Consider the following 71,890-nt stretch of genomic DNA (forward strand, 5'->3'; position numbering starts at 1 on the left):
AGTCCCTTAATTTCATATAATGTTAGAACATCTGTCTTCAGCCTTCTGGCCCAGAACCATCTGACAGATATTAAGTGAAGCAGGAACTATGAAGGACTAGCTTATCCTGTCTTTGCAGAGCTTAGCAATCGACTATCCCACCTCTGTTTGTTCTTTTTTGGGCAGTATTTTTTGTCTGTAGAGGAGTTAGGGCAATTCTTGCTGAGTGGCTACCTTGCCCCAATTGAAGCAACTCCACATGGAGGTAATGATGTTCAAAATCTTCCTTGAAGTGGAATGAGGATAGTGTCAGGAGCACACACGTCTAGTCAAATGATCTTTAATAATGAAATGATATTAAATGCCAAATTCTGTGGAACTCTGACACTTTTGAAGAATATATATTTCATAGCTGAATTGTCTAACATTGATTATTCTTAGCTACTCACTATTTAAATAATCTTGAAACTACTTGTTGCGATTAAACTAGAATCTAATATGACAGTACATTTCACTATCTTGAACTTGCATTACTAAATGATTCTAAATAGTTTGTAATAGCGGTTATTGAAAGGACTGGGTATAAGTCTTGTAATCTTAAATAAGTTGCATAGACACAATGACTATCTAAAACAAATAATTTTAAATTTTGTATCAATATACGAAGATTTATACCAATGAAAAACTTTGAATATGTATCAATATATAAATTCTGTACCAATGTAAAAAAAATAACTTCAATTTTGCATCAAATATAAAGATTTCTACCAGTCCAGTGTAAAATTATGGTTATACAATTCTTTGTTTAAGAATAAATTTAGTAATTCATTCCCATATTTCTTAATCTCTTATAATATTACTGTTAGTTGAAAAGCAGCATGCTCTTGGACAGATTACGCAGAGTCAGTGAGAAAGGTCCTTTATTGAAAGTGGAGAAGAAGTGATGAAGAAGAAAAAGAGAAAGAGATGGGCCAGGGTCTCTGTCTTTTATCCGGGCCATGATGTAGGTAACACAGGTGATGCGGGTGAGACATGTGCAAGAAATGTGCAGGAGTTGCCATGGCAACAGATACAAGAGAGTCCTTGTTGCCTAGGGATGACATCATCGCTGAATTCAGAGGCTAGCTGTAAATGGCTTCTGATGCTAACAATTACTCTATCCCCGCCCCCTTTTTTCTTTCAACCTCCTTCCCTTCATTACCTAAGAAAGAAAGAATAGAGAAGAGGAAAGGAAAGACAGAAATCCCCACATCTAAGCTCTCTAGTTTCCTTCCTGTCTAAAATTATGACCATTTCCAAATTATTTCTTAAAATGACAACCTATCTATAATTATAAAATAACCATAACCAGACACTCAAACCCAAGGAATAGAGATGATAGCTTCTTCCTGCTGAGTGGGGATAATGAATAAATACACAATACACATACACATTTATATACACACATGTGTATGTATGTACGTATTATGTATGTATATGTAATTTTTAAGGGGTGGAGAGGGGTAGGAAAATTGGAAAAATCGGTTAGACTTAAGACAGCTAGTTTTAGTATCAGTTATCCAGTCTCTGTATGCTTAGAAGGTTCAGGGCTTGACTGAAGTTCTGACTGGATCCGTCTGAAAGGCTGAATAAACCAAGGTCATCAGGAATCAACAGCTGTTCCTGAAGCTGTTCTGGAAGCAAGTCTCTGGAAACAGCATCAGGAGGCAGTGAGCTTGAACAGCAGGTCATTTCAGCGTCCCCAAGCATGAATCTTGTCAGAGATGTATCTTGGTGTTTCATTCTGCAATATAAATCTTACAACCAAAGTTTAGGGCTATTATTTGTGGATTGTGCAAGGTGCACAGGTCAGTTAAGGATGAATCTTTGCTCCTTATCTGAGCAGGTGAGAGACAACTATCTTTTTTATGAGCTAATTTGATCAACAACCAGTTGTAATAAATCTTCATTCATGCCATGTGAAGGATGGCATGTTGGATCTTAAGGCTTCTGTAACCAAGATCTATTGTTTAATTTTAGCTGAAGTTTTGGCTAGAGACATTTTTATATCTAAACCAGTTACAGGGCTGTTCCCATGTGGAGGAATCAGCAAATCATGTTACCTGTCCTGTTTGATATTCTTGAAGTTTTCTTTTCAGTCTGTAGCCAAGATCTTTAGGGGGTCTTTCCCTATCATATCTGATCCATTTGACATCAGAAGGGGTCCTAACAAAGCCTCTTCTTCTTTCCTGTTAACACAAATATAAAACCTTTCTTCCAAAACAGCATGCCCTTGGTCCAACAACTCCAAATCATGAAAAGTATAAATTGATTTAATTTAGCAGCTTCCTTTTTCTTTAGGCCTGCTCTACTTTGACCTCTCTCATAGGGGATTTGTAATACTATAACCACCAAACTTATAGCCATCTGCATTTGGTGATTAAGACAATTTAAAGACATTACAATGTCATATGCCAGGCTAAGCAATCTCAGAATTCCTGTGGAGACCACGTTCAAAGAACCCAGTTGCTTACAAAGCATTGATGTCCTAAAATCCCATCAATTCCTCCATTTCTACATTTTATTTAGTCTTGTTCTCAGTGGCCTGCCTTCTCCTATTAAGGTTGCATCAGAGGAACGAGGTCTAACATCAGTTGTATATCTAATCCATTCATCTATTGGTGCTGACCTTGCCTTCAATGCTCTGGTTACTTCTTTGCATTCAGCATTCACATTTTCACAAGGTAAAGACTCAATTAGTGCCTTCCTCCCTCCCCCCCCCCACCCCCATGGATCTGATCCTTTCTACAGTGGAAGTCAACCTTTTTGAAAAGTCAGGGAATGTTTCTTTTGGACCTTGCATGACTTGAGAAAACGGTTCAAGTCCTTTCCCTGTTTCTGTGACTTTGTCCTCAGCATTTAAGGCTGCCAAGAGACATAATGTCAAGGTTTCCTCATCATATTCAGTCTGAACCTCTACCTCAGCCAAACGACATTCACCAAGCAGCTGATCTTTAGAAATATTGATACCTCTGACTTTATTTTACTTTTGTTATCTCCTTTGCCTCATCTTTTCACCCTGAGAACCATTGTAAAGGTGACCCAGGCTCTAATATTGCTTTTGCCATATTCTTCCAGTCTTGAGGAGTTTCTATTTTAATAGCTTAAAAAGTCAGGATTTGTTTTTAAAAATGATGAATGCATTCCAAAATTAGTGACATTTTCCTTAAATTTTCTGTTCTAACACATCCATGGGTTGCCATTCGAATTCCTCATAATCTTGTGGCTGATCATCATCTACTTAAGGTGATTCTCCTACTCAGATGCTCGCACACCCCAGGGTGAATCATTAGGACTATGAAATTGCTGGATTATAAGTGAACAATAAATAATAAATGATTAGCCAGCTAGGATGCATATTTTCAGGAGCTGGGGCTTCTCTATCAGATGAATCTGGCTTTCTTTTTGCCTAGTGTCTGAAGGTAGGGACTATCCTTCTAGGATGCTGCTGTGATCACTGTTTGTTTCTGAGTGCAGACACACACTTGCCATTTCATGGCGTCTCAGTATCTACTGCAAAGCTCTCTAACAGGTCCGTTCCATTCCATGTACAGCCCAGCTGCAAGCCTACCAAGGTCTGGCAAGGCTCCTGATTGCAGGATGGGCACTCCCCATGTGGACAAATTCTGTCACATTGTGTGATGCCTGGGGTGGAGGAGTGGGGAATCTCAAGCTATAGCAAGTGGTTGTACAGCAAACCCTCTGTCCCTTCCATCCAAACCTTGTAACTTTTTCAAGAAGGAGCTCACTACGTAAGCAGTTCTCTGATCCCCTGTTTACACGTTCCATTTAGAGGAATGTTCTTAGAACATTTGCTCAGTCAAATGTTAAAGGTGAAATTTTAGCTTGGGAAAATACAGCTAGTGCAGAGGAGAAAGGTTTGGCTGTAATCTCTCACATCTGAGCTCACTGTGGGTGAAGTTCATCTCTGATACTCTGTGCTCTGTGGGCAGCGGAGTGTTTGCTATGAAAACCAGTTCTGCATGCTCAACCTGGAAAGCACACTGCCAGATGGAATCTTCCAGAGAGGGAGAGGAAACCAGGCATTTCCTTCTTGGTTTCTTTGAGCCAAACCCCCTTCTATGTTTCTAAATATTTGTTTAACCCTGCCTGAGTTTATTCATCCCTTTATAAATACATTGAATATATACAACTGTTTTACTTGTTAGCTGAGAAAGTACTGACATGGGAGCTCATTTCTACAGAGTAGTTTATAGAAAAAAAGGCACATTATAATTGTATAGGCACAACTGCTCATGTAGGAATGGTCTTGCTCTATTGGATATGACAGAGACATTAAATACCATCTTTACTAGGCTTCTGGTTAGTGACGGGTGTTATGCAGTCAGTGTTTGAGAAGAAAAGATGGCAAAAGGACAGGACTAGTCCTGTTGCCATTTTTCTTTTAATTTTTAAAATTAATTTTTGATTATGTATATGTGCTTGTATGTGGATTATGTGTATGTATGTACAGAGTCCATGGAGGCCAGAAACGGGTCATAGATTCTCTAGAGCAGGATTACAGACAGGTCTAAGCTGCTTAATGTGGGTACTGGAAACTGAAATTGGATCTTTTTCCAGAGCAGCAAGTTTCCAGGCTCGAATACAAGTTTTTCTTGAATGTCCTGTCATACCTGGGCCCAGCAGTCTTTGACCGATTTCTTTGAGACAGTTGAAGAGGGTTAAGTACGATTCTTTTACTGTGTATCCAGCCACTTCTCACTACTCTCCTTAGGAAAACTAACATGGAACTTCGTTCTCAAATGAGTCCTGAGGGAGTTGCCGGAGTAAAAAATATGTGTCACAGAATGGACTTTGCTATCCATCTGTGGCAGATGAAATTGCTTTTGCTTACATTCTGTGTCTCATTCTTTTCAAAGAGGTGAGGTCATGACTTGGCAAGGGGCTTCCCATAAGCTCACATGGTCACAGCTTCTTAAACTGAACAGAGAGAGTTCTAGTCTTGCTTAGAACTTTTCCGTCCTTCTTGTCTGCCATTCTCAGCAGAGATAATGGAAAGAGCTCAGTGGCTACATAAGATTACTGAATGCAAGGGGAAAACAAAATAAACAGACACAAATCAAAAGTGTCTTAGATGATCATTTGAGCAAGATCAGTTCCAAAGTATATTGATTTACGGCTGCTCTATCTTATCAGCATTTTTTTCCCCTTTGGAAACCAATTTTTTCTATGTATCTCTTGCTTCACCAGAACTCACTGAATAGACCAGACTGGCCTCCTACTCACAAAGATCTGCTTACTTTTTCCCATGGGCTGGAACTAAAACCAGTTTTCTTTTTGTTCCTCTCAGCTATGGGGTCTATAATAAAACTGGAAAACATTTTTGTGGCAGCCAGGCGTGATAGTACATGCCTTTCATCCCAGCACTTGGGAGGCAGAAACAGGTGAATCTCTGAGTTTGAGGCCAGCCTGGTCTACAAAGTGAGTTTCCAGACAGCCAGGACTACACAGAGAAATACTTTCTCGAAAACCAAACCAAACCAAACCAAACCAAACCAAATTCTCTCTCTCTCTCTCTCTCTCTCTCTCTCTCTCTCTCTCTCTCTCTCTCTACCAAACCAAACCAAACTAAATTCTCTCTCTCTCTCTCTCTCTCAATATATATATATATATATATATATATATATATATATATATATATAGACTATTTATCTATTTATCTAGTGGCAAATATATAGTATAATTTTTAATGACTATAAACATACAGTTCATGACATTAAGTACATTTATGTTTCATAAATATCAACATCTGTCTTAGTTACTTTCTTAGTGATGAGAAGACACCAGGACCAAGGTAATATAACAGAAACCATTTAATTGGGACTTGCTCACAGTTTCAGAGGGTGAGTCCCAAGCATCATAGTGGAGAGCAAGGTACCAAGCAGGCAGGCATAAAGCAGTAGGTGAGAGTTCACATCTTATCCAAGAGCTGGAGACCGAGAGAGAGTCTTGGCCTGGCATGGGATTCAGAAACCTTGAAGCACACTCCAGTGATACATCTCTTCCAACAAGGCCACACCTCTTAACCCTAGACAGGTTCTTCAGGGAGAGATGAAACATTCCAACATACTAGGCTCTGGGGCCACTGTTGTTCAAGTCACCACACTGTCAGTTCATTTCCACAACATTTTATCAAACTTGAGATGCCACATCCACTGAACAGTAAGATCTCCCCATTTCTAGAATCATTTCCCAGGCCCTAATGACCAGATTTGCTGTCTCCATGAGCAGGCTCTAGGCACCTAGGTGGAATTTTGGGATATTTGTCTTTTGTATGACTATCCTGCTTCCATTAGCTTACATGGCATCTTCATGCTTCGGTCACATGGTAACACAGGGGAGGGTTTCTTTCCTCCTGATCATTGAACAGTGCCCCATTGTATGTATGAGCTGTGCTTTGTTTATCCCTTTGTCCACTGATGGACACCTGGGTTGCTTTCATCTTTACCCGTTGTGAATACTGCCGTGAGCATGGACATATCTGTGCCCTGTTTCAGTTCTTTTGAGTACATACAGATGTTGATTGATAGGTTGGCTTATTATTGTTCTTAGTATTTTGAGGCCCATTGTCCTGGTTTTTTTTTTTTTTTTTTTTTTTTTTTTTTTTTTTTTTTTTTTTTTTTTGGTAGTTGCCTGCAACTATGGTTACCGGGCTCTCCTGAGACGAATCCTGGGAATTAACGGGAAGGAGGGCTGGAGAAATGTGGGGCCAAGACAAAGTATTCTGATTGTTGGTATCAGCCTCCGAACCCAGTGATGTCACTTCTAGGCGACTCCCACATCGTTGCCGAGGGAACAGCCCCACGCTCCCAGAATCCACCTGGCTCCCTCACCTGTACCTGGGAGATACACTGCCCATATAAAACAGGCAGAACCCTCGACTCGCGCCCTCTTTAACCTCTTATCTCTCCCACCTATCTCTCCCCACCTTTGCCCTTTCCCTGAATAAACCTACCCCCCCCCAACCACGTGGTCTGGAGTAGTCTATTCTGCACGGCGGCCGGGTTCTCTTTCATCTTTCTTTCACTGATCAAGGCCTGAAGTTTAATAATTTGCTTTCACATATAAAAGGGAAGCCCCACCCCCCAGAGTCTCTTCTCAGGGTTCAGCTCAGGGGCTGGGTAAGGAGATAGCAGTCCGGAAGGTGTCAAGGCTAGCTCAGCAGGCAGTCCATTCTTCTTAGCTCAGGTAGCAGGCTCCAAGGTGCCAAGGCTGGTAATGCAATGCATCTCCTAGGTCCTACTGTTGCTTGGTCTATTATGGTGAAAAGACTTGCAGGCCTGCTCAGGCCTGGGGGAAGGGCACATTTTTCATATCATTTTGCATTCCCATGGCTATGGACATTTTCTTCAGCTTTTAGACATAATATTCTTCACACTTGGCTCCAATGATCCGAACTGTTCTGCCAAGGAACTTATCTAGGTACATTTATAATCGAAATTTGAGTACAAATGGGAGATTATGAACATCAGCAGTTGAATTTGGCAGAAAGAGAAGACGTTGCTACTAATGTTTCCATGAGTGTGAAACAAGTGTTTTCAGAGTGGAATCTCCAGCTCCTTTAGGTATTGTGTGCACACATGTCCTGTAGCTATAAATATAAGATAAAAAAGTCTTCTCCTTTTTTTTTTTTTTTTATGTGATCTCTTCTGGTTTTCCATACTCATTACTTTTAAAAGCATTTCAAAGATTTATTGATTTTTACTTATCTGTATGAATGTTTTGCCTGAATGTATAGAGTAATACGTGCACATGGTGTACCCTGTATGTAAGTATGCTGTGTGCATGCTCAGTGCCCATGGAGACCAAAAGAATGTGAGATCCCTTGGAACAGGAGTTAGAGACTCTTGGGAGCCACCTTGTGGGTACTGGGAACTGAACCTGGGTCATCTTCAAGAACAGCAAGTGCTTTTAACCTCTGAGCCATCTCTTCAGTCCCAAACATTTATTTTAGTGTGTTGTGTATGTATCTATGTCTATGTTTATGTCTATGTCTATGCCTATGTCTGTCTGTCTGTTTATCTATCATCCATCTATCTATCTATCTATCTATCTATCATCTATCTATCTATCTATCTATCTGTCTCTCTATCTATGTATATGCACATGTGGTAGTCAGGGGACAACTTGTAGAAGTTTATTTTCTCCTTCCACCATGTGGATCGTAGAGATTGAATAGACACTTAGACATTGCAGCAGGTGCTCTTACCTACTGAGCCATCTTGTCTGCCTGTCGGAAGCTTCCTATAGGAAATCCTTTCTCTTTTTCAGCACATGTAATTTTTCTGTTTGTGAGAGGTGAACTGATACCCTTGTGATACTTTAGCTTAGGCTTTGTGTCACCAGGTCACCCACATGTGCTTGTCTTACTTGTCAGAGTCATCCCTGTGAGAGGTAGAAAAGCATCCTGGGGAAAAAAATCTTCGGTGTCAGAGTATCTGTTCAGAAAAGGATCTATCTAGTGAGGGTACCCATCCAAGACCATCAGGGGCCAGTGGAGGTGGGTGGTAAAAAGTCCACCTGGTGATTAAGTGGGATTTAATGTGGATAGGCAAAATAAAGTTAAAGCAGGCAAAGCTACCTCACTGCCAGATGCTGTGCCTCGTAGTCATGTCTCCAAACAGCAATGACCTCTGACCTTTACCTCACCAACAGGCTCTTGTTGCCCTTTGCTTTCCTCTTAGTCACATGTAGATAAAGCAATCTGTCTGAGCCCACTCTAAGTGGTTTGTGGCTTCTGAGATTTGTATCTGGACAAGGGCACTTCCTGGTTTCTCTAAGATGCCTTGAGAGGTGCAGGTGATCTTTACATGACTGTTCTAAATGATCTTATCTGTTTCAGATGAGTCTTCTGGAGACAGCCACCTGATAGGTTTCCTTCTGAGGTCACTAAATCAGGCAAAATCTGCATACAATGGAATTACTAATTATGTACCTAGGAGTTTCCAGCTAGTATGGCAATGGCTGTTAACCACATGAGATCCTATTTTGTGTGTGTGTGTAGGGGGAGGGCACTTCCTGTACAATCTTTTACACCAATGTTTCTACAGGGTAAGCTCATGCCTGTGTCAGGAAGATCCTATAGTATGTCAGGATGACAGCAACAACGTCGACAGCTTCTGGCTCCGTAGTTTGGATTAGCTTCGTCTTGTTCCTCTGTGAGCATTTTGTGTGTGTCCGGTGTTGCTGTTTAGTGAATAAACCAGAACCAAAAAACCTTTTTCTTCCCCCTTTCCTTCTTTTTTAATGAAAAAAAAATGTTTTTTTTCCTTCATTTTTGAGCAGTATCTCACTCTGTAGCTCAAGCTTGCCTCTAACCCAGGGCAGTGGTCCTGCCTCTGCTAGGCTGGTTTAAAGAGCTTTTCTATGAAAAACCAATAGAAACAACACACTTCAACTGGAGTTCTCACAAGACTTTATTTTCTAGAAAATCATGCTTCACTGTAGTAGATAATAATATTGTTTCCCCACATGTGGGTGTTTATAAAATACTTCTGTTGTAACATTAAACTGTAGCGTAATCTGTAAGTCCACAGTGCTTCTGCCTTCCCATCTCCTGATGTGGTGCGAAGTTGGCTCTACAATTCTGTCTTTAGCAGCTTGAGAGCTTTCTTCATGTTGTCGTGCACTGATGGGTGAAAAGTTAGGACAGTCATGTTATCCTCAGAAATGACATTGTGGTTTGGATGAGAATGTCCCCAGTACACTCAGATATTTGCATGTTTGGTCCCCTGTTTAGTAGAACTAACGTTTAGAGAAGGAATAGGAGGTGTGGCCTTGCTGGACATAGGCAGGGGGCTTTGAGGTTTCCAAAGGCCAGCCAAGCCCAGTCTCTCTCCTGCCTCCTGCTTATATATCAGTGTAGCTCTCAGCAATTGCTCCAGCACCATGCCTGCCTGCCTGCCTGCTGCCATGCTCCCACTATGATGTTCAGGAACTCATCCTCTGATTCTCTGGCACCCCCTGGGCAGAGATCTTGCCCAACCTCAGTCAGGGCCTCTTCCACATCATTATAGTAACAGGTATCTCAGATATCTAAGCTGGAGGCAACACTTACACAGAGCTGTGTCAGAAGGTTCATAAGCGTAGAGACGGTTTGAGTATCTTCCAGTGATGTCTGCCCTCACCGTCAGGGATGGGTCTGCAAAGATAAAGTACCAGGATAGAACACTTTTGGGTCCAGGGAGCCTATATAGTGTGTGTTGAAGCCACTGTCTCCATGCCCTGTTTCTTTCCACTCAACAAACACTAGTTGAGAACCTAGTGCAGGCTCACCCTGGGCCTCTTATGGTGGGCAGAAATACATGTAACTTTATCATGTTAATATGTTATCCCCCAATAAGGGCAGAGTAAAAGCTGAGTAACTGATTGACAGGCAAGGAAGAGAACATGGCACTCCCTCTGCAGATGTCCTTGGAGCAGAAGATGGGAGTTAAAGTGACCAGAGGAGGAAAAAAGTCATTTGAGGAGATAGTAGTTGACACTTTCTGGTGAAAGTATATTGAGAGAATTAGGTAACAATAAGTCCCACCCAGGAAGTCTTGCCCTTTGCCAGAGGTGTGTGACCTTGTTCATTGTGAAGTGGCTGGTGAGGCTGGGGAGATGTATGGGGAGTGTGATGTTGTGGGGAGACAGGGTGTGGCTTCAGTTGCATCATCTTCCGTATGTCTTACGTCACTGGGACCTCCACTTACCCACAAACACAATTCTGGGGACGTACTGGCCATCAGGAGAAAGATGCTTGTCAGTTGTTTCATACTGAGATTAAAAACAAAACAAAACAAAAAACAAAAACAGCTGTTAGTTTAGTTTTTTAGGTATTTTAGACCTTGCCAACTCAAAAATGTGTCCATTAAATCTTCCTGGAATTAGAAAAGGCACCACAAGAAAGAAACACAGTTATTAGGAGAGGTTTGGGAGGGGTGGATGTTAAAATGGGGCTATAGAATATATAAACAGAAGGAGGCCTTTAGGGGTAAGCAAAGAGACTGGTGGGGTTGGAGGCAGCAAAAACAAAATGCATGTGAAAATGCCACAGTGGAATCCATTACTTGGCATGCTAAAAAAAAACTAATCAGAAAAGAGGATGTGTCTAGGACTGTACCATGGGCCTCGAGTACTGCCAGGGAATCTCTTCTGCAGAGAGTTCACAACACAGATGAGAAGAGAAGTGTCATGGAGGAGAAAGAGCAGTGTGTGAAGTGCGCCACGAGGCAAACAGCTGATGGATGTGGTATCTGAAGAACAGCACCACTCAAGGAGGACAGATTTGGGAAGCTGTGATTGGATAAGGTAGGAGACTGTTACAGATCACGCACTAAAGCAGGAGAGTTGGTGATGAGGAAGTGAGTCAGCAGGTAGGAAGGAAGCTAAAGTACAAGACACAGGGACAGCCAGAGCTCTCTCTAGTGAGCCAGGATGGTAGGGAGATGGACAAAGACAGATATTTGCAAAACACAGAAACCAGTTGCTATAGCAGCGCCGAGATCTTGACCACCGAGGTGTATTTTTCACATAAGATGATTAATTACCACATTAAAACTCTAGTGTGCCACATAAATTACTTACAAAGGGCTGAGGACGTGGCTCAGTGGTAGACGAGTCCCTGGCATGTGCCAGGTCCTGGGCCCGATACCAGCAATGCAAACTTTCCAGAAAAGATTATTAATAAACTAAAATATTTTTTGTTTCTTGTCAATATGATAAGGCTCTAGTTAACGCAGCATGACGTAGACACAGAGAAGTGAATGAGACATTGAACCAAGAGGAGACGTGAGCAATGACGAGGGGGACTTACCACCAGGTTGAGAAGAACAAACTGCTCTGCCAGTTTCTGGATTTCTTTATTTTCTGCAAACACTTTCTTTAAAGCTGTAATACAAGAAAAGAAGTAACTGGACATTTATCTCAGCTTTGATTAGTACCCTTATTTTCTGTTGTCTTTTCAGTTGAATGGTGTTTTAAATACGAGATCTACTTTTTCCCTCCAGCGAGTTTATCTGTGATGTTTTCTCTGTACGGTTCCTTCCATTCACTCCCTAATTTATTTGCTCATTCACCCCTTTGTTATGTTTAAACCATATTTACTGAATGGCTACTTTGTGGCAGACATGATTTGATACACGAGGGAAAATACCAGGGATAGAAACGCACATGCAGCCTCGAAAATTCAGCTGCTTACGTGGGAATCTCAACATAAACTGCACATGTAATAATTTCATGTGTAGATACAGATGTAGCAGGAAAATAAAGTGAAGCAAAATCTTAAAGAACTATTAGTTTTCCTTGGCAGATCTTTTTTAAAGAGGTGATACTGAGGTCACAGAATGGTTCATTTGGGGGGCAGATTGCCAAGACTATTGGTCACTGCAGGGAGAGGGGTAAGAGTAAGCATAATAGCCTTGGTTAAAAAGGATGAGAAGCTTGAAGGCAGGCTGAATAGAAGGAGAATACGTGATCTTGACAGGGAAGAAAGTCTCATACTGGCCAGTTCAGGTCCAGCCTTGAAGGCCATGGCTAGGAATTGGGATTTAATTTTACTTGCGATGAGAAGCCACTGAGGTGCATGCATGACTGGATCTAGTTTGTGCCGAACAGCATCAGTCTGGTTTCCACGTAGAGCATTGACTTGTGTGATCATAGGTGACTATTTTGGTATTGTAGACAAGGCATGACATTGGCTTGGACTAAGGTGGTAGCCCTGAGGCAATGAGAGGCTGGATTTGGGCAAGATGGGCTACCTAATACATAGAGACCATTGGAAAATGAAAATGCAGAGGTCCTTGTGTTAGGATTATTAAGTGAAGACAGTGATAGGTTCATTACATCAAATGTGGGGAGCCTGTACAACCATGCAGGTGGCGTGTTTGTGAAACCAGAGCTGGCCTGAAGCTATACATTAATGGTAAATCCGATGGTATTTGATGATGCAGTAGATGGAAAAAGACGAAGGAAGTTGAATATGAACCCCAGAATTTCTTATTCAAAATATGTTGATTTATTCAAAATATGTTGGAAATATTCAAATTTCTTTTTTAAAAAATGTTTTAAAATATTCTTTCTTGTTCAACAGTGCTAAGTTCTTGGAATGTAAAAATGAGTGAACCAAACCATGACCTGACATAAAAGCCTATAGAAGAAACGTAGAAGGACAATTACCTTGACTGTGTGGGCATTCGTCCAAATGATGAATGACCATCAAGGGTCTGTTACTGTGAGAGAGACAAGGACGTTGGACTTTTAATAGGATGCCATGAACATCTGATAGTCACCACTAGGTGGCGCACATGAAAGACCCGAGGGAGCTCCACGTAATCGTTGGCCTTACCTTGTCTTGGATTTGTATAAGGCTTCTTCGTATGTCTGAGTCCAGATGAGCTGATCACCCCAACCTAGAACAAGAGGAGTTGGTGTATTTAAATTCATCACAGTTTCAGGCTCAAACCTGCTGAACAGTAATGGTAAAGACTTGGATAACAGGTACTCATTACCAAAGAACAAAAGCCCCCAGAGAGAAACTGATTATAAACTGCTAAATCTAGGGGGGAGGGAATCACCAAATATCTTCGTCATTTACAGTTGACACCAAGAGTCAGAGAGTCTTTATGAATTAAGCTACAGTGGGGAGCCAACAAGAGATCGACTTCTACCTCTGGACAGGGTCTGGGGTAGTTTCGGCCGAGAGTCCTTTGGGTCCTTTTTAGCTCCAGGTTTGACTGTGGTTTCTTTGCCCAGAGTACCAGAGATGGCCACAAGAAGCAGGATCGCGGACACTGAAAATTTCTCCATGGCAAGTCTACACAGGGAAATAAAAGGAAGAAAGGAATGAGAATTACAGAGTCTATTCCATTATTGCAAAGCAGGTGGCATTGAGATCAGACATCAGGCAGGAGTAGAAACTCACCTTCTCCAGGATGCAGGAGTTTCCTGGGGATATTTATTGTGGGTACCTATCCATCCATGGTTTATGCCATCATTTATCTATTGCTTTATCTATCACTGGATATATAATATTTGTTGTATCTTGCAATAGAATAGATAAGTGTATTTTAAGAAAATATGTAACTAGTTAAATGTATATATGTTCTGTTAAGGAAATGTACATTTTAAAGTTATACTAAAAAACCATAGTACTGGAAGGTAATTTGGGGGTACCTCTTATTTCCCCCCTAAGAGATAAAAAGATTTGGGAATAGGCTCAGAGCTAAGTCTTGTAAATCATGGCATTTTACAGTGCTGACTCCCACCTACCCTTCCAGAAACAGTTACCCTAAACATACATATCTTTACCCTTCCACTGAAATGGGAACATTGCCATTGGAGAATGAATATGAATAACACGGCCACATTCTTCTGTCATTTAGAGTACACTAGCTTTCCCACTTCATTGGAGACTCATTCCCTCTCCCTAGTGGAGCATCTTTTCAAATGGCATCAGCTCTGAGCTAACAGATATCAAATGAACCCTTTTTGATCTTTGTTTGGGCCTGTATAGGCAGGGGAGGGCATCTATTCCAGTGCAGAGATGTATTCTGTGATGTACATGACCCAGAGAATAAGAATAAAACAGGGTGTTTCTTTGTTAAATTCCCCTTCTCTTCTGTTATTTGAAAGTTAATTACTAAGAAGAATTGCAGCGGATGATTATGAATAGGGTTATAAAATGACAAGGTACATGTCGAGGGTGGAGAAAGGAAGGCTACCCATTGGCCACACCTCAGGCTGCTGCAGACTTAGAATCTGGTAAAGCTAAATGCTACAGTTGCCCAGAAAGCAACGTAGAATCACAGTGTCCATCTCTGGTTTTGGTATAGGTCTTGAATGAAGTCACATGGACCCTAAAAGGAAGCAGGGTAGATTGCCTTGGCTTAGGGCTTGGAAGAGGAAAGACCCTCATAAAATGTGTGCTTGAGTGAGAACCTTTGCTAGACTAGATGATTAAAAGGGTCTTGCTTAGTTACCAGTCCCAAGGGATGCCTTCAATTAAACTGGCCAGTTGTTAAACTGGCCAAGTCTTAGAATATAAATACACAGTGGCTCAGAAAAGACATAAGGCAGAGCAGTGATATAATGTCATACTTTTCTACATTCATAAGGATGCAGGAATGATAATAATGATTTTTGTCATCTAAAATTTTATAAGAACAACTCAAGTATATTATAATCTAGCATACCCAGCAGCCTTCTTAGTGCTAAATATTTAAAGCTGGATGAAGTATTTCATGTGAGAATTATAATATTTCTGGACTACAAGCTGGTTCAGAAGTGCAGATTAACTTCATTGGCTTTATTAACAAATATTTGACTATTGTTTATAGCAGCGCTTATGTATGTTGAAAATATAAAAGTAAGTTGGTGGCGAAGTCCATTTAATGGCATTTAGTCCATTGTCAATTGCTGCTGTATAAACTGCTCTTAGGACTCCTTGCTACAGCTCAACAGCTTTCAGGCTGGAACTATTGATGTGTCCCATGCATTTTATGACAGGATGCATCAAGGAAGGTTAATACAACACTGTTGTACAAACATCCTGCTCTGAGATTATGACTTTCTGAAATTCCCTCTACTGCATTTTCATGATGAAAGCATTCTATTCTGCACACAGTCTGCTCTACAAACATCCTTCCCAAATCCCTCAATACACAAAACCACAGTGTCTGACAACATCATGAGGGGTGTTGATAATTTGCAGACCCGCCCCACCCCTGGGCCACTGACCCCCTGAAACTGGTGTATTTTCGTGCTGCTCTGCCCCCCCCCCCCCCCGTCTTGAACAATGAATGTCCACGCTGGCAGTGTCTATGACTCTGCTGTTGCTTCAGAAAGTGCCCCAGCTCTCCCTTCTGACAATCTTAAAAACTGCAGAAGCCTCAAGAACACTGTTTCCTGATTTGCAAAAATATATTCCCAGGGCCCGTCTGAGCTGAATTTTTACAGTGGAGGAGCCTGTGTGCCTTTGCACACTCTCCCAGTGGGAGAGGAGCAACGGCTGGTACAGGATTCTCCGAACCCTAACACAGGTTTGAAAACTCTGATTTCACCCTCCCACTCACAAACCTCCAGTTTCCCGAGGGAGCAAGTGTCACACTGAACCTAGGCAGGAATGTGATCCTCCACTACTTTTAACTAAAGAAAGGCCCCTGCAAGCTGCCACTAGATTCCTGCTTTCTTGCACTGGGAATCCTGCTTTTATCTTGTTGGTTGACAATCTGTTAACTGTGCACAGCAATCAAAGCTTACTCTAGGAAGCACAATGCTTGTCAATTGCCTTACCTGGGCTCCCCACCCTCCTGCTTTGTGTGAGCCGCAAGGGTTGCCTTCCAAGCTTCTGAGTGTGCCAGCACAGCTCTGAGCCTGTATTTATGGGCAGAGCACACCCCAATCCCACCCACTAATCCTGTTTCCACAGGTTGCTAACTCAGAAGCAAACTTTCCTTCTCCCAAGCAATTGTCTTCTCTGGGTTAAAAAGTTCCTTGTTTTTTAAATTTTTTTTTTAAAAAAGAAGTCATTGAAAAGGCCGTTGATTTTGTTTGAGTACCAGCATTTTTAACTATTGTTGAAGGTATTATTGTGACTAGTTTTGGAAAAGCTGGGCAGTGTGCCAAATCCAGGTAAGCTTTAAAAGAAGACATTTCATTGGTCTGAAGACTGATTTGTCTGTATGTGATTGGATGGAAGTTGTGGTTTATAGATATTAATTTCCTCCTTCTTGGGTAGATTGCATTTATTTAACTTAAAAAAAAAGATGATTCACAGTTCTAACCCTTCTTACAGTAATACAGCTGGCCATGCTTGATACACATTATTTTCCACAGAAACCTCCTCCTTCTTCTCTCCCTCCTCTTCCTCCTCCTCTTTCTTCTTCTCTCTTTTTTTCAAAATGTGCTTTAATTACAAGTATAAAGCCCACAAATAATAACCTATGGACTCTTCAAACTTGTCGAGGCTTTTGAAGAAAGGAAGGATAAGGACAAGCTAATGTTGTGAGTGAATAATTGCCCTGATGATTAATATATGTGTACAAATGTGTGTGTGTGTGCGCGCGCGCGTGCATCACAACATCAGGTGATCATAAAGAATGATCACACAGTACCACCTTATCAGCATAAAAGAACTATCCTCACCCACCCATCTCAGAGCTACTGTAGACATGTGCTTTACTTCAGGACTGATGCACCAAGGATGCCACAGACATTCCCATGTGTGCAGGATGTTGTAATAATTTCTTCCTCCTTGTTGTACCATAACCAGATTTTTACCAGCATGAGATTAGACACAGGAATACTCCAAGTTAGCTGTTATATCATTATAATGAATTATAGCAAATCAGAGATTTTTTTAATTATCAAGAGATATGGTTGAGATGTGTCTCAAAAGAATCCATGTGTTGCAGTTTCCAGGACAACAGAAGATGACCATACAGACAGAGAGAGGGTCTTAAAGAGAGATTAGGCATTCACAAAGTATGTGCAAGGCTCGGAATTTGATCCCAAGCATCACAGCAAGTAAATAAAGTGAAGGTAATTGAAATAAATGAATAAGTAATTGAAAGTAAGTGAAATAGGTCATTAGACTGGGCCCTAATCTAATATGACTGTTACTCTTAGGAAAGAATTAGGTCAGAGATAGGTACAGAAGGGAGATCAGGTACAGGGACATTGATGACTTCATCTACAGGCCAAGGGCAGAAGAGCCTAACTCTGTTGACACATTGATGGTCTGTATGGAGCCTCTAGAATTGGGAGAAGGTAAATCTTTAATGCTTCAGCTTCCTGGGCTGTGTTGGTTCTGTTGAAGCAGGAATCCTATGTTCACACCAAGTCTCTTCCCCTTCCTTAGTTCACTCTACGCTCATGAGTGTGTTGCTCAGAACTGTTGTGTATAACCCCAGACAGTCATGGAAACTAAAGTTTCAGGGTGTTCAGTGGCACTTCTGATATCATCATCCAGTGAGTGGAGGCAGGATGCTGACTGAAATTCTAACCTTCCACCCCACCCATTTTCCAGTTTCCAAGATAATGGAGTACAAGAGCCCTGGCTTTGCTTCCAGCTCTGCCCTCAACTAACTGTAAGGCCTTTAGAAAGCTATTGACTGTTCTATTTTTGTTTGTTTATTTGCTTGGTGTCTTCAACCTGTAAAATACTGGTTTGAATAGAACTAAGGGCTAAATAGTTAGCCTGTGTGAGAGCAATTCTAGTTAAGGCATTGCTTTTGATCAAATGTTTTTTCAAAAAATGGTCTCCATATACCTTTTAGAAGCATAAGCAAATGGAATCATTTCAAGAGTCACTAGCCCACAGAACCCAAGCCTCTGCTGAAAGAAATATATACACTTAAAAATATTTTTAGGTATGGTAAAGTTAACTCATTTAGAAAGTTCTTTCTAGACCTTTCATGCCACTGGCTCTTTCCTGTTGAAGATTCCTCTGTCCAGACTTCTTGCGTATGGCTTTGTGAGCAAACCACAGAGCTAATTTTTTTCGAAGAGAAAACTTGAGTTTCAATTTTAAATTTATCAGTAATTAGACAATTGATTGTGTGTGGGGATTGTAGAATTTGTATGAAAAACAAGGTAAGTGGCTTTCTGTTTGTCTACCTAAAAAGGAAAATTTACATGAAATAAAATATCTCTGGTGTATTTTTAAACTCTTTGGAGGAAAGTTACTCTGCCCCATAGGTAAAGGTATGCTATTTCTAGGTACATAGTTTTGATAATGTCTGAATGAGGGTTTCTATGGGTAGGACTTGATAATTCCAAAGAACCATTGGATCAGCAGAACGGAGTGTGGTACCAGTGATCCTTAGAGTTGTCATAATGAAGATGTTTATGTTTGAATGTCTGTGCTGACAGTTTAAAGATTATTAGACAACCACATTTCTAAGGAGTTTATTTCATATTTTGGATACATTCTAAAGAAAAATAATAACTAGCTATCACTGAACATCTAGGATATTTTTCATTTAGTATTTATTTACAATTTATTATATATATATATATATATATATATATATATATATATATATATATATGTGTGTGTGTGTGTGTGTGTGTGTGTGTGTGTGTGTGTGTGTGTCACGGTCTGTGGAGAGATCATAGGATAACCACAGCTGCTAGTCCTAGGCTTCTACTTTGAAGTAGTCTGCCTTCTTCACTGATGAGTAAGACAAGCCTGTGAGTTTACTTAGATTCTCTTGTCTCTGCCTCCCTTCTAGGATTATAAACACCCATGGAACAACGTCCAGCTTTTGCAGAGGTTCTACAGATCAAGACTCAGGTTGCTGGGTTTGTGTGACAAGTGCTTGATCCACAGACCCATAACCTCAGCCCCTCTTCCCTCTTCATCAAACAGTTAACAATGCTAGGCAGCAAATACTATTCCAGGCATTAAAATACAAAGGTGGGGAAGTTATGGTACATTATTGAGTTAGACAGAAACAGACACAGATAATTGAAATTTAGGATGATATTACCTCTGCTTTAAGTTTCTAATAACCGGACTGGAGAAATAAGATATTAACACTAAAAATTAACCATCCACATAAAACTAGCATGCAAGGAAAGACAAGAAGGTGGTACAGATTTCAGAAATTATTTCTCAGAGGAGCTAAAGCTGTCTACTAGCTCACATTAGTGCTCAAATTAATGTTAAAAATCAAGATGCTTTTGAAAAAGCGATGAAGAATTTGTATAATGCATTCATGGGATACTTATTGGCTGAGTCTAGCTGGAGAAAGTCTGAGTAGTTCAGATATAATAAATTGAAAAGATGTCTCACTGTTTGTCCGAGTGAGACATTTTACTATATTATTAACATAAAATAATATTAACATCTGTTTGTATTGGCATATTATTTAGACTTTCCCTTCAATAGGAAGTATGTGGTGGTTAAAAGGAAAGCTACGGTTCAGATTGATTTGAGTTCAAACCTAGCTGTATGGCATTGCACACCTTATTAACCTCAGATCATTACTGAATCTCTGTGCCTTGTCCATACAGCTTGTGAAGTGGGCTAGCAATACATACTTTACAGCATATATAAAAGGTTGTAAAGAAATAAAGCCAGGCTCAGACATTAGCAGCATTTGCTGCACATGCTGGCTCAAAACCATCTATAATTCCAGTTCCAAGTGATTCAATGTACTCTTTTAACCTCCATGGATAACAGGTACACATGTGGGGAACAGGAACACACACAAGAAAAACATTTATACACATATGATAAAATAAAGACTTTGTTATAAAAAACAAAGTCTCTGGCCCATAGAAAATAATCAATATATTAATTATTAATAAATAATGTATAACTTGCTTGCATATGTTATGGTCTCAGACAATCAGCTCTAGGACATTAGGGTCTGATTTTTTAGATGATGACAATGATGATGATGACTGTGTGGGTTGTTTGTGTATGTATGTGTGGGTGCCCACAGAGACCAGGGTACTGAATCCCCTGGAGCTAGATATGAGGTGCCTGAAATGATGCTAGGAACTGAACTCAGTCCTCTGGAAGAGGAAGGCCTTTTAATCCAAGAGCCATCTTTCCAAATCCTTAATTACTTTTTGATTAAGGCCTCTCTCAGCTCTGAAATGTTCAACCCGTAATCAATTTTTCCACAGTAACAACCTTACTAGAATTTATAATTTTCTTTTAAGAAAAGTTGATCAGATAGCTAGTCACAAGTAGAGACACCGAGTTAGTGAGTAGAGAAAGGATCCACAATTGCCTGAAATTGCTGATGAGAAATTAGATATTTCTTTCAGACCATCAAGCCTTTTTTTTTTTTTTAATGTCAAGATTATGGACACAAAGTTATTGCAGTGTTTTCAAAGCTTGATAGGACATCCTCATTTATTGATGTGATTGTCACCTGTGGCAATCGAGAGAGGAACAGGTTTACTCCTGTGGTGAATGAAGGTTCCTTGATTTGGAGACTGCATTCTTCTTGACTCCAGCAATATACTGCTACTTATCCAGTAGCATAATGACAGTCAGTGGCTACCAGCTAGTCATTGACGAGTAATAGTAAAAGTTACACCACTAGATGTATTTCTTATGGCAGAATTTGGAACAAAAGGCCCAGCATCAGACTGTGGCGATAACCATTCATATGAGAGGGAGAGAAGGAGAGGTATTTGCACAGCACAGATGTAGATGAAATAGGAAGACCACAGAATGTGTTATGGCTGCAAGTCCAAGCTTCAGTGGACCTGAGAATCACAAAGCAGTAACCAGTGAGATGCAGGGGTTAGAGCCAGACACTTGAGAATGTACTCGGCTGGGTAAAAATCAGTTACCTTAAGTCCAAAACTATTCATGCAACGTGGGTGGAAGTAATGAAAGACCAAATCATATGTAGTAGTGTATTATGGGGGCGGGGAGGGTCAAGAAGAAGGTAATATGCTCCCCAGACTACTGAGAATGGCCTGAGGTTAAGCCTGCTGTTGGCTATAATCACTAAGAATAGTTCCTTACATACTAAAAGATACTGTGACTTCAACAATAAATAATAGTCTTTGGTAAAATATATAAACTAAAACTCTTTTTACATTGTGTAATTGTGTGTGTGTGTGTGTGTGTGTGTATAGAAGCATGTACCATGGCAGGGATGTGGATGCCAGAAGATAGCTTCCAGGAGTCAGTTTTCTTTTCACTGTGTGGGTTCCAGGGATCAAACTCAGGTTTTTAGACTTGGAGGCAAGCACGTTTACCCACCTCACTGGCTTCGATTCTGTACTAAATCAAGTCCAGGATCTCTGCTGAATCCTGGTTTCTTGGTTAGCAATTCTTGTTCTCATGTTAGAATTCTCAAGGGTACTACAACTGCTGAGTTTGGCATTCAGCTCTCTCTCTCTTGCTTTGTAGCCTGACCTAATATTTTTTTTTCTTAGCTTTTCAGAACCCCTATACCTTGTCCCAAGTTGGAAGGAAGCCTATTCTCATGGTTTTTCAAGTCTCTGTTTTCCCTGAACATAGATGACTGCCTTGAATCCTTTTAATCACGATGGAGACTCCCTTTGAAAGGAAGAAGGAATTAAAAGTAATTTAAAATGTGTGAGTTCCTGGGGCTATTGCATAATTTTCTTATAAACTTGAATCTTTTGAAGCTGAGTGTTTACAAAAGAGGCAAGTAGCATCTTTTAGAATTTGGAACCATCTCAGCAAATGCTTAAAATTCCCATCAGAGTGTTGTGCTGCTTGTCTGTTTTAAATCTGGGTTTATTAATGACCTTGGCTGTATGTGAAAGGCATCGTCATACAAATTAAGGAAACGTGTCCTTAGCAGTTGGAGTCTGACCCTGGAGTTAACATTGTTAGTGGACAAATACACTCCTTAGGGTGGGGCACTGAACAAGCAGAGTCGCTGCAGTAGCTGTGACTCCTTCTTTATGCCTGGCAGTGACTTTGAAAAGGCCAGTACTAACTGTGATGTAGCTTTGCTTTGACTTTAGTTTTATGAGGCATCTATCTATCTATCTATCTATCTATCTATCTATCATCTATCTATCTATCTATCTATCTATCATCTGTATATCTATTCACCTTGTTCCATTAAAAGATGTCATATTTTCTATCCAGTGTCATGACTGAAATTTTCTATATTATTTAGCTCCTATATAGTAAAATGCCCAGTTCTATCAGATAGTAGTAAATAAATTCCAACATAGTATAGAAATAACAGGTATATCATACATCAATGCCACCTGGGTAACTATAACATGATATGACATGCAGTATATTCGCAGCTTGAAGATTTTTTTCTTCTTTTTGGCACAGGGTCTTATGTAGCCCATGATGGTTTCAAACTTACAATGCAGCACAGTATAACCTTGAATTACTTAACCTCCTGTTTTTTTCTTCCCAAGTTGTAACAGGTGTGTGTCACCATGCCATGCATGAAGGTATTTGTGTTGTCTATCAGTTGAACGTAATTTTTTAAGAGATCATTTTGTGTATGTGAATAACATTCCTAGGAAGATCAAACTAACTTTTTAGCAAGCCATGATTCTAAATTTGCTTCCATACAGTGTTTTCATGTTTCTCTTTTAACCTAACTGACTGTGCAAGTGTCAGCTTTGAAAAACTGAGTGGGGATGACTTTCAGATTAAATTGATAACAATAACAATAAACAAATTTCAAGAGTGACCAATGAGTTGTAGGTATTGGTTGCATTTTAGAAAACTATTGTTTTACACACACTCTCTCTCTCTTCCTTTCTCTCTCTCTCTCTCTCTCTCTCTCTCTCTCTCTCTCTGTCTGTGTACATGCTCATGCTTTTATGCTTGTAAAGGTAAGAGGACAACTTATAAGAGGCTATTCTTTCCTTCCGTTATGTGGGTCCCAGGGATTGAACTTAGATTCTCAGACTTGGCAGCAAGCACTTTTACTTGCTGAACCATCTCACCAGTTTAATAAGTTGCAATTAGATCTGATGTACTCAATGTACCACCACAATCTATAGGTCCCCACTGATGAGTGTATCACAAAGCATGGAGAAAGAATTCTGAATGTTGTTGTCAGAGGTTATAAACATTCAAAGCAGATATTCAACTTGATGGTATAATGCATGCATATACCAAAACATCACATGGTAAGTACCACATATATATATGTGATTTTTGTTTGTCGGTTACATTAGTTTAGAAATAAACATATTCCTTTTTTTCCCCACAAATTGATCTTTTCAGAACTCTTGCATTGTCCATGTTTCCTGTCTTATCCCTGATGAGATACCAATGAGAGTCTAACACGTATTCCAGCGTGCTTCTGTTTGCAGGTGTTTTCCATGAGTCATTCAGTAATAGTCTTCCTCTCACAGGCTCTGCAGTTGGCCAGCCCAGAAAGCAAACAGAACTTGTCACATTTACTTTCTTTAAGACCTCGTCATCATTTCAAGACTAAGCTTTCCTCTGTCCACTGTAGAGGAAAAGGTCCCATTTGTCTGTTAGCTTTGTCCTCTAGATTCTGCATGACAGGGGAAAATGAGTCTTGATCAGGGCACATTTAGGAGGCAATTTTAAAAGTGGGTTGTGTTACAGTTCAGCTCGTTTTCCATTGTTACCATCTTATGTTGGGTTGCCACATAAAAGGCAAGTAATTCTAACCAATTACAGTAATGCCAAGAAGTGTGATGAATTTCTTAGATTTTTAAAAATTTCTTAGATTTTTAAGGATGCCAATATGATTACTTTTATGGTACAAAATGTAGATATTCTATAAAATTATTTCATATGAATCCATTGAGCTCTACATGAATGAACACTAACATTTTTTTGTTATTTTTTAATCAGCAAACTATAGGTAGGAAATTTTATTTTAAAACCCCAACCAAATACACAGATATTTTCTACTTCCCTATAAATGATTTCAATACTTTTTCTATTTCCTACTTCCTTTAAGATCTTACTTGACCTCATGCTCCCCTAATTTCATGGCCAGCGAACATACATACGTAAGAACACACAGATGTGCACATATGTGTGTGCATGCATCATATGCATATATACACAGTTTTAAATTTTGGTTCTGCCTGTAACAGAAAACATACAGTATTGATTTTCCCGAGTCTGCTTTATTTCACTTAACGTAATGACCCCAGGTTGTCTCCATTTGCCTGTAAGTCATGATTTTATTTTTCCTCATGGTTGTGTAGAATTCCACTGTGTATATGTTTTCTTTATCTCCATTTTATCTACATTTTTCTTTATCTACATTTTCTTTATCTCCCCGGAATCTATTCAAAAGGCAGGCCCTCAACCTGTAACATTTGCAGCTCAGATTTCTTTAGGAACTTGGGTGTAATGACTTCTAGATGACAAGGAAAGTAAATAAACTAGATAAACTGAAAGTGGCTGTGGATTTCTGAAAGCTAGTGTAGAGTGTTTCAAAGTGTCTCAAAGTGTATCAAAATCTATAGCTGTTTCCAAACTTGTGACAATAAAGCAGGAAAGTTATGACATCGGGGTCAGCTTGGGTTACACAGTAAGACCCAGTCCACTAACAAGCAGATAAAACACAACACAACACAACACAAAAAAATACAAAAGGACTGAAGCTATGATTTCTGAGTTTTTAACATGGGGCTTATTTTTTCCCCTAGTACTAGAGACTGAAACTATAACCTCATGCATGTTAGGCAAATACCTTACAACTTATGTCTATATGTGTACCTGATACAACAGGTATACACACACACACACACACACACACACACACACAGATTATAATGCCTTACAACTAATATCTATATGTGTACCTGATGTGTGTATTTGTGTATACACACACACACACACACACACACACACAAAGTCCTGTGGAGATTATTTTTTAGTAATAATAGTCTAACAACTGGTAATTTATATCTTGTATTTTTTTATTCTTGAAGATTGACTGTCATGGTCAAGGTCTTTCAGTACTGTTTTTTGTTTGTTTGTTTGTTTGAGACAAGGTTTCTCTGTGCAGCTCTGGCTGTCCTGAAACTTACTCTGTAGACCAGTTTGGCCTCAAACTCAGAGACCCATCAGCCTCTGCCTCTCAATTGCTGGGATTAAATGCATGCACCACCACTGCCCAGCTTTCTCCATGTTTTATTATTAAGTTTCTTTAAGCCCATTAAAGTCATGTAGAAAATTAACCATTACTGTACCATGGGAGAGTGGTTGAAAAGATGTAAATGACGTCTCTGACACTTCTAAAGCAAGGTATGAATTTCAAGAGAGAATTTTCACTTAAAAAAGTTACTGGTAGACATAAAAGTGAAATATGTATTTTGAGTTATGTGGTATAGCTATCCTAATGCTTTTGAACAGTACATGCCACTGTATTTTGGCAAGACCACTGCCCTTTGTTGACTGACTACATGTTCTGAGCTAGAACAAACCTTAGCCATGTCTAAAGTCAGTTAATATTTACTCAGGCATCTGTAATCCGAGAAAGAGTAAGCTTAAAAACGAATCCTCAATGCATATCATATAAGAACAATAGTATATCCTGTCAGATCTTGGCACTTGGAAACAACCTAAGTTTCAGGGGTACAAAAGACCAAGACAAGGACACAATTTTGGAGAATGACACCTTTCACCAGGAGCTGTGCATATCATTCTGTGGCTCTGATTTTGTGGCTGTTTCTCCTTTGCAAGGCACCGTGGAGGAACATTTCAGGTTAGGCAATGATGCCACAAAGATTTATTAAGCTCAGAAACCATAAGTTAGCACTATGAAAGTGGTGCCCACAGGGCCAATGTCTGCTAAGTATTTGCCAACATTCTGCGTACTGGCGGAGTGCGAGGAGTTTTAGAATTCATTTCCAACTGTAGTTCAGCAGCAGTGACACGAACACCAAAGTACAAGAGAATAATCACGCATGAACTCAGTGCTTAAAGCTAAAGAGAAATAAGATGGTGCTTTCAACAGGTACCTTGACCTAAGGAGGCTTGGTGGCCTTCTTTACGCTCTCAGCACTCGGCTAGACCTTATGTCTTAGAGGCTTGTTTGGTGAGGATGCCTGTGCATTCAGTAAGAAGAGTGCTTTGTTACAAAGGAATGTGGAAGGACCCTTCCAGGCTGGTTATAGGTGATTACACTGCCCCTGGAACTCTGGAGAGAAAGAACTCATGTGCCTTACTGTTGTTAGAACTGGGGCAAGGTGCTGTTTTTCTAACAACCTAGGAAGGTTTCTCTTTTCTAAAATGCAAAATGCTAGGCAGTGGTGGCACACGCCTTTAATCCCAGCAGTTGGGAGGCAGAGGCAGGCAGATTTCTGAGTTTGAGGCCAGCCTGGTCTACAGAGTGAGTTCCAGGACAGCCAGGACTACACAATGAAACTCTGTCTCGAAAAAAAAAAAAAAAAAAAGAAAAAAAAGAAAAAAAAAAAGAAAAAAAAAAGAAAAAAAAAAGACTTATAAAATGCAAAATGTCCTCCTATCTACTCAGAACCATTTTTCACTTCTCTTCCCCTAACACCTGCACTCAACGTATTTAAGTTTCAGTTTTCATTTCTAGTCTTTTTCAATCCATCTCCCTATTTTGACAACCATCTTTTACAGTCTTTCTTTCCTTCTTTCCTTGTAAGCTTTTTTTTCCCCCATAAATCTAAACATACTTAAATTAGTAGAGTTTAAGAAACCCATTGCTTTGCTCTCTTCCTTTCCGTGGGAGACATATTTCTTGAATCACTTTATACCTTTTGTTTGTGACTCATCTAGAGGATCATTTTTCTGTTGGAGTCTAGTACGGTGGGTTGTAGACAGGTTTCCAGAGACCTGTGGTGTTGGTGGTGGGTGGGATGGTGTGTGTGTGTGTTTAATTTTAATTTTTGTATGGTATTAGGGATTGAACCCAGTGCCTCATGTACTCCAGACAAGCAAAGCTTCTTCCACTGAGCCACATTGCAGCCCTCTGTAGAGCCTTTGAGCTAGCCTCAGGCATGGACCTGAATGGTATGTCTGGCCATGGCCATTTATTTGCCAGTTCTTTTAGCTAGTTCCACCTTAAGAAGAGCATACAAGTGCCATTTCTATACTTGTGCAAAGGGCAGACTGAGGATTTTACTGTTTTATCACAAGAATGTATCTGACTGTATTCTTATTGCTTTACCAGATTTCTAAAAAGGGCATTTTTCTTAGTTACTAGGTGATCTTTTCTAGGGTTCTTCCCTTCATACATAGTTTCAGTAGGCAGGAAGTTCATTTTTATGGCTTTATTTCCACCATAATCACACAAAAACTTGTTTTAGACAGGGTGGGAGGTGTGTGTGTGTGTGAATGTGTGTTCAAGCCACTGTATTCTTTATTAGGCAAGTGCTTCATTCTGAGTCCCCATCAATGTCTTGAATAGTCTCCGGAACTGTCAGTCTGAGAAGATCAGAGCACAAAAGCAGTTTCCTGTAGTCAGGCCTGAATTGATTTGTGTTAATGCAACTCTTGATGTGATTGCCTTAACTAAGTATTTACTCCCTTCAAGGGAGGAAGCAGAAAGATGGCAGGAAGAGTGCTGTCTGGAGAGTGATTGTTTCCATAGTAACATGGGAGTGGCATTGTTTGGAGTCTTGGTGGGGACAGCTCTGCCTGGGCTTTGCTCACATAGACTGTGGAGAGGAAGACTAGGTGGGGAGCAGATAAGGGGGAAGCAGTGGGTAAGCCTGAGCAAGTCAGGTGGTAATGGCAAACCTTCCGAGTGGCAGATGGGTGCCAAGGCAGAGGTCAGGCTCAGGGCAGGTGCACTGCAATGGCACATGATTCTTCCTGTATTAATGGAAGAACGTTCCTGCTGCTATGTATTTCTCCTTGGAATGAGACATGATAACATTCAGGATATGTTTGCACTAGTGTAAACATAAAAAAAAATAGGCCAGTGATACAGATGTTAAATTATATTACCCAGGATGCATTATCTTGATTTTAGGAAAACTCAATGTTTAAAACTTGTCATGTTTGTTTGGTTTTTTTTTTTTATGCCGCAGATAGCACCAGGTGTATATGCATGAATGTGTATATAAGGTATAACAAGTGCTATGTATTTTTGGTGATGATGGATATTTGGTAAAGGTGAGGGAAATTTTATAGTTAGTGTGTGCCTACTGTTTGCAGGCATGTTCCAAGGCATAGGAAATTCAGCAGTGAATAAGCAGTAAATCCTTGGCTTTGTGCAACTTGTATCTCATGGGAAAGATAGTGAAACAAATTTGTATGACATGTAGTAGAAAAGGGAGGGCAAGCAAGATGGTGGAAAGAAAAGTGATGAAGGGCAAGAACTGTGGATGGGAGGCATCTATAAGTTTTTATTTTTTAAAAAATATAACAAAATGAAATATAGTTGGATAAAACAAAACAACATTAAAAAAAAAACCTGTCACATTGAAGTTGGAAAGACAAACGAACCAAAGGAAAAGCCCAAGAGAAGACACAAGAATAAGAGGGCCACTCGTTCATGCTCTCAGGAATCCCATAAAAACCCAAAGCTAGAAGCCATAATATATATGCTGAGGACCTGGTGGTGCAGACCCATACCATGTGCATGCTGCCTCAGTCTTTGTGAGTTCATATAAGCTTTGTTCATGTTGATTTAGAGGCCTTGTTTTCTTGGTGTCTTCTTTGCATCATGTCTGCTGTTGAGTTCCTGTGTCTGTAATTTTAAATTAGATGTTTGGGAAAGGCTTCATGCAAAACAAGAACAGGTTGTCAGATAGGCAGAAGAAGGAGTACCTAGGAATTGCCAGCTCTGGAGCTAGGTTTTTGGTTGAAGCCATGTGAGCTGGATGCTGAGAGATAGAGATACAACCAGAGAACTAGAATAGACCAGATGCCCTTGTCTAACAACACACACACATTGTAATCTTCAAGCTGTTGAGAACCTGGGCAAAAATGCTATACTAGTACTTGAGTACTTGGATGTAGGTAGGTCCCCAGTGTAACCTCTGAGAATTTGAAACACAGTTTGAAATACAGCCTATAAAACTTTCCTTTGAAGCCTGTCCTATCTCTTTCTTCACAAGCAACTTCTATCCTGTATCCCAGAAGAATTTCTACAGCATCCTTGGTTCATCCAAGATGCATCTAAACCATCAGATAAACTAGTTCCTGTCCAGGACATGGCAGACCCTGATTTATGATAGTCACCCACTTTGCCTTTCTAAGATCGTTGAAGATATACTTCCATTAAAATGCAAACTTAGTTGGCTATAGAGAAAATAGGCGTGTGTAGGGAAGAAAGGAGCAAAGAGAAAGTGGGCAAAGCCTGGGGAGATTCAAGTTGCTGTGGTCAGTGGCTTAAATGACTTAGGGATGAAAGTAACTGGCTTTCAACTAAGTAGCCACCCTTTAATTTGCGGACAGCTCTGTACTTTGAATTTCTATATAACATACTGCCATCTAACTGCATTTCTCAGAATTCCTTTTTTTTTTTTTAAATTTATTCTTTAATCTTTTTTTACAGTCCAGATTTTATCCCCCTCCTGGTTCACCTTCCTGACTGCTCCATATCCCACACCTCCTCCCCCGGGTCTCCAAGAGGATGTCTCCACTCCACCTCCATCCCACCAGAGCTTCACACTCCCTGGGGCCAATATGCAGACTCATCCAATCCAAATCTTCAAGTTGGAAAGGGTTCCTACATGTGGTAGGAGTGGAAAAGACAGGAACGGTAATAATTCAGGGGAAGAATGTGCCGAAAGGGTCTTCCTCAACAAGAAGATAGATTAGCTCTCCTGCAGGAAGAAACTTGGAGGATTGATAAGGAAGGCAATGCACTTCAGCGAGGTGGGCTTTAACCTCTTTTGCAAAAGGGAGGTGGTTTTATCTTAAAGAGGAATTGGGAATTGACAGGAGAAGACTCGAAATGATAGTTGTGATGGGAAGGGAATCAGTAGACATGAGGAAGCTACTGTCCAGTTCCCTGGTAGGTAAAAGGTCATGATCCTGACATGGCCTCAGGCAGCCAGGACTTATGACCTTTTCTTAGAAAACCAACTAGTTTTCTTAGAAAACTAGTTCTCTGGAACTAGAGAAGTCATACAATAGACAGTGTGATCTTTATTGACTGACTTCCTCTAGTTTTTTAAATGTAAGATTTTTAGTTGACTGGGGTATTTCCTAGTTCTGTGATTCCACATTATTATGAGGTAAGTTGGCAACCTATTATTTGCATAAGGTAGCAAATAATAAGGAGAATTTAGTAGGAATAAGACGGAAAGGATAATGAAGATAGAAAAAGAAAAGTTATTTAGTATTAATACAGGAATGATTTGCATTTTATCCTGGTAGTAGATTCGGAACCATTATTTTTTAAAGTTTTTGCAATGTAAGTTGTATTTAGAGGATAATTCTATTTAAATATCAAAATGTTCTTTAACTTAATGGCTGACTTGTCATTGGACCAGAACTATCAGGACAGAATTTTGGTAGCCCTTGATAAATGGTATATAGGCTGGGACCTCAGTTTCTTCATTTCTAAAGAATGTTATGGCAACAAACCACAACAGGTTGCTAAGAGGAAAATAAACAGTGAGATTGTAAAGGGTTGGCTAAATATTAAAGGCTCCACAAATACCTTTAGTGCTGCTGTACAGGAAGGACCCATAACCTTTCAGATAACGTTTATTAAATTTCCAAGAGAGGAAAATGAACGGCTAACAAAGCAGGCATTGCCACTGGAAATCAGTCCCTGATACATTATCGACGCATAGGCTGGGTTTCAGTGACGCTCACCTTTTGAGGAAATGCAAACTCATACTCTCCTGAAGCAGAGGGCCATTTTTACAAACAAAGGACAATTGAGCAGACTGTAAGTGCCTTAATAAGGATCAGCAATAAGGTGGATGGGAGGAGAAATGCCCATTGATAAATACCCAGTTCTGTAGGTAGTGAGTCTTATGACCCAAGACTCCTGGCTGGTTCAAGGCACCTGGGTCTAGATGATGTTCCTTCTGTGCTTTAGTGAATATGCCTGATTGTTCTTACCCTACTATCTAATCACTGGTCCACAAACTAGTGGGAAACTCTTGTTTCCTCTGCATCCAGAGATGACCCTGGCTTCATAGGAGTTTAGAGATCAGGGCTGAGGTGTTGAGCTTATAACCCACAAATAGAATAAAAAAATGACTAGAGTGGAATGACATTATATTTTCTAAGTGCCACAAACTGCCATCCCCAGAGCAGTTTTATATTCATTTATTAATCCCATGCCGCATGAAGGGTAGGTGTTTCTTTCTTTTCTGAAGGGTGAATTGAAAGCTCAGAAGTTACTCCCTTGCTTGAAACACTACAATTAGGATTCTGCAAAGGTGGCCCAAAAACAAGCACAACAAGCCCAGAGTTTCATATTCTTTTCTTTCCTAAAATAAGTTTCTCTGGGGATGAAGCTCAGTGAGTCCAGCACGTGACTAGCATGCCAAAATCCCTGGGTTCTACCCCAGCCCTGCATATGCTGTGTGTGATTTTGCCTGCCTGTAGCCCCAGTGAGAGAGTCATTCTTCCTTGCTGTACAGTGAATTTCAGGCCAGCCTAGATTACATGTCAGAGAGAGAGAGAAAGAGAGAGAGAGAGAGAGAGAGAGAGAGAGAGAGAGAGAGAGAGAGATTGCTACAAAAACAAATGAATGCATAAATAAAATGTGAAGATAAGTCTTCTTTTAAAACTCAGTCATAATTGCGAGAGCCTGTGTCAAATACAAATTGGAAAAAGATTATACCATATAAACTAGATTAGTAGCAATGGCCAGTGCTCTGTGTGGGCTGGGCTCTCACCATCAAATCCAACCACTCAGATTGGACAGAAAAGTTGGGGAGTGATGAATGCCCAATTCATCTTGGTTCCTGATTTTTCAGATAAATGGCACTGGGAGCTTAGCTAGCAAGGAATTTGTTGACTTACTCAATTACTAAAGTTTTATAGTGAGAATTCTTATCCTGCTTTACTTCATACTGAAGATATTGAAGCCCAGGAAAGTGAGTTGCCTTTTCCTGAGGTCACACAACCGGTCAGTTTTAGAGACTGGATGTGGATTCCACTCAGGAAATCTGGCTTGAAGGTAAGTTCTTATTTACTCTCCTATTCTATCTTTTCATTAAAATTCCCAATTATTTACCAAGAACTTTAGAACCTCATACTTCAAAACAGAGAGGAGAGGAAAGCCATCAAAACACTGGGTCTAGAATATGGGAAGGAAATGAGAAAACAGACCGATGTGGTCATGGGTATGAGTGAATTTAATCAGACAAAATGTCATTCACTCACCCAATGGCTTTACTTGAAAGCCTGGAGATCCAAAGATGTCTCTTCTCTAATACACCTGCTGCCCAGAAGCCCTATTATTTTAATGTTGTTAGGAAAGGCCTTAGTCCAGCTGGATGTGATGTTCACTCTCCTGCCTCTGTTCTTTGTGTCTGGAATTGCAGCTCTGGGGTACAAACTGGACAGATTCTGCTTCATTCAGCAAATTAAGCAGAAGAAAACAGATTATTAGCACCATGCCTTCCAAACACTTGCTAGGCATTACTGCCACGAGATGCCCTCTGGAGACCGGTTCTATGGCTGACCGTGCTTGGAAATCACAGAATACTGTTGGGCCGGTGGAGGATTGGTCATTAGCATATTGAAAGCCCTTTGAAGCTCAGCAAGAAGAAAGGCTATTTAACTTTGCTTAGCCAAGCTTTTGGTTAGGTAATTTGCAACGAAAGATGTTTGGGTTTTCACCGCTGTCATCTAATAAAACATCCAGCATTCTAAGAGACAAACTTCTGGATCTTTTAAATTAAGGAATAGCAGTGTCTGGCCAAAGTAGATACATTGTTGAATGCAACCACTGTTTCGTTGGGATAGTAGCCAATTTTCAGAGGTGGAATTCCACCCTTCAATGTTCGTACTACAGTGTGTCCTCATTTTTTCTGCACATTATATCTTTTAGATCCCTAGACCACTGCTTGGGAAGATAGTGTTACTATCATCATTTTTTTTGACTTCATATAAGGGAAAATGTAGCTTGAAAAGACAATGTCACTTCAGGTCCTCAGACATCCACAGCAGTGCTGGCTGCTGAGTACTGTTGGAGTACTGTGCTCCATAAATGGGTCCAGAAGTTTTCTGTCCTGTGATTGTTGTTCAGATGGTATTCTAAACTGGTGTGTGCTGATCTAGCAACATCCTCAGTGGTGGTTCTCATGAAACATCATCTAAAGCATCTTACCTACCATCTAGCTGCCATAGGAAGACAACTTTATATGGAAACAGAAATAGAAAAATACATTTTCTGTGAGAAAACAGTGGTATTGTGTGTTCTATGCAGTTGGAAAAAAACCTAAATAATGCTGAAGAACTAGAAACACTATAAAGCTGGTCATTATAAAGTTGTGTTAAGGGGGCTGGAGAGATTGGCTCAGTGGTTAAGAGCACTGACTGCTCCTCCAAAGGTCCTGAGTTCAATTCCCAGCAACCATATGGTGGCTCACAACCATCTGTAACAAGATTTGATTCCAACTCCTGGTGTCTGAAGACAGCAAAAGTGTACTCACATACATAAAATAAATGAATCTTTAAAAAAATAAAGTTGTGTTAACATTTATATAAAAAAATTAGATCCTGTTGTAATCCACCAATTACTTTTGATGGTCTTCAAATATATGTCCATATTGGTTTGTCTGTAAAGTATTTTTAGTAGAGGGCACGGGGCTCTCTGCGCTCTCTCTCTCTGACCCGAGGGTTTGAATCCCGCTCGCTCCTGCGCATCTCCTCCCACGTCTCGTGGGAAAAAAAAGTATTTTTAGTGGAATCATAGGGTATTATACTTGAGAACGATTTTAGTCATCAGTGAGTCTAGGTGCCGTATTTTGCAGGGGGTAGGTGGGAGACAGACTCAGAGGAGTTGAGGGATTTTTGTCAAAGTCTACTGCTTTAGTGCAAAAGTGAGAGAGGTCCTACATCAATCTATTCTGCAAGGAAAGGCTGCTATACTGGAAGAGTCTTGGTATATAAGTCAGGTCAGGAATGTTTCTAGCATGCAAAGGTTTGAAGAATGTTCCAGAAAGGAAAGAGAGACAAAAGCCACTGCATCCAAATCTTCTTGTAAAACTTGATCCTTCATTTTATGTCTTTTGCCTACAAAAGTGTTTAATTCCCTCCCACCCCACAAGTTCCGAGGCATGAATGGGTTTTACTAAATCAGTATATTACAATCATTTTGTACAATAATTTCTTGCTAGTGTGACCCTTCCTCTCCCACTTCTCTTGTTCCATCTTGAATGATTCAGTCTATTCTCTTAGTCACACATACTAATTACTTTGGGTTGCCTAAAATGCTCTTATTTAATTTTCAAGTGCTTTGATAAAGACCATGACCAAAAGGGGAGGAAAGGGTTTCTTTGGCTTACATCTTTGGGGTTACAGTGCATTGAGAAAACCCAAAGCAGGAGGGAATGTGGAGGCAGGAACTGAAATAAAGGGCATGGAGGAATGCCCTTAACTAGCCAGCTCTCCATGACTTGCTCAGCTTGCTTTCCTATCCTACCCAGGACCACTTGCCCTGGCATGGCACTGCCCCCAGTGTGCTGGTCCCTCCCATATTATATATCAATCAAAAAATCATACCACAGTCTTGCTTACATGCCAATCTGATGGAGGCATATTCTCAGTTGAAGTTCCCTCTTCCCAACGAACTGTGGCCTGTGACAGTTTGACAAAAAAACCACCTGGCACAAATGCCTCATCTGGGAATTCTAATTCCTGTTATCAATTGTTTCCACTTGAACCTGGAATTTCTTCTGTGATCTCCTCTTAATAGAACACTGGAAAACGGTTTTTATTTTGTTTTGTTTTAAGATCTAGCAATAAATTTTAGAGGAATGAAAATTGTCCCTGAGCCTATGAACTAGGTTTGTACCCCAGTGGCTGGATCTTTCTTTTCTTTTATTGCTGTGTTAATAAGATCCTCGTGTTTTCCATGGTGTTACACCCTTACCCCCACCCTTACTGAAATTCATGTCTCACAGCCCTGCAGTAGTGCGACTCTCTTAAGTTTCTCAGGGAAGCTAGGTCAAATGCTAACGCCCACCCCTTTTACAGGTGCACAGAGAATGAAAACAAGAAAAACGAGCTAGAAAAGACAGGCCCACACACTCTTGCTCTAAAGGTGTAACAGGAGACTGAAACTCTCATAAAGCAGCTAAACACTTTACTCAAATTTCTTGAGCAGTGTATTCATATCCAGGGGAAAAGTGAATACCGTCATTCCATGGAAAGAAACAGCGTAAAGTATTTGAGAACAAAACTCAATAGGCCACATTAGCAGGTACAGTTGGTAATGTAACTTACATATTTTTTTTTTAGAACTATGATGCTTACACTATCTGTTTCTTGCAGATTTCTTTAAATGGAGGAAACGTATTGCTTCTCAAACACACCTCACTGTGTTTGTGCCTTCCAAATGTTTTCTTTTATCTGCCAGAGCAGGTTTCAGGTCTAAGCAACAGGAAGGGCAGGGCTTGGGGCTCATCCACTCACTTCCCTCAGTCCTCTGAATGCTGAGGTGTCCTAAACTTCAGGCATTCTTTGAAAGCTTAGCTCTAGGAGGTTTTTTTTTTTTCCCCCACATTACTTACTCTGATACAATGCAAATATTTGTCTATTAAGAAATAGACAGCACACTGGAATCATAAACCCACCATCTGCTTACAATGAGCCAACACCCACCTGTAAAGAGACGGATCCAGGCTAGTATCCTGTTTCTCCTGCTCTGGGAGAAGGCAGTTGACACTATGAGGAGAGGGCAGTTGACGCTCTATGCTGGCTCTGTTTTGTTTGCGCTGCCCCATGCTAAGATTGCCTGATAAAATGTTGGAAAGGGTGTGTGTATTTGTCGCAGCCCATAAAGATTGCTTTCAGGTTCTCTTACACAAATCTTTCTGCAGTAATGGAGTCAGAAAGAGGCTGCATTATCATCAGCTGTAGGTAAATCGATGCCTTTGTGGATTTTCTGTTCTGACGTTCAGGGGGTAAAAAATGGAGTAAGAATCCTGTCATATTGCCCTGTGCATGTTAGAAGGGATGGCTATTCTGAGAAGGAGCTCTTCATTGTTCCGTTTCTAGCAAAGACAGAGGCGATGAAATCGGGAAAAGACATTCAAATCACAGTGATGTGTATCTTTAAAATGATCAGTAACCCTTGTTTTAAACTGAAGATGCTTAACTGAACTTAATCTAACGGCTCACCCTGAGGTGTTTGCTCTGGGCACTTAAGAGTGAGTTTACAGGGACTGGAAAGTGAGCCTGGACTGGAGAGTTGTCACTTGAAACAGCCACGTTTGCTTTCAGAAGGAAGCCTCCAAAGGAAACAGCCTTCAGCTTTCTACTTGCACACTATTGCCTCTAAGGCTTGCCTCCAGCATGGTTCTTCTTTGGGAAAAATCCATGTACAAGATGAAGACAAAAAATTGACTGGCTTCTCGATTTTAGAGCTTGAAAGTTTTAAGACAAACTATAAAGGGATAAAAAAAAAAATTATAGCAAGATGCCTGAACCAAGAAATAAAATGACCTTCTCAGACGCCCAGGTGGTTTCTCTAAGTCTGTACATGTTCTTTGCAAAATCCAAGCATGAAAACACATCAACCTTAACTTGATTATTTGTGGTAAATTAATATGAAAGACTATTTTTCTAAGCACACCAAAAAATTATAAGTGCAAATGAAATTCAATAGTATTTTACAGGACTAATAGAATTAAGAAAATATGATTTCAACATGGTTAACAGACCCAGGTGAAGGCAGATAGAAGAATATTTATTAGAATTATTATATTATATATATTATGTATAGAGTATATATATTATAGAGTATATACTATACTCTACTATATAGAGAGGTAGTAAAGGCTTCAAATTTATCCTGCTGTTGTATTGGTAGCCCAAACCTGCAAGGCTTGTATGTTGAACATGGAGTCCTGGGATATAACTCAGTTGGTAGGTACTTGCCTAGCATGCATGAAGCTTTCATTTAGGTCCCTATCACTACATAAACTGAGCGTGGTGGTATGCACCTATAATCACAACACTCTGGAGAAGATGCAGAAAGGTTAGAAATTCAAGGTCATTTTCAGCTAAGTAGTAAGTTCAAGACCAGCCTAGGGGTCATGAGATCCTATTTTAAAAAGAAACAAATAAGAGCAATGACACACCAGAAGCAGGCAGGGAATTATAAAAGAAACAGCACTGATTACACTCCCTGGAGGAGGGTCATTCTTCTGAGCTGCTGTAACCACAAATCCCTTTTAAGGAGTGATGGGCAAAAGGCAGATGACTTGAGAGACCAAGGAAAGCAAAGGGACTGAGGAGAGCAGACTCTTCCAAGTAAGGACAGTGAGTCTGTGCAGGGAGAGGCTGTGGTCAGGGGCTAACACTAAAACAGGAAAAGATCTAAGAGAAGGTGATGAGTGGGGCTGGAGAGACGCCTTTTGGGTTAAATGTGTTCTTAAGACCCAGATTCAGTTCCTAACATTCATTCCAGGAGGGTCGTAATCATCTATGATTCCAGGTACAGTGGACACAGTGACCTTTTCTGACCTCCACAAGCAACTGCATATGTATACACATATATGCATATATTTGCACATGTACACAGACAACACTAGCTTAATTTATCTTATGTTCCTCATATCACACAAATCCAAAGCAGAATACTATAAAGTTAAGTACATGGACACAGAATGTAGATTTGCTGGATTTGAGTCCTGGATCCACTAATGTGCACATTACTGACCTTTGAACCAAGTGATGGAACATTATTAAGTTCCCACTAACTTCCAAGCTAAGAGAGGATAATACAATTTTCCATTGATATAAACATGTTAATATGTTAATTCATGTGAAGACTTCACCATTGTGCCTGGAACATAATATGAGTCAAGTCTGCATCTAAACACATCTGGAGTAACCACCTCCTCTCCCGGAATTACTTTTGCTTCTGAGTTGAAACCACAGCATTGGCTTTATGCATTTCATGAACTCTATTAATTTAATCCAGGGTCCAGGAATAATGTAAAACTGAGCAGAAATATGTGTGGAGCATAGAAATTGAACCTGATGAACTTATTGTGAGACGTGGTTGCTTTATTGTATCAAAGCTTCTTTTAAAACATGTCATGGGAAGTTTTGGCATTTCCTTACCCATGGTGGTAATTCTGTAGGTTGACCTGGGAAGGATCAGCTATGTTAGTTTTCTAGGGCTATCAAAGCAAAGTGCCAGACACTAGATGGCTTTAGCAACATTTTTGACTCACAGTGCAGGAGACTAGAGGTTTCTGACTGAGATGTTGATATTCTTTCTCTATGTGAGTGTCTTTGTATTCAAATGTCCCTCTTTAATTGAAAATTGATTTTTCCCACATAATACATTCTGATTATGGTTTCCCTCCCTCTACTCCACCCATTTCCTCCCCACCACTCCTCTCATCTGCCTCTTATTAGAAAGCAAACAAGCTTGAAAAAAATAATACTAAAATAAAATAAGATAAACAAAAACTAACACAAGTGGACGAGGCAGGACAAACCAAATAGAAATAAAGTGGCCAAAGAGAAGGCACAAGAGACAGAGAGCCAATCATTTGTACACTCAAGAATCCCATCTAAACACTTAGTGGAAACCATAATAAGTATGCAAAGTGCCTGCAAAGAGAGAAGAAAAAATATAAATAAAATAAAATAATAAAAAAACCAAGCCTTGACATGACATTATGAGACAAAGAACCTGCAAGGATGCCTTTAAGTTCATTTTGTGTGGGACACGTACTGCTGGGCATGCAGTCTACCCTTAAGAGTTGTTTGTTTCCCCAGCAAGATTCCCTTAGAAAAAAACTAAATTTTCATTTCTAAGTGTTATGAGTTGGAAATAGATTAGACATGGGCACATTTGTCCAATTCTCGGGGACATGACTGCTTGGCAGGAATATGACATTGGCCAAAGACAAGTAAGAGGTTTCAGGCAGGATTCTAATATTAGGCTAGAACAAAGAAGTAATTTCAGGCAGGAATCTAAATATTGGGCTAGAACAAGGAAGTAAACTTCAGACATGAAAATAACTTTGAGTTAGGACAGGGAAGTAGGCTCAGATATTTTGGTCATCCTGATTTGTCCAGCTCTAGGGCCTCACTGGTGTATATCCATGTTGGCCCGTGCCTGCTGTTTCAATTTCTGTGAGTTCATATGGTAGTCAGCTCTGTTGTGTCTAGAAGGTCTTGGATTCCATAATGTCCTTTATCTCCTCCAGCTCTTACACTCTTTCTGCCTCCTCTTCTGCAAGGTTCCCTGAGCCCTGAGGGGAGGGATTTGATGGAGACAGCCCATTTAGCACTGATTATTTCAAGGCCTCTCACTTTCTGCACATTGTCCAGTTCTGGATATCTGTATTTATCCCCATTGGCTGCAGGAGGAATCGTCTCTGATGATGGCTGAGCAAGGCAGAGATCTATGGGTAATATCATTAGGAATAATTTTATTATTTTTTGTTGTTATTGTTGTTGCTTTAGAACAATAGTGTACATGGCTTAAAACTGAAAATAGACCCCAAGACAGAGTTATTAAATTAACATGCTGGCAAGCCAAGGATGAGTAAGATTCTGCACAGAGCCATACCAAACTAAGACAGAAGTGCATTGCTTTTGATAGTGCATATTCCACGACAGGTAAGGAAGGCATTTTTGGTAGAATGACCTAAGACAGGCTCAGTCTTGTTTATGAAATAAAAAAAAAGGGGGGGGGGGGAGAGGCTAAGAGCTTTTGGGGATGCTTGGCAAGAATCTGACATTGGTCAAGGACAAGGAAATGGACTGCTTGGCAGGAATATGACACTGGCCAAGGACAAGGAAGAGGTTTCAGGCAGGATTCTAATATTAGGCTAGAACAAAGAAGTAATTTCAGGCAGGAATCTAAATATTAGGCTAGAACAAGGAAGTAAACTTCAGACATGAAAATAACTTTGAGTTAGGACAGGGAAGTAGGCTCAGATATTTTGGTCATCCTGATAAGTCCTTAGAAATAGTGATCACGGGACTTAGTTTGTTGCCTTGCTTGTTCTTTGACTATTTGTGTTTATTGCTTGCTTGTTCCTTGACTGTTGGCATCTATTGTATTGCTCAACCTAGAACTGCCCTTAAAATTTGCATGTAATTAAAATGGTATAAAAGCCAAAAGGAGGAGGGGGGATGGGATAGGGAGTTTCTAGGGAGGGGAAATGGGAAAAGGGGATGACATCTGAAATGTAAATAAATAAAATACTCCCCCCACCCCTGCAAAAAAAAAAAGAGAGAGAGAGAGAGAGAACAGTAGTATTTAGTTTCACCCTAGGTCGCTGGCCTGCCTAGACTTAGATTCTTGGTCAACCAAACAATCTCAAGTATGTCATCTTTTTTTTTTCTAAGCTTTATTATCTGTCTGTCTGTCTGTCCATCTATCTATGCATGCTTTATCTGCATATACACCTGCATGCCAGAAGAGGGCATGTGGTTCCCTTTATAGGTGGTTGTGAGACACTATGTAGTTTCTGGGAATTGAACTCAGAACCTCTGGGATGACAGCCAGTGCTCTTAACCACAGAGCCATCTCCCTAGTTTCATCTTGGTGTGTCATCTTGTAGAGTGGGTCTTAGGTCAAATCAGATGTTCATTGGTTACTCACACAAGCTTTGTGCCACCATTGCACTAGCAGATCTTGCAGGTATGATACCACCGTAATCAAAGGACTTGAAGGTGTGTTGGTGTTTACGTTTCTCCTTTGGTAGTTTGCAGAGTGTGTTTCTGTACCAAAGATGCTAGCACATAGAGGTGAAGGATCTGTATAGGCTCCAATTCAATTTCTCCATGTTCAATGAGTTGTGTAGGTGTTGTCTTCAGCAATGGAGACTTATTATTTGTTTGTGGAGAACATTGGGATCTTTCCATCTTCTGATATTTTCTTCAATTTCTTTCTCGAATATCTTAAAGATTTTATCGTGCAAGTTTTTCACTTGCATGGTTTCAGTTACCCCAAGATATTTTATATTATTTGAGGCTATTGTGAAAGGTGTTTGTTTTCCTTATTCTTTTCTGAGTCCATTTGTGATTTTCATAAAGGAGGGCTACTGAGTTTTGCTAGCCAATTTTTTTAATCCAGCTACTTTGCTGAAATCATTTAATCAGCTGTAGGAGTTTCCTGGTGAAAAATTTAAGGTCTCGTGTGTATATTATCATATCATCTGCATATATGTATCTTTTCAAATTTGTATCCTCTTGATTTCCTTCACTTTTGACTTACTGTTCTAGCTAAAACTTTAAGTGTGATAAAGAATAGATATAAAGGAAGTGGATAACTTGGTCTTCTTGCTGATTTCAATGGAATTGCTTTGAGTTTCTCTCAATTTAAGTTGATGTTGGCCATGTGCTTGCTGAAAATTGTCTTTATTTTATACAGGTATGTCCCTTGTATCCCTAATCTCTCTCAGACTTTTATTATAAAGGGGTATTAGATTTGTTAAAGGTCTTTCTGCATCCAATATGATAATCATGTAGTTTTTATCTTTAAGTTTGTTTATATATTGTTTCAGATGTTGAGGTATCTCTGCATCTCTGGGATGAAGCCTACTTGATAATGGGAGATGATTTTTTTTTGATGTGTTCTTACATTTTGTTTGCAAGAATTTAACTGAGAATTTTTGCATTTATGTTCAAAAGGGAAATTGATTTGTAACTTTCTTTTTTGTGTTGGGTCTTTATGTAGTTTGAGTATCAGGATGATTATGGCCTCTTAAAACAAACTGGGCAATGCTCCTTCTGTTTCTATTTTGTGGAATAATTTGAGGCGTATTGACATTAATTGTTCTTTGAAAGACTCTCAGAATTTTTAACTAAAACCATCTGGCCCCAGGCCTTTTGATAAGTAGACTTTTAATGACTACTTTGATTTCACTAGGATTCATAAGCCTGTTTACATTTCTTATCTGGTCTTGATTTAACTTTGGTTGGTGATATATATTAAGAAAATTATCTAGCCAATTCTGGCTATTTACTTTGAGAGAAAAGATCTGAGTAGATAGTTTTCAGCTGACATTCATTCTAAAGCCAAAAAAAAAAAAAAAAAAAAAAAAAAAAAAAGCCAGGATCAAAAGTAAGTGTTTTAGTTAGAAGAGATGACAGAGGTTCTGGTTATTCAACAAAATGATGGACTGGGTATTAGGACTATCTTGTACCTCACTGGTACAATTAGGAATAAGTATGCTCTAACTGTATTTTGAGAGAAAAGTTTTACTTTAACAGAAAGAGTGATATGTAGGAGGAGCTAAGTGGGAAGGAGTACTGAGAGGAAGAGATGGAGTAAGGAGAGAAGATGAAGGAGAGGAGAAGCTAGGTGATGAGAGAGAGAAAGAGAGAGGGGGCATGGAGGCAGATGTTCACAGGTCTCCACCAGTCAAAGATAGTTTTTATATCTAGGTTGGGTATTGGGTTACGCTTCTGATTGAGCATTACCAAACTTATAAATCCTTTGATTAACATTTTAAAAAAAATTGTATAAAAGCAAAAAGGAAAGGGGGGGGGCATGGGACAGGGGTTTTCTAGGGAGGGGAAATGGGGAAAGTGGATGGCATCTTAAATGTAAATAAAATAAGAAAAAAAAGAGAAAATTATCCATGTGTTTTATTTTTTTTTTTAGTTTGGTAGAGTACATATTTTTATGATTTTACAAGTCTCTGGGTTTCCTCCCTGTCTGTTGTTATGTCCCCCTTTTGTTTCTAATTTCGTTCATTTGGATAAAGATTCGTCAATCTTATTGATTATCTCAAAGAACCAATTTTTGTTTTTTTGATTTTTTGTATCATTTCTTTGTTTCTATTTTATTGATTTCAGACTGGAGCTTGATTAGATCTTGCCATCTGCTCCTCTTGGATGTGCTTACTTCTTTTTGTTATAGAATTCTCAGGTACACTGCAAAGTGTATGAAATTTCCCCAGTTTATTCTTTTAAATCTAGACATTCATGCTATGAACTTGTCTCTTACAACTACCTTCATTGTGTCCCAAAGTTTTGGGTATGTTGCATGTTCATTGAATTCTAAAAAGTTGTTAATTTCTTTCTTTATTTCTGTCTTGACCCATTTTTCATTCAGTAGGGAATTCTTTAGTTTCCATGAGTTTGTAAGCTTTCTGTTGTTTCTGTCATGGTTTTAATCTATGGTGGCCATACAGGACACCTTATGTATCTGTTCAGACTTACTTTTCATCTTATGTATCTGTTTTTTCACCTTATGTATCTGTTGAGACTTACTTTTCCTCAAATATGTGGTCAGCTTTGGAGAAAGTGTCATAAGGTTCAGAGGAGAAGGTATATTCTTTGGTGTTTGGGTGAAATGTTCTGTAAATATCTATTAGCTTCATTTGGTTTATAACATAAGTTAGTGCTAGCATTTCTCTGTTTAGTCTTTATCTGGATGACCAGTCCATTGGTGAGAGTGTAGTACTGAAATCAGCCACTATCAGTGTCATAAGGGTCAATAAGTGATTTAAGCTGTAAATGTATTTACTTTATGAACTTCGATGCCCGTGTGTTGGGCCATAGATGTTAAGAATTTCAATGTTCTTTTGATAGGATTTTCCTTTGATGAATATGTACTATCCTTTTCTATTTTCTTCTAATTACTTTTGCAAGTCTGTTTTGTCAGATATTAAAATAGCTATATGTTTGCTTCTACTGACTTCTGTAGAATTGGATTTATAGATATATAATTACTTGAATTTGGTTTTTATCATGAAATATCTCATTTTCTCTATCTGTTGTGATTGAAAGTTTTACTGGTTATAATAGTCTGGGTTAGCCTCTGTGGTCTTTTAGACTTTGTAGAACATCTATCCAGGACCTTCTGGCTTTTAGAGTAATAAGTCTCTGCCTTTATATGTTACTTAGTCTTTTTCCTTTGTAGATTTTACTATTCTTTCTTTGTACTGTATAGTTAGTGTTTTAATTATGTGCCAAGGGTAATTTCTTTTCCTGTCTAGTCTATTTAGTGTTCTGTAAGATTCTTCTATCTTTATAGACAGCTCCTTCTTAAGGTTAGATTTTTTTCTTCTATTAGTTTGTTGAAAGTATTTTCTGGGCCTTTGCACTGGATTCTTCTTTTTTTTCTATTCCTATTATTCCTAGATTTGGTCTTTCCTTAGTGTCCCAGATTTTCTAGATGTTTGGTGCCAGGCTTAAAAAATTTTTCTTTGACTGATGTATCTACTTCTTTTATCATGTCTTCAATGGCTGAAATTCTCTCTTTTATCTCTTGTGTTCTGATGGTGAGCCTTGCATCTGGACTTCCTGTTCTTTCACCCAGGTTTTTTTCTATTTACAGGATTCCCTCAGTTTGTGTTTTCTTCATTGGTTATATTTCCAGTTTAATGTCTTAATTTTTAAAAATTTTCTTCCACTGTTTGTTTATGGTTTCATAGATTTTTAAAAGGGATTTATTAATTTTCTTTTAAAAACCTCTATCATATCAATAAAGGCTATTTTAAGGTCCTTGTCTTATGCTTTAGCTATATGGTAGTTCATAGAGTCTACTGTGGTAGCGTTGCTTGGCTCTAGTTGAAACATATTCTTGTGGCTGTAATTAATTCTGTTTTTATGCTGGTGTCTAAGTCTCTGGGTTTTGAAAGATTATAATTCTAGGTGATGATATCTATTCTTTGCTTTTGTTTCTTGGTTTCTGTTGACCTTACTGATTCTTGGGAGAGTGTGGCTGTTGTGTGTTGCCTGGTAAGAAATTCTTCTGGGATCTTGATTGTTGTGGCCATTGGGGATTCCAGGTAAAATGTGTTTCTAGGTAACAGGAGCTGACATTTTGGAATGGGGATAAGTTGGGTGCCTGAAGTGGTCCACAGAAGAGATAAAAACCAGGTGTTCTACCAGGTTTCCTAGTTCCCTGGGAATAGGGGCAGAGTAAGGAGAGAGCACAACATATCAGCTATATAGTAGTAGTAAAGTCGGCTACAGATCTGGGGCTGAATCTGGGGATTTAGATTTTGATCAGAGGGAGACACAAAGATCATCAGCTAGGATACCTGCTTCCCTGGCTACTGTGCCCTGCAGGTTCCCACAGAATGCCTGTTAGAGCTGTGCACTGAGATAAAGTGATGAGTAGAGGGAAGGAAGGCTGCACAAGAAGAGCTGTGTGGTCCCTGGGCATTGGGGCAGAGAGGAAGGGGAATCTGCTTCGTGTTGTCTGATACAGAGCTGAGCATGATGTTGGAATTCAGATTTGAAGGAGAGGCAGAGATCTGAAGTTAGCTTACCTACTTCCCTGGCTGATGTGGCCTGGTTGTTCCCAGAGAATGCCTGTTGGAGTTAGGGGCTGGGAGAATGAGAGGATCGAGGGGTGGGTAGTTTCAAGGGGAAGATCTGTGTGATTCACTGGAGATAGGGCCAGGGAGGGGAAGGGAGGCTGCAGCAGGTACAGAGCTGCAGATAAGACTTGGGGGTTGGTTTTGAAGGAATACAGAAGAGAGAGGTGATTATCTATAGGAAGCCTTTTTGCTTCTTTGGCTAGAGTGGGAATCATTTTTTTCCTGTTTATAAAGATACCATCATCACATTGGAGTTGGGACCCATTCTTGTCCAATATGACTGTGCCATAACTAACGTTATTCTTTAAGGTACTGTTGGGGGCCAACTTTTAGCAGAAAGAGGCTATCAGCTTTGCAGCCATCTTGAGCCATATACCCTGACATGTGACTTGGATTACAATAGCCTACAACAGCTGAGCACACTCCGATAATCTTGGTTTAGATACCTTGAGATTAAAGATGCATGAGATTAAAGGTGTGTGGGATTAAAGGTGTGTGATTTAAGAGTGTAATTTAGAGATAAGATTTAGAGACAAGACCTAAGGGCATGATTAAAGGTGTGACCAAAAGGCATGGCTTAGAAGTGAGACATATAAAAGGCAGAGACAGAACAGAACAGAGAACCAGACACAGCAGAGAGAAGACAGGTAGCAGGCACTTGGAAGAGAACTTTGAAGAAGTAACTTGGAACTTGGAGGGACTAGGAGCTAGGGACTAGGCACTAGGAACTCAAGACTTAGGACTTAGACTGAAGAATAAACGGGATTGAATTACACTCTGTCTGGTCTTCATTCTTCGAGTCCATCCTCACTCTCGCTCTTGCTGGACCCCGACCCGCGGACCGGAGCGGCAGCTTGGGCTGGGATACAGTGGCCGCCCAAACGTGGGTCAGCCCAGGCCTCAACATTTTGCTTGGGCCGCCCCAACGTGGGGCTAGTGTGGACCCCAACAAGGTACCTATTTTTAAGTAAGGTGATATTTGAAGTACTGAGAACAAGGACTTTGACATGTAAAGGTAATTACATGTAAAGGTTTTAAGAGAAGCAATCCAACCTGTATGCGATGGCTAGTTTTAATAACCAAGGGGATATAGCCTAGAATTTCCTCAGAAGAGAATCTCAGTAAGGAATTAGCTCAGTCCTGTTTGCCTATAGGCATGTCTGCGGGAGATCATCTTGATTGCCTTCGTTGAGTTAGAAAGACTCAGCTACCATAGACAGCTCCATTCCCTGGGTTTGGGTCATAGTCTATATGAAAGTAGAGAAAGCAAGCTGAGGACTAGCATGCATGCATTTATCTCTGCTCTTGACTGTGGATGCAACATTGTGATATGCAAAGTTGCCTCAAGTTCTTGAAATTTTGACTTCCCTGTAATTTGGACTGTAAGCTGTAACTGTAAGCTAAAGTAAACCTTTTCTATTTAGTTGTTTTGTTGTTGTTGTTTTGGTCACGGGGTTTGTTTCACCACAGCAATAAAAATGAATGTAGCTCAGTGTAATAACATATTCTCTGTGAAAATCACTGCATTGTGTTTCCATGAGTGGCAGTAACCAATGGTTAGTGTAAATCCAGTTGCATTCCAGTAGATCTATTCCAGCCAAGGTGTACAGTAGTCCTAAAGCAAATCTAGGCAAATAGCAGGTGAGTCCAGTGTTTAGTAGCCTCTGGTTGCAGGTGGGCTCCAAAGTCCTTTTGTCCTCCCAACATCCAAATAACTTTGTGATGATGCATATCAGTGTAGATGTGTAAGAGATCCAGGGAATCACAGGGAAAGACTTGGTTTCCAGGGGTTTTACAACTTAGTGAAAAACAGACATGGAAGAAACACATTTAAAAAGCAGAAAAGAAATTTCTTATTTTTCCTTTACTCTGTAAGATAGGTCCTGAATATGTAGATTGTATATAATTATGTTTTAAGAAGTATCACTTTAAAGTCTTTAAGAAATCTTAATGTATATATGTATAATGTTCTAGAAAGATAAGTTTCCTTGAAGCCTGGCACATTCTTGTTAATTATAAAACCTTGAAATATAAAAGCTGTACATACTTTTGTGTTGTGGGGCTATATCGATGAATCTTTAGCCCCACGGTACACTTTGTTTTATCAAGTTGGAAGTAATGGAACACATTCTCAAGATTCATAGGCACTACAACTTATGTGGAACTTGACAGCATGGTGAGACAGCTGTGTCTCTCTCTACTGGTCCCACTCCCCCAAAGACATGGTAGAAAGAGATCATTTTCTATTGCTGAGGCATATACACATCTTACCACTAGAAGGAATACCACCGAGAAGGAAGATTGCTTAATTTTTTTCCAGTCTGTCTTTGCATACACAGTAACAAATTCCATTTCTGCCACAAAATAGAAAATAGATGCTGGGTAATCAGAAAAGATTAAATATTTTAAAGTAGGTCTTTGTGTGTTTATGCTTACACATGTGAGTATGCTTTGTTTGCTTGCTTGTTTTTGAGACAGAGTCTCTCATTGGCCTGGAGCTGGAGCCTGCTTAGTGCTAGACGGGCTGACCAGTGAGCCCCAGAGGTCTACGTGTCTCCAGCCAGCACTTGGATTACAAGGGGGTAGCACCATGCCTGGATCTGTTTACATAAGTTCTGGGATTTGAAATCAGGTCCTCATGATTGTATGAAAAGCATTTTACCAACTGAGTCCTCTGTTCAGTCCTTAATGGACAAGGGGGCACTGGAATGGGAGGATCAACCAGGAATAGGGAAGGGAGAGGGGGTGGGGGGAGGAAATACAGGGAGAGAGGGCTAAAACTAAGGGCCATGTGAGGGGCTATATGGAAACCTAATATAGTGGAAGCTTCCTAAAATATATACATACATAAAGGTGAGCTAAATGAAGTTGCCAAATAATGGGGGAGACAGAGCTCCAAGTAAACATCTCTTGTCCCCAAATAAAGCTTGCAGTTCCAGGAATGGGTTACATTTAATCAAGTATGGTCTCATGGGAATGCCCAAACAATCCAGGCCATTGCCAAGGCTACAAGTGGCTCTATACAAAATGACAGGAAGGCCCCATTGCTGAAGACAAAACCTACACAACTCATGGATCATGGAGAAGTCGAGCTGGTGCCCACATTGAGCCTGTACCCCTATGAACCTGTATTCATATCATTGGAAGGTCCTCTTCATGGTACCAAAGGATAAAGGTTAATACCAACCCAGCTACAAACTGATCTACAATGGTATTCTGCCTTCAGAATATACTAGTGTAATAGTGACAGAGCTTGTGGGAATAGCCAACCAGTATCTGATTTGAGTTAAGCCCCATTTGATGAGATGGATCCCATACCAGATGCTGCTTGGGTGGCCAAGATACTGAGACTAGACTGGCCAGAAACCTAGGAGAAAACCAAATATTACTATTTTACTAAAGGAAAGTAGCAATAAAATGACTCCTAATGACATTCTGCTATACTCATTGATCAGTGTTCAGACATCATCAGAGAAGCCTCCTATTATAGCAGATGAGAACAAATACAGAGATCCACAGCCAAAAAATATGCAGAGAGTGAGAGACCTTGGAACATGCTGCCCAATAAGGTATGTCTCCATCACAGCTCTCTCCTTGGGTCATAGGGAGCTCTGTGAAAGAGGAGACAGAAAGACTGTAAGAGCCAGAGGGCATGGAGGACACCATGGAATCAAGGCCTTTTAGGCATAACAGGGTTTGTGCACATATAAACTCAGACACTGAGGCAGCACGTACAGGGCCTGCATGGAGTTGAATGGGACCCAAGACTGAAAGTAGATGTGGAAAAAAGTCCTCATCCTTGATAGACACTTGCAAATGAAAACAGTTTTCTCCAAGCGAGTCTCACTGGGAAAACAAGCCATTAAGGGTAGGCCACATTCCCAGCAGTAGATGTCCAACATAAAAGGAATTCGATGGCATCTTTAGAGGTTCTTTACTGCATAATGTTGTTAGGGCTTTGTTGTTGTTATTATTATTACATCTTACTTGTCCTTTGTGTATATATCATGGCATCCTGTTTTGTGCTTTTATGGGATTCTTGGGTGTGAATGTATGTGTCTCTGCATCTCCATATATTTCCTGTGCTTTTTCTTTGGCTCTTTTCCTTGTTTGATTGTCGTGTTCTTTTTTTTTTTTTTTTTTTTTTTGTTCATTTTTGTTTTATTTTATTATTATTTCTTGGATGCCTATTATTTTCTAGGGAGAAAAAGGAAAGAAAAGGTGTGGATCCAGATGAGAAAAGAAGTGCAAAGGAAATGGAGGGATAGGGGGAGGGGAAACTGTATTCAGAACATATTGTATGAAAAAAATTTGTTTTCAGCAAAAGAAATCAGTTGTCTTTTATTTTTGAGATTATAATTCCATCATTTCCACTTCTATTCCTTCCTTCCAAACCTTCCAATACACCCCTCCTTGCTCTCATTAAAATTTATCGCCTCTATTTCTCTTATTCTTCATTGTTCTGTCTGTCTGTCTGTCTGTCTGTCCGTCTGTCTGTCTGTCTGTCTGTCCTGTCTGTCTGTCTGTTTCTCTCTCTCTCTCTCTCTCTCTCTCTCTCTCTCTCTCTCTCTCTCACACACACACACACACACACACACACACACACACACACACATTCCTAAATACATAAATACAACTTCTCAGTATGCATAATGTTTGTTCTATTTTGTTTTCAGAGCTGACCATTTGGTATCTGTTAACCAATTGGTGTGTTCTTCTGTGGATACTATTTTCCCCACAACCAGATTTTCTTAGGTGTGTCTACATCTTTGTGTGGGATCGAGGACTCATGGGCTTTGTCCATCAAGTTTGGCATATCTATTGTTCTTGTTCAGCAGTCATGTTGATGAGACCTCATGGTGTAGCTTCTGACATTACTAGGAGACATAATCACACAGAAAACTGCTTGATCCTTTGGTTATTACAATCTTTCTACTCCCTCTTCTGCAATGATTCCTGAGCTTTAGGTATAATAGTGGCTTTGTAGATGTAGCCATTGGAACAGCAGCTTATTTAAATTTAACTGGCTACCCTATATTTCAGAACACGACCCCATTGTTATCACTTTGAATATTTAACTTTCTGACTACTATACCTCTTTGTAATGCAAATGGATCCTGAAAGATCGTCTATACAAATTCCACTCACACAGAGTTGTACATACAGTTTTAGAGAGTTGATATTAGTAATATTTTCTTGTTAATGTTGACTACATCAAGGAAGAAATTTGAAAGTTATAGGCATAAATAATGGGAAAGAGGCTATGCTTGTACCATCCTTCTTCCAACACCTCCCCCAAATACTGATGTGTAGTTCTAAATACAAAATGTAAAAGCAAATCTAAGAGCAGTTGGAACCAATCAAGTCATTTTGTGAAATGATGATATTAAGTAGAAACATTAAGTAGGCTACAGAGTTTAAAAACTTAAATGAATTTAGAGGAAGTAATAGATTTCAAAACTATATTTCCTAATATAATTATTACAAAATTACAATGTAAATGTTATTTAATGTATACATAATATAAATAGATATAAATACATAAAGAATATAAATTTTATTACAAAGAAAAGTCAATTTCTTATTCAGTGACACATTCACCATTAACTCTAAATAAAAACAGGTAGATATTCTTTAGAGACCAAGTTGTTAATGAAGTCCTTCTTGTAGGTCTGAATGACTGCTGACATTTCTCCCTTTCCTATGTATTCAGTAATGGATTACTTTAATTAACTGTATTACTTTAATCTCTATCTATCAAAAGAATATTAAGTATATTATTTTTATACTACATCTTATTTTAATTTTAGATCAAAGTAAATGCTATGATATTAAAATGCACTGGTATTCTCTAATTTGGAAGCATGAATGTGTGTTTATGCCTTTTGCAGATAGCTTACATAGAAATGTAGTACAGAAAGGCACGCATCATATTTATATCCAAGTAGACCAGGTTCCTAAAAGTGTCATTAAAACCAACAGGATGGTGATCAAATGACACCTGGAGCAACCTTTCTCTGACTCATCAAATCTCGGAGTCATTCAAGCATGAAATGAAATATAGTCATATCAGACTGTGTGTATCTAGCTCAAGTATATGGTTTTTGACTTGAAACACTTCAGAAATATGATCAGATTCTGTAGGTCAGGAATGCTAACTATCCAAAGATGTCCTGCTTCTGATAGTTGCTCCTTCCTGACTGTGGGGTTCCTTTTGGCAGAAATTTTCTTATTATTTAAAAGAACATGAAACATTTTGTCAGCCTTCTGGTATTCCTGTGAAGAACTGAATTAGAAATTGGTCATTCGGCTGGGCAGTGGTGGTGCACATCTTTAATCCCAGCACTTGGGAGGCAGAGGCAGGCGGATTTCTGAGTTGGAGCCCAGCCTGGTCTACAGTGTGAGTTCCAGGATAGCCAGGAATACACAGAGAAACCCTGTCTCAAAAAACAAACAAACAAACAAACAAACAAACAAACAAAAAAAGAAAGAAAAGAAAAAAAGAAAGAAAGAAATTCATCATCTAATAATATTAAAAGGGGCTATCATCCTTCTCAGATAATTACTTGGAGAAATTCTTTAATATTACCGAGATGATTTCACTTTTCTGGAAACATTAAAAGTTTAAAGAATCTACTAGTAATTAAAAAATGTTGAATTTTAAAATATAATCTAAGTTTATTTGAATTCACTTTGAAATACCTATCTTAATTTAAAGGGGAAAATAAATAATTGGTTAACTTTAAAATACTCTGCTAAATGTTTAAACAAGAAAATCATTTATCTTTTACAACAGCATATTAGATATGATGCAGAGGATAGATGTAAAATTAGATCAGTGAACAAAGAGAATGAGAGCTGAGGGAGTAGGAGTAACCACCAACTTCTTATTGAGGCTCTTTTTCCTCCACTAGAAATGTGTTAAGTACGTTTTGCTGTAACCAAAGTGTCTGACATTAGCAACATAAGTGGGGAAGACTCAGAGGGTCTGGTCCATGGTCAACTGGTGCCATGAACTTGAGCAGAACATTATAGTGGGGAGTATGTATATGGGTGTGTGTGTGTGTGTGTGTGTGTGAAAGGTTCCTCTTCTTGGTCGATAGGAAATAGAGAGCAAGGTAAGAAAGTGTCAAGGATGAAATATATTCAATGTGCTACCCATCATGATCTATGACCTCTAGCTAGATCCCAGCTTCTAAAGTCTCCAGAACTTCTTTACTATCTGAGAACCAAGCCATCAAGACATGAGTCAGGGGGGATATTGGATATACAAAGCATAGCAACTCTGAACTCACGGCAAACTGTCTTTGCTACAGATACACGTAAACATCAAACTACAGCATCACCGCACAGTTTAACATTTATTAAAATATAGCTTTACCTTCATAAACTATCGAAGACATGTCACAAAGCTAAATGGTGATGTTTCAAAATCCATTACTTGCACATTTGGTGTTTGTTAGTGAGCCAGTGTGTCACACATTTGACCTCTTAGAGTAGAAGCGTCTTTTCATCATTCCTTACAACTCTGACTGGATAAGTCTTAGTGCTTTCTTCATGTTGTCTATCACTGAAATAAGAGTAAACACATATTGTGCTCTCAGTAAATGAAAGTAGAAAATGCTAGAACTTAAATGATAATAAATAAAATAGGATTGTTTACATTTTTGTATTAGTTGGCTCATTAGCATACTATTTGAATAAGCTAAATGAATATTTGTAAATTCATGGATTACATCAATCAGAGGTGGCTCACCAAATTCATTGACAATAAGCAGCTTTATTAAAGGAGTTTTGAGACAGTTTTTCTTTTTAATTAGCTATTGAATTAACCCAGTACTTCTGGATCTGAGACAAATGCCAACTTCTTAAATATGACTGATAGGGGCTGTTATTAAAAATGGTCTTAATTAAATTTTGTACCTCACTATTTATAGGCATTTAAGAAAGACAAAATCATTATTGTCGTCTGAGAGTAATTGGGTCTTTGACACACTAGAAGAAAGCATTATCTCTCCTAATGTTTGTGTCTTTTTTAGTGTGTGTCAGAGTTAGCAGTCACCATTGACCAATGTAATTTATGATATAATTTACTCACGCATGGGTAAGTCCTGGGGTTCATATGTATATAGTCTGTTAGAGTATCTTCCAGTTATATCAGCCCTGACAGTCAAAGAAGGGTCTGTCAAAAACAACACACAACAAAGTCACTCAAACATTACTTAACATGTTCATAAAGTTGTTCCTTCTCTCTACTCTAAGATCAAGGTCAGGAACATGTATAAGCAAAGTCAGTTTTCATCTAATGAATTCATGATAGATTAGCCTTGTTTCCTTTGAAAGAGTCATGGCTCTATTTTGGGGTATTGTATTAAAAATGCATGGGTAAGTTTATTTTAGAGCATAAATTTCTTTTAAACGTTTAAAATTTGTTAACAGCATAGTGTACTTTGGCATCACCTAACAAGAGCATAATGTTATTGATTGGGTTAGAATTGGATCCCCTTGAAAAAGTACAGTGCTTAAGATTGAATCTTAAAGAAAATAAAAGCAAGAATGCTAAAGTTCCTACTAATTTAGCAAACCTGACATGGAGCTGTACACATACCAACAAACATAATCCTTGGCACGTACTGCCCATCAGGAGACAAGTTCTTGTCTGTGGTCTCATGCTAGAAGAAGATGAAATAAGTGAATGTCATTGGATTATATAGCATTCTTTATGGAAGCTAAATTTCCAGGAAATTATACATTAGAGTTTTTTAAAATTCTGTAGTAACTAATACTTGACCCTGCACATTTTGAAAAAAAAATTCAAAATTTCTATAAAGTTATGGCATTAAGACAACATTGTGTTGATGTACCATGAGATTCAGCATGATGAAGTCATTTTGTGCCATTTCTTGTATTTCTTCATTTTTGGCAAATTCCTTTTTTAGTGCTGTGAAAAAGAATGAAAAGTCAGTTTGCCTAAAAAGTAAGACATTGTCAATGTAATATCGAAGTTAGTATGTTTTCTATAATCGTGTCAGTAGTATGGATGTAAATGGTTTGTTGTCCTTTTACTACTTAGTCTATCATTAGGAAGCAATGAGTTAGAGTCGTTTATGGAGATGTCAGCAGACAATTACAATAATGAACACAGTAGTTTTATAATTTACATTATGTAGTAATTCATTGGTTAGAAAATTTTCTCTCAGCAAGTTTTTCCACTCATTTTTACTTTCAAGAAGTGAATATCACATTTCAAAGAGCATATCATAGTTTCGAATTTAGCAAATTTGAACAACCATTATAATCTTTTGTCTGGATTGTTTCTCACTACTTAGCTCAGGTTTACCTCTGACTCATAATCTTTCTGCTGCAGTTACTAGAGGGTGCCCCAAGGTGGCTCTCTCTTCATCTATAAGCATCTTGGTAGAATGGTGGTACTTTAGGAATTCCATTTTTTCAATGTTATTTTTCTAGGTTCCTTATTAACTATTCTTACCAGTTAATTTCTAGCTTATGTTTGGATATGCAGTAAGATCCCAGGAGCTAAAGTTACCTTGACAGTACTGACAGTCCTCCAGGTGGTGAATAACCATCAATGGCTTGTTACTAAACAGAGAAAGCATAAAGTGAAGTTGCATGATTAATGCTGGATCAAATTATAAAGTGGAATTATATTTAAAGTTTTGGTACTTTTGAGAAGACTTAAATAAATATCCTAGGCTCATACTTTATGCCAATGTAACCTATAGTAGGTAGTGTCATCTGGTGTGTGGCCACAGAACATACCATGTACAATATTGTAAGTGTCAGCTCACCAGCTGCATAGCATACAGAATCAGATTGTTGGTGTGGGGTACAGGAATCACAGCTTAAAGTAGCCGGTGGCACTAAGGTCCACTATAGTATGTATAGATAACTAGAAAACAATGTTATCTCCAGGACTTATGTAACCAACATTTATTTCTAATAAAACTGTGATATATGATTTCAGGAGAGTCAGCTTAAAATATTCTTTGTTTTTTATTTAAGTTTTTACAGAGTAGTCATATTTGATCAGTTTCATATCATTTTATTCATGTGTCAACCTAAATTTACTAATAAGTGAGAGTCCCCTATTAATAGATTTTTCAGGACCATTTTGATTTTAACTCTGAACAAAGTTGTAATACTAAGTTACTTCCCAACTCTAGTCTAAAACTAAAATGAGAATAGTAATTGCAGAAGGGATCAAGTGATTATGATGTGGATATTTTGATGGGTTAGGTTTCATCCTTTTCCCAAAGGTTCTTGTGGTAGAAGCAAGGTCCCTAGTGAGATGATGAGGTGGTGGAAACTCTAAGGCTAGGAAGTGGTTAGATAATGGCTGTGTCTTCAAGAATATGTCACTGTGTCTGACTCCTGGGAGACGGTCTGGTCTCCTGTAACTGGATCAGTTCCCATAAGGATGCTTTGTGGTGAGGCTGAGATCTAATCCTCTTTGTACACAATCATATCCTGGGATACCATTTGCCATGAGGCCTCATCAGAGCTAGGCAAATATTAATGTCTATGCTCTTGAACTTCCGGAGTCAAATAAACCTCTTTGGTTTACAAATTACCCAGCTTCATGTATTTCACTATAACTAATAACACAAAACTGACTAAGAAAGACATACTGGATAATTTTTTCAAATATGGCTTTAATACTAGGATAATCATAGACATCAAAAGATAAATTTTGGAGACATGCTTATTCAACAATTTTTTATCTATTAATATTTATTAATTTGGTGATGTTAGTAATCAATCTTTGGACATGCTAAGCAAGCAATCTATTAGTTGGCTACATTCCTAGGCAGCATAAATCTTTTCAAAACCAATTAAAAATATAATTATATAAATTCAGTGGTTGCATAACCACTGAAAAATGCTGTATCTAGCATTGGTTTGTACTCTCAGTAAATGTTAAATACAGACTTTGAATGGATAACTTCATTTACTTCTCAAACTTTAAAAGAACATTTTGGAGCCAGGTTGTAGTGATGCACACTTTTAATCTCAGCACTTGGGAGGTAGAGGCAAGCAGATCTCTGAGTTCGAGGCCAGCCTGGTCTACAGAGTGAGTTCCAGGACTGCGCAACTGCACAGAGAAACTCTGCCTCGAAAAACAAAACAACAACAAAAACAACAAAAAAGTACATTTTGGATAAAACTCTTCCAAATTACCTTTAAGATTTATGGGAAAATGAGAAAGCTGCCATTTACCAGCATTGGACGTTGGTAAAAATGCAGACTTGAGCTATGATGAGCAAAACGTTATACCTACTTCCTATGAGTAGCATGCTAAGACTAAAGCATTCAGTGAGGCTTTCACGGGCAGGGCAGGACAAACTAGATTCAGACCTCCTGAGCCCAAGATGCTCTAACAGACAGGTCTACACTTGTTTACAGCCTTGTAAACATTAGCCAAAGATGTTTTCTATTAGCTGACTCTTCTGACTGAGCTCAGTGGGGTAGGCATCCTGGGACACAGTTGTTCAGGTCATGGGCTACCCTGCTCTCCCAACTGGCCACCACTTCTTCCCAGTATCTTCAAGATCTCTTAAAGGGGCAGCCGTGCTTACGGAGGCTTGAGGAAAGACTTAGGACATTAACTCCGGCATCAGATCACAGCAATTAGAAAACAACAACAACAACAACAACAACAACAACAACAACAAAAAACCTTACTCACAATAATTCTCAAATGAGCAGGCATTCTATTTAAAGACAAGGACAGAGACCATGGCAGAAATTGAAGCAGCTTCAATGTAAAGCAGGGTTTCAAGTTTGGTTTTGCTGTGATTTTTCCATTGAGGAGAGTAAATCCCTGAGTGTTTCTGGCTATGCTTTCATTTTTAGTGTTTCGCTCTGCCATTTTCACATAGAAATAGCTAAAAGTGGTCTGTGGGGAAGAAGAGGGTGCTTGTAATCCAACACAACTTCATTTGTGAACCCAAAATGTGAGTTTAGTGTCAATTTTACATTACAGTATACTACAGTTTTACTGTCCCAAAATTTTAAAGAAAAAAATCGGTTCTAAGAACAGATGTCTCTTCGGCCCATGGCAACTCTTTTAACAGGAAACGTTTAGTTGAGGTTTGCTTGCAGTTTCAGAGGTCTAGTCCATTATCATGCTTCGCGGCACGGAAGCATTCGTGGTGCTGGAGAGTTGTTGAGAATTCTATATCCGGGTCCACAGACAGCAGGAAGAGAGAGACACTGGTCCTGGCTTGAACTTCTAAAACCCGAAGCCTACCCCCAGTGACGTACTTCCTCTAACAAGGGCACACCTACACCAACAAGGTCACATGTCCTTATTCTTTCAAATAGTGGAACTCTCTGTGAGTCTATGGGGACCATTTTTATTCAAACCACCACAAAGAATATGACCGGCAGTTTTATTTTCTTGTCGTGTTCACCTGACTTTGTTAAAGGAATTGAAACACATTGTTTTCTTTGATTTTTAGATGAAATTCAGGAGGATTAATGTTAGTTCTTTAATAGTTTAGTAGGCAGCTGGCAATGTTAGCCCAAAGCTGTAAAACCAGCATCTGGTGTGCTGAGGCAGGAGCATAGTTTGAGGCCAATATTTGGGATGTATAAGAAACTGTTTTTATAAAAAGGTGGTAAAACCTAGAAGTTAAGCTTCAGGTAGATGAAAGACATTTATTTATTTATTTATTTATGCTGGAAATTGAACTCTGGTCCTCTGAAAGAAGAGTAAATACTCTTGCTCACTGAGTCGTCTCTCCATCCCCTGAGATACCATTTGTAATTTCTCCTTTTCATTATGATTTTATTAGACAACTCTCTCTTTATTTGCTGGCATATTTGCAGCTATATTGGTTTTATCTTCTCATGAAAGAAAGAAAGAAAGAAAGAAAGAAAGAAAGAAAGAAAGAAAGAAAGAAAGAAAGAAAAGAAAAGAAAAGAAAGAAGGGAGGGGCTGGAGAGATGGCTCAGTGGTTAAGAGCACTGACTGCTCTTCCAGAGGTCCTGAGTTCAATTCCCAGCAACCACATGGTGGCTCACAACCATCTGTATATGGGAATCCAATACTTCCAATGCTTCTGGTGAGTCTCAAGACAGCTACAATGTACTCACATACATAAAATAAATAAATAAATCTTTAAAAGAAAGAAAGAAAGAAAGAAAGAAAGAAAGAAAGAGAGAGAAAGAAAAGCAGCTTTATTTGTATGATCCTACCAATCGTTTTCTTATGGTTTTTAATATTTCCTTTCTAAAACTAATTTTGAATTTAGTTTCTTTCTATTTTGTGGAATGAAGGGAGTTTTAAGGCACAATATTAGATTATTTGAAACTTTCTTCTTTTAAATAAAACATAAGATAAAGATTTTATTGAAAAATTATGTCAATAAAGGTATTTATTCAGACAATTTTTCTCTTTGATTTGTTTATAATGCATTGCATAAGTTTTAGTATGTTGACTTCCCTCTTTGATTTTCCTCAAAATAAATAATTTGTCCATATGTTGTTTCTTACATTCATATTTGGAAATGAAATTTTTCCAAAATATTTATTCAGTTTTGAGAGTGTTTAACTCCATTTTCATTTAATTTCCTGTGTTTTCACTTTAATCCGAGAATTGAAAATGAATATTCTTCAGATACATGAAAAATTCTCCAGGAGATTTTCTAATCTTTAAGGATGAAAAGTTTGCTACATTTGATAATTGATCAGTGCCAGGCACATAACAGAGGACGAGCAACTCGTACTTGGATGACTAACTATGAATATGGTGTCTGGCTCACCAGCCCTGCTGCAGGACTGCTTCTGAAAGTTGCTTTCCTACAAAGCTTGCAGAGTGCTTAGTGAGTGGCACCATCATATTCATACAACTTACATTTAAAGTTTGCCTGTGGAATAAGGAAATTCATACTGGGGCATTAAGAACTTTTACAAATAAAGAATACCACTTGTTATGGTTTGAATGGAAAATGTTCCCTACAGGCTTGTTTGTTTGAACAATTGTTTTCAGCTGGCGGTATTACAATTTCCTCAAAGTTTAGAAGGTGGAGAGAGTTGGGGCTGGTGACAGTCCTCATAGGATATACCTGACCCTGGTTCTGGCCCCGTTCTTTGCTGATTGTCAGCCTGGTGGAACCTGTTGCCTGCCATGTCTTCTTCCCTAGGATGAATTCTATGCCCAAATCCTTCCTCGAGATAAATCCTTCCTCCTCAAGTTGGTTCCTGCCAGGTGTCTGGTTACAGTAATGAGAGGAGTAGCTAAAACAGCATCGTGACAGCAGTTGTGACCTCACACAGCCTACAACAAGGACACAAGAACTGTGGCTTTCTTTCAGAAGCTAACATAACTCTTTCTGGTTTTTCCATGAGGTATGAAAGATGGCATGTGAAGAGAAACTGAGAGGGATTTTTACCTTTTGTGAGCATGAAAGAGACCTTCTTCGTAAGTTTGCACCCACGTAATGTCGTCTCCCCACCCTGAAGAAGAGATAAATCCTTGTATTATTATTCCAGGACTATAGATCTTTGATCGATGAGCAGATGTCAACCTACAAGCCTGTAATAGCTCCAAAGCAGTTGCGAAGCATGCACTGTAAAAGATAATAAGTTATATCTGGATACAAAGAAGTGGTGCCCTATCAGATTGTATGTAAGAGGATTTGCAAGTGCATATCAAAGCTCAAGATAAGCCTTGAACCAGTTCAGCACTGATCAGGGCCAGATAATCTGAGATGACTTCTCTGGTCATGCAAAAGCTCTAGCTTTCAGAATGTACATGAAAGAAGTTATCTTAGCATACTTCCAAAGAACTGTCAAGGGCCCTGTGCACTGTACTACCAAGTGCCCTCTGAATCAAAGGATGCTGACTGCTTCTATGCAGTGCACATTTGGGCAACAGAGTTCCAAATTCTACTTTCACTTTTTTGCTTGAAAAAAATGTTTAAGGAGGAGAAGTTCATGTTTGAAAACCACAGGGGTGGGGGAGGGAGGGAGGCAGGGAGACAGAGATACAGAGAGACGGAGACAGAGATACAGAGAGACAGAGAGAATGAATTCTGAAAAGATTCAAAGAGTGAAATACAGGGAATAGAAAGCTGTGACTACAGAGAGAATCATTAACCTTAGAAAGGAGATAGCAGTGTTTTAAAATGCACGCTATAGATTAAAGGATACATCTTTCAAGAAGTAGAATGTACAGGGCATCCAGAAATACTGCAGAGTGATTAGGATTTGCCCCAGATAAGGCTGAGAAATACTGACATGAAATATCTGGGGGCCAGTTAGACTCAGGTTTTCCTCTGTGTTAAAATGTCAGACTGCAGCATCTACACTTGATACCAAAGATATGTAACAACAGCGATTAAAAGTAGAACCATGAACTAAGATACACATGATTCTGTGTTTCTTTTTGTTTTACTTACTTGTTCTTTGAAAACAACGTTATTGAGTTATTATTCACATATTATTCAACTCACTCATAGAAAGTGTACATTCTTTGTGGTATATTCCCAGAGCTACATGGCCAACACTACAGTCAATTTTAGAACATTTTTACCAACTCAAAGTAAACTCTTCTAAAAAAATAAATTACATTTATTTGTCCACTTATTTATGTGTGGGGGGGACGGGGCATAATGTGTCTTAGCACCAATGTGGAGGTCTGAGGACATCTCGACGATGTGGGCTCTCTCCTTCCAGTATGAGGATTCTGGGAATTGAATTCAGGCCATCAGGCTTGGCACTAAGCACGTTCCATGTCACCCAAGCTTTATTTTTTCTAGATCTTTCCTAGCTCTAAGAAACAATCTAGTTTGAACCCCTGTGGTTTGCATAGTCTGGACATTTCATGTAAGTGGACTAGCCCCCCATATGCACCATATGATCCTTGTGATTGAGTTGTTCACTTAGCATGTTTTCAAAGTTTATGCTCTGTCACATGTTAGTAGTTAATGACTTTTCTATGGTCTAATATTACTGCATCACATAGAGCCAGGCATAGGCAGTGAAAGAAGTTGGTATCAGTATAATGGGGTATTGCTGTGACAGACCTGACTATGTTGTTTTGGGGAGGATTGTAGAAGGACTTTGGAACTTTGGATTAGAAAAGCCCCTGATGTTGAGAGCTCAGTGGGCTGTTCTGTAGGAGCTTGGGAGATGAGAATGTTGAGAACAGTAAAGATGGTGGAGGCTTGGCTTGTAAAGTTTCAGAGAGAAGCAACAACTCTGTTAGGTTGTGCGTGTGTGTGAGTGGGGGGGGGGGGGTTCTGGTTAGCTGGGTTGAAATATCACCTTTGCTTTGCTGGGATACTCCATGCTGGTCAGCTGGGGCTGAGAAATTAGCAGTGATTAAGAAGAGCCCAGAACAGTTGAGGTGAAATCTTCCGAGAAGTGTTTCCTGAGAGTCAGTCAGCACACAGAATGTAGCCAAGGCTGTACCTTGTGCTGGCAGCCAAAGTTGGTACTGTAAGAGTCACCCAAGTGGTACTGATTTGGAAGGCATGAAGGGGTGATGGAGAGAGCTGAGGTATGGCGCTGTGAGTGGCCAGAAGTGGCCTTTGGTGAAGGTACAGCCTCAGTGGCAGTTGAAGGCCCAGGATTGAAAAGTTGAAAAGAACCAGGCAGAAAAGTTGAGGCTTGAAAGTGCGGCTCAGTTGGAGCAGAAGACCCCAGCATTTTGGAGATGCCAGTGCCAGGGAATGGCCACTAAGAACATCAGCAGCTATGGAGTGGAGCCAGCTGGAGCCAAGACAACAAGATGTATGTGTTGCAGAGAGTGGAGCTAGAGAAGTAACCCAAGCCATTTGGAGGAGCCCAAACGTTTGTGAGCGAATCTGAGATAATTGGACACGTTATTTACACTTTGGGAGTTGGTTTTTGGTTTGTTCAGGTTGCTGATTCTTCCCTCTTGAACGTGTTTAATTTTTTTGTTTTGTTTTGTTTTATAGGAATCCAGAGTTGAGAAACTGACTTTTTGAAGAGAATTTTAGGTTTTAAAAGAGACTGGATGTTTTTAAAGAGACTGAATTGTAAAGTGTTTGAATTTGTAAAGACCATGGGGCTTCTATAGTTTGTAAAATGTTTTATATTATGAGATTGATTTTGTGGATGAACAAGAAAGGAGTGGTTATGGCTTATGAGTAATATGTTTGAGTGTTAAATTGGCACGGGATCAGTTATCCTTCCTGACTTTATGTCAACTTGACTCAAGCCAGAGTTGTTGTTGTTGGTTTTTTTTTTATTTTATTTTATATTTTATTTACATTTCAGATGCCATCCCCTTTCCCCATTTCCCCTCCCTAGAAAACCCCTATCCCATGCCCCCTTTTCCTTTTTGCTCTTATACATTTTTAAAAATGTTAATCAAAGGCTTTATAAGTTTGGTATTGCTCAATCAGAAGTGTAACCCAATACCCAACCTAGATATATAAACTATCTTTGACTGGTTGAGACACGTGAACATCTGCCTCCATGCCCCCCCCCCCTTTTTCTCTCTCATCACCTAGCTTCACCCTTCCTGTTAAAATAAAACTTTTCTCTCAAAATGCAATTGGAGCATAGTTATTCCTAATTGTACCGGTGAGGTACAAGATAGTCCTAATACCCAGTCCATCATTTTGTTGACTAACCAGAACCTCTGTTATCTGTCCTAACTAAAGTACTTAGTTTTGAACCTGCAAGCCAGAGTTGTTGAAAAGCAGGGACCTTCAATTGAGAAAATGTCTCTATAAGGTGCAGCTGTAAGGTATTTTCTCAATTAGTTATTGATGAGAGAGTCCAGCCCATTGTGAGTGGTGCCACCCCTGGACTGGTAGTCCTGGGTTCTATAAAGAAGCAGACTGAGCAAGGCACGAGAAGCAAGCCAGTAAGCAGCACCCTTCTGTGGCCTCTACATCAGTTCCTGCCTCCCAGTTCCTGCCCTGTTTGAGTTCTTGTCCTGACTTCCTTCAATGATGAACAGTGCTGTGAAAGTGTGAGCTGAATAAACCCTTTCATTTCCAAGTTTCTTTGGTGTTTCATCATAGCAATAGTAACCCTAACTATGACACCCACTTTTTATACACTCACCCACGTGATGGAAATTTGGGTGGCTTTAACATTGATGCTTTGACTTTGATGAATATTATGAATGTTTATTATGAACATAAAAGAACAAGTTTGTGAACATGAATGTATTTTCATTTGCTTAGGGCATATAGGGAGAAGTAAAAATGCTAATTTCACGGTAATTGTATTTTAACTTTTTTCCCATTGAGGCTGGTTCTCTGTATGTAGCTTCTGCTATCTCTGAGCCAGGGTGGCATCAAACTCACAAGTGCTGGGATTAATGGTGAGTGCCACCATATCTGGCACATATTTTAACTTTCTGAGGAGCTGTTAGTTAAATTGTTCTACAAAGTCACTGTGCCAATTTATAATAAGGGCAAAATAATAGCTATTTTTGTGCTGGATCAATATCTTCACATTGGAAGACATCTTTGTTGTTTTGATGTCTCACCCTAGCTGGAGTCTGCTCAGTAGTGATCCTGAAAACTGATCTGATGTTGCTTTAGTACATTTTACATTAATCTACTCTAGAAATGTGACAGCAGCCCCTTGGTTACTTTTCTTTCTTTGTACTTATTTTAGATTTTTATTTTTATATTTACCTTATATTTTATATTTTTGATTTTTTTTATATATGGGTGTTTTGCTTGCATGTATGTATGTGTACCACATGTATGTCTTGTGGCCATGGAGGTCGGCATTAGATTCCCTGGAACTGGAGTTATAATTGCCATGCGGGTGCTGAGCTGTGAACCCAGGTGCCCCTGGAAGAGCAGCCAGTGCTTTTAACTGCTGCCATCTCCAGCTCCCCTCATTTGTTGTAAATGTCACTCAAATACAAAAGCTTTGTCAGTGGAAACATTCCAGTTCTCTTTTCCTTGCTCAGCCTAGCTCCACAGACATTAAAGGACTGCCATCTGTTCTGTTTTAATCTACTAGTCTCTGAGAATACCAAGGAAGAACAATATAACTTCTCATATAGCCATAGCTCTGGAGGAAGCATACTGTGTCAGAACTGTTTTCATGCAGTCTATGTCATAATCACAATGGGCCAAATGTGACAGAATTTAAATTCTCTTCCAGGTCTGGATTCCTGGCGATTGTTTTGTTTCTAGCTTTTGCTATGCCTTTTGGTTTTCTGTGAATGATTTTATTCACTCATCAGCTATGCATTTATTGAGTATCTGCTGTATTATAGACACTTGGACTGGCTTCCAGAAGTGCTTTTGTTTGGTAGACCATGTTGGACTTGAACTCACAAAGTGAGTGCTGGAAGGCACTTTAGGCAAGCACCATCATTCCAAGCTATAGTTCTCATGTGAAAAGGATGCTAGGAATGTTTGGTTGCAAAACATTTGCGTGTGTGTGTGTGTGTGTGTGTGTGTGTGTGTGTTGTTTTAACCACCTGTTTCTTCTCCTCACTGATCTTGTGTTTTCTTCCAACTGGTGTCTGTCCTTAACTCTTTTTTTTTTTTTTTTTTTTTAAATGGGGCTGCACTGGGCATTGTACTCTGACACTTTCTACTTGCTCCTGTCTTTCATCTTCACTTTCTCAGCCATTTCTAACACAGAATTAGACAGCCAGAGGGTCAGCAAATATAAGCCAACCCTTGACACAGTGACTCTCAGAATTCGTGGTCTTTTTCTCTATTAAAGCAGTATCTTCATAACTGAAGTAGTAGAAGCAAGTTGTACAAAGTAAGCCATATGTACTCCAATTCTCTTGCATAAAGTTTGCCATAAAGGGGGCCATAAAGATGGCATAGCAGGTAAAGGCTCCTACTACCGAAACTGATGACTTGAGTTTGATCCCTGGAACCCAAATTGGAGGAGAAGAGAACAGAGTTCAGCAAGATCAGCACGTTGTCTTCTGACTTCAGCACATATATAAATACACAAAGTAAAACTTTGCTGCAGTTTTACATCAACATCTAGATGGGCTCACAGGGCACTGAAGTCTTATACATCAGCTATAGCAACGGCACTCAGCTCCACTATGGAAGGATTTGACGAACAGTTAGTAGCTTGGTCCTGGGTGGGTTTAGAGCTACTAATCTATTTATTTTATAACTATTATGTTTGTTTGGAGAGCTACGTGATAAATTATATCCAGGGAAGTATTTTTGCCCTTTGTTTCTTTTGCAGTATACATTGTATTTCTAGACATATAGATCGTGATTGCTGAGGTAAAGTTGAATTAATTGGCTTTCATAAAGAATTATGGACACATAGCTGGTGGTTTATATATGTGGAGAAATGAATGACTTGGAAACCAGTCTGCTTTAACGTTTTCGATACCCTGCAGTACGTTGCACTGTTCATTCTGCTCCATTTCAAAGAGTGGTCAAACACTATGTGGTTATCCTGCTTATTTGAATTTATTGTGCTGGGGCAAATAATTCTTAGCATTTACTGTTTCCCTGGAAACAGAAAAACAATTCTGAGAACCATTTCTTCTTCATCCTTTTGGATATGAAAATTTATTTTTTCTTAGTCCAAAGTAAAACTGTAAGTATATATATATATAAAAAAATAGAAGTTTTTCTGAAGCCAAAGCCAATGGCAAATGTCTAAAGTTAGTGCACCTGTTTATCAGAGTCCTAAGAAAGACTTGGTTATCCAACGTTACCATGAAATGAGAGAAAGCATGATTTCTTGGGTAGCCTTGTATAAAATAATAGCATTTTTTTTTTTTTTTTGTCTTACATAGGGGCTAGGGAATTTGAGCAAACTTTGCACAATCTTAAATTGCTTTCAGGACAACATTATAGCATCAAAGAACCATTTCTTATCTAAGAGTTATGATAATCAAAGCCAGACATATCAAGCCAGTTTTTTTACAACATCTACAAAAGATGCATCAAAACATTTTTATTAAGCCAGGCATAGTGGTTAGGAGACAGAGAAAGGCACATCTCTATGAATTTGAGGCCAGCCTGGTGTACATAATGAGTTCTAAGCCAGCCAAGGCTACAGTGGAGAGACCCTGTTTCAAAAAGAAAACAAAGATCCCAAACCCCAAAGTGTTGTTATTTCTTTGAAATTTGATTATTTCCTGTCTAAAAATCAATGGTCCCCTCGAGAAAAGTTTATTTTTTAAAGTCATACATAACAAATATCTAGGCATGTTTTGCTTATAATTAAACTATAGATGGATGTACCACATATATTGAGAACAGTTGGAATGACTGCATTTAGAAACTACAATGAGATTACCGTACCTCTTGAGAGGGTCTGAGGAGGTCTCTTTTCTTTTTTGATAGCAATGGCAAGGTTGGAAGAAACTATGATCAGCAGGAGGCAGAGGGCCAGAGCAGAATGCAGCATTGTGTATTCTAGAGAGTCACTCGGAGGCAGCTAGAAGACAATTTTCAGAATCTGGTCATTTTTTTTTTAACAGTCTGTTATTCAAAGATATTTGGACAAACCCCAAGCTGACAGATTCAGTTTTTGATTTCACACTAGATAATCTCATGGGGTCATTTAAAAAAACATTTTTAAACCCACTGAACCATCTTAGTAGATATTAAGTTTGTGAAGGTTCTGGAAATTCTGACACAGAATGACATTTGAGAGCAGGCTGAGGGTACCCAGCTGTGCCTGAGGTCACTGTGCTGTGTGCAGCTCCACAGTGAAACTCAAACATCATCCTGCTTGTTATCACTTTCAAACTTCATCATGCAGAACAAAGTTGACTCTCAGCACCGAGATTCTTTGCCTTCTCATATTTCTGGGCCTAATAGCTGGGACAACATCTTTAACTCTATGGCAGAGTGAGATTAGATATGAAAACATTTCTTCAGCTACAAATAAGAAGCAAAGTAGACTATGGACAAGCCTTGGTTTCTGGTGCTCTGGAGGCACATAGCTCCAGCAGTCACTTCGCCTTCTACCCTTCGATTTAAAACTCTTCTGTTTAAAAAGTGCCAAGTATTATCACATTACTGAAATGACACATAGGGATAACAGAGTAGAAATCAGTACACAGACATCCTCCGTGCTTGTTTAAAATTTCTTAAAACCTGTTTGACTGCAGATTTGTATCATTTGGCAGGGATCATGAAATTACAAATAAAAATGAAATTTCCTAGCTCAAATGTAACCAGCAACCGCTTACTGACCCTGCTTGAATGTGGCTGTATTTAGCTCCATTAAGAATTGTGGAAAATGGAAAGATTCACAAGACACAATGATTTAGTCCGAGGAAAACAACAGGTGACTGTGAAACTTAATGCAAAATAGCATCTGCCATCTTGTAGGGCAACAAACAGCTCAGTGTAGGGTTATAGGCCCTGTTTTCTCTAGATCGTTTCTTATTCGTCTTGTTCCATTATCTTCTCCTTCTCATCGATGTCCCTCCTGTCCCATTTTTGAATCGATGATGTCTGCTACCCCGGGTTAGTCTTATTGAAATGACTTCCAACCATAATCGCCAGCAGAGCCATTTATTGCTTTCTTTGTATGCAGGGTCTAAAAACATGTTAAACAGTAACCTTGTCTGATAATACTATCAGTTTCCATTTTTATAGCTTATTAGGTCATAAAACATTTCAGAATGTCATCTTGTTTTCTGATGGTTTGGCCATATTGTACCTGGACAAGGAAATGAAATGGTGGCAATGGTAGATTTTAGTAGGGAACAGGACAGCCTGGGCTAACCAGGCCAACTTGAGAGGGTCAGCCTCAGTCATGCAAGTTGTAGTATCGATGTGGAAAAACAACCTACAAGAAAGTCCTATCAGCTTCTAGAAGGTCTACAAATGAGCTACAGGTGGGAAATTAAAAAAAAAAATTCCCAGAGATTGTCTCTTCATCTTCCTTGAGAAGGTCCAAAAATACTTTAGATTCTTTTAGGATCTTAGAAGGAAGAATTAAGGAAAGCTAATCTGGAGAAAATATTTGTAAAGTTCTTGATGCTAGAACCAGAGAGGAACAGGTGGAATCTACATCAAGAAAAGGGGGAAAATGTGTAACTTCAATATTCCTGCTATTTTAGGTCAAGTTTACAGTTGAGGATGAACCTAATAATCTCTAATTTCTAGTATTTACATATTTATTACATACCTATATACTATTGTTAAGCACATTTTTATATTCAAAGTTAAGAAACTTTTGATAGAAGTTGCAAAAAAGGTACTGACTTTATTCAAAGCAATGTAGCTTGTTTACTGTTGTTTGGGAATCAGTGATGCTTCCTTTGGTCACTGACTTGCTGAGAGTCCTTAAGTTCTAGTTGGAAGAAACAGGCATTGGGAAGAATTCAGCTGATTCTTACATTACAGCAGCAGCAGATGCACCCACCCTACCATCTACCAATAGGCTTTATCATCATTGACCAGTTAGCACTTTCTAACACGAGGCTTGTACTTTTGAAAAGTAGTTTAATATAAGCCATTTACTTCAATATTGAAATTTTCTGTATTTAAAAGTAAAACTTTAGGGATGAAAAGAGACGGTACAGTGGTTGAGAGCACTGGCTGCTCTTCCAAAAGACCTGGGTTTAGTCTCCAACATCCACATGGTAGTTCACACCTGGTCCAGGGGGATCCAACATCCTCACACAGACATACATGCAGGCAAAATACCAGTGCACATGAAATAAATGTAAATAAATTAAAAACAAGTAAAACCTTAAAAATACAAGGAAGTATTGTTGTTAGCACCCATATTTTTTTTTAAAAAGAGATCATTATAAATTAAGTCTAACTTATTCTGTAATTAATATGAGTTGAGAGTAAAACTTTAAAGTCAGCCCAGGAAGCCAAGTCGGTAGCAGCAACAGAGTATAGCATCAGTTTATGTTCCCCACTTTTATCTAAGAGTCTTACTTTTTAATAGAAAAAAAATTTGATCATTTAGATATAGCAGAGGTTGAGAGGTTGAACAATGAGGAGTCCAGAAGTTTTGCTTGCTTACCTGAGCTGCCCAGCGCTCTTGTTAGAAATGTATTTTGGATGTTACTCGTTGCAAAGGGGGTGTGGATTTATAGACACACACCTGACCTACAACTTCATCTGCATGGCAACAAGAGCGTTGTCACCTGTGTGCTCACAAACAGAGGCTTGTCCAGAGAACTTGGCTTCTTTCCAGTTCTCATGCTCTGCAGGAGAAAGTGCTCCTCGCTCTAAATTAAGATCACATGTCTTCATAAAATGACACCAAAGACTTCTTTGTGCTTTTTTTTCTCTCTGCCTTTTACTTTCCAAGGTAATTGGACATTTGGCTAGATTTCAGCACTGTAAGAAAAAGAAAAGAAAATGGAGGGAGAGGCAGGGGTGGGGGAAACAAATGTAGAAACTGTGTACACCATTGTTCTCAATGAGAGCTCAGCAAGCTTTGTGGATTACACACAAAGAAATTCTTCAGGGTAACTCAGATTGCACGAATATAATAAAGAGCTAAAGAGATCAGGGCTGCTTTCTTTCCTTCCTTTTTTATTTTGCTGAGAGAGAGAGAGAGAGAGAGAGAGAGAGAGAGAGAGAGAGAGAGAGAGATTTTAAATTTTTTAAATAATTAGATAACCAAATAATGATTTGGTTATTCTCTGCAACCCTTCTTGTTTGTTTTAGATATTGTTATATACTGTGAATTTATCTCATTTAGCTGTGTTTCATCAACGTGTAGTAAAATTCCTGAAAGCTGAACAATGACATCTACAGTGTGTGGACAGGTGAGCTCCCCAATGCCATCTATCTCTCCAGCTTCTAGTATGATGACACTATTCGTTTTCTTAAACTGGCCAACTGGAGACAGCAAGTCCTGGAAGTTTCTTCTAGAATATTTGGGTTAGAAGCTTCCAGATCAGCCCAAGTTCAATGTGGATGTCCTGGAATGGGCAGCTAGTGGGAACAGATAGAAACAGGAGGGATGGGGATGGGGAGCAAGGGATGGAGGGAGAGATTAATGGGAGAAATTGCTGGAACTGAGGGGCATTTGGAGGGCAATGTGGAAACCCAGTGCAGGGAAAACTCCCTGGAATCTATGAGAGTGACCCCAGTGAAGAATCCTGGTAAAGGGGGATACAGATCCTGAACTGACCATCTTCCATAACCAGGCAAGTCTTCCAGGTAGGAGACATCAACCCAGACACAAAACTTAGTCTTCAGTTTGTCCTTAATGCAAGATGAGTTGTCATGGGTAATGGTGGCACAGAATTTGTGGGAGTGGCTAACAATGACTGATCCAGCTCAAGGTTCACACCAGGAGAGGGATTCCAGCCCTGATACTGCCTGGAGGACCAGGAACCAAAGGCTGGATAGCCCAGCAACCTAGGATAGAACCAAACACCACAGGGGGGAAAAGTCAATGAAATTAATTCTAATGACATTCTGTTATACTCAGATTGGTTCCTAGCCAAATTGTCTTTAGAGAAGCATCATACAGTATCTGACGGGAGCAGATGCAGAGACCCACAGGCAAATACTAGACAGAACTCAGGGACTCCTTCCAGAAGAGGGGGAAGATGAATTGTAGGAGTCAGAGGGATTGAGGACACCACAAAAACACACCCTCTAAAATCAACCAAGCAGGCATCACAGAGACTGAAGTGATGATAGAATCAGAGACTCTATAGGGGTCTAATCTAAGTCCTTGCATGTATGTTATGATTGTGTAGCTTGAGGCTATTGTGGGACTCCTAAGAGTGGAAATGGATGTGTCTCTGATGATTTTGCCTGTTCTTGGAACCCTTTTCCCTCCTACTGGATTGCCTCATCCAGCTTTGATATGAGTGTTTGTGTTTAGTATTACTGTAACTTGGTATACGCCATGTTTGGCTGCTATCCCTGAGAGGCCTATGCTATCCCTGAAAGGGAAATGGAGGAGGAGTGGATCTGGGGGAGAGGGAAGTAAGGGGGTAAGGGGACTCTGGGAGAAGTGGAGGGAAACAGCAGTCAGGATGTATTGAGAAAATTTTTTTCTGTCTTTTTAAAAAATTTATTATTTCTTTATTGATCCTCTGAGCTCTGAGGGG

At 39.3% G+C, this 71,890-nt stretch overlaps 2 protein-coding genes across 4 annotated transcripts; both read right to left on the reverse strand.

The window, feature by feature from the left end:
- Positions 1–9,437: 9,437 nt before the first annotated feature.
- On the reverse strand, positions 9,438–36,238 carry Agr2 (anterior gradient 2, protein disulphide isomerase family member). 2 transcript variants are annotated; one of them, XM_076941971.1, is made up of 8 exons: positions 36,218–36,238; positions 13,689–13,834; positions 13,367–13,430; positions 13,198–13,250; positions 11,837–11,910; positions 10,734–10,797; positions 10,097–10,180; positions 9,438–9,667 (listed from the first exon to the last, which is right to left on the reverse strand). In XM_076941971.1, the coding sequence occupies exons 2-8, from the start codon at positions 13,825–13,827 to the stop codon at positions 9,618–9,620; spliced, it is 528 nt and encodes a 175-aa protein (XP_076798086.1). In that variant the 5' UTR covers positions 13,828–13,834; positions 36,218–36,238; the 3' UTR covers positions 9,438–9,617. The 2 variants fall into 2 exon arrangements, with proteins under 2 accessions (XP_076798086.1, XP_034370297.1); XM_034514406.2 differs by lacking the exon at positions 36,218–36,238 and adding an exon at positions 16,312–16,469.
- Positions 36,239–51,318: 15,080 nt separating this feature from the next.
- Agr3 (anterior gradient 3, protein disulphide isomerase family member) lies at positions 51,319–69,998 on the reverse strand. Of its 2 annotated transcripts, XR_013113180.1 has the most exons (9): positions 69,835–69,998; positions 67,140–67,275; positions 60,288–60,351; positions 55,418–55,470; positions 54,735–54,811; positions 54,479–54,542; positions 53,969–54,052; positions 53,252–53,440; positions 51,319–52,307 (listed from the first exon to the last, which is right to left on the reverse strand). XR_013113180.1 is itself a non-coding variant. In XM_034514579.2 (8 exons), the coding sequence occupies exons 2-8, from the start codon at positions 67,243–67,245 to the stop codon at positions 53,391–53,393; spliced, it is 498 nt and encodes a 165-aa protein (XP_034370470.1). In that variant the 5' UTR covers positions 67,246–67,275; positions 69,835–69,998; the 3' UTR covers positions 53,213–53,390. The 2 variants fall into 2 exon arrangements, 1 of the variants encoding a protein (XP_034370470.1); XM_034514579.2 differs by lacking the exon at positions 51,319–52,307 and having other exon boundaries at positions 53,213–53,440.
- Between the last annotated feature and the right edge of the window lie 1,892 nt (positions 69,999–71,890).

Source organism: Arvicanthis niloticus, chromosome 11, assembly GCF_011762505.2.
Source record: "Arvicanthis niloticus isolate mArvNil1 chromosome 11, mArvNil1.pat.X, whole genome shotgun sequence".
Classification (NCBI taxonomy): Eukaryota; Metazoa; Chordata; class Mammalia; order Rodentia; family Muridae; genus Arvicanthis; species Arvicanthis niloticus.

What these genes read in the sequence shown, in the direction of transcription:
- Agr2 (XM_076941971.1), bottom strand. Translation starts at nt 13,827, where the DNA reads ATGGAGAAATTTTCAGTGTCCGCGATCCTGCTTCTTGTGGCCATCTCT. An exon ending in TTGTTCTTCTCAACCTGGTG is followed by an intron (nt 10,798 to 11,836) that starts GTAAGTCCCCCT and finishes TTTTAATCTCAG; the next exon opens with TATGAAACAACTGACAAGCA. An exon ending in CCCCAGAATTGTGTTTGTGG is followed by an intron (nt 10,181 to 10,733) that starts GTAAGTGGAGGT and finishes TTATCTTTGCAG; the next exon opens with ACCCATCCCTGACGGTGAGG.
- Agr3 (XM_034514579.2), bottom strand. Translation starts at nt 67,245, where the DNA reads ATGCTGCATTCTGCTCTGGCCCTCTGCCTCCTGCTGATCATAGTTTCT. An exon ending in TCCTCAGACCCTCTCAAGAG is followed by an intron (nt 60,352 to 67,139) that starts GTACGGTAATCT and finishes TCTCTTCTTCAG; the next exon opens with GGTGGGGAGACGACATTACG. An exon ending in CTCTTTCATGCTCACAAAAG is followed by an intron (nt 55,471 to 60,287) that starts GTAAAAATCCCT and finishes TTCTCTGTTTAG; the next exon opens with TAACAAGCCATTGATGGTTA.